Source organism: Mastacembelus armatus, chromosome 8 (assembly GCF_900324485.2).
Source record: "Mastacembelus armatus chromosome 8, fMasArm1.2, whole genome shotgun sequence".
Lineage (NCBI taxonomy): Eukaryota > Metazoa > Chordata > Actinopteri > Synbranchiformes > Mastacembelidae > Mastacembelus > Mastacembelus armatus.
This window is the reverse complement of record NC_046640.1, coordinates 22,677,329-22,733,221: the sequence shown is the minus strand read 5'-3', so window position 1 is coordinate 22,733,221 and position 55,893 is coordinate 22,677,329. Positions and strand designations below refer to the sequence as shown.

Here is a 55,893-nt window from a genome sequence, read left to right as displayed (position 1 = left end):
TCTTTCTTTCTTTTCCTTTCCAGCAAACCAGCATTTAGCATGACACACGCCGAGGAGCCAGGGTAGCCAATTATCAAACAGATGTCAATGTATGCGTTACAATACTAAGGGGAGCCCAATTACCACACAGATGTTTTGTTTTTCCTCCTCTCGCTCCTTTTTTTTACCCAGCATCCTCTCTGTTCCAGGCCCTTTGAGGATGGCCCAGTCCCCCCCTGAAAAAAAAAAAAAAAAAAAAAAAGAAACACACAACACACCCTCGACCAGTCACAGGAGCTGAGGTGCACGTGTACGTGCACACGCAGCGTTTAGCGAGCCAAATGGAGAGCATGTGGATGTCAATCAACAGGGTGGAGGAAAAGGGGCGGGGGGGCCTTTGGGGGGTGGAAAGGAGCCCGGATCAGAACCAGGGACAGCTCCCAGTGGACACATATGTGCCGCTTTGCTGCGTTACTAAATGGAAGTCACACACAAAGCAGCAGCAGAAGAAGAAATCCAGCTCATTAATAAGTGAAGTGTTGGTGTGATACTTACTGCAGCCTGCCCCCCCCCCCCCCCCCCCCCAGCAGCTTTGTGTCCTGGTGTGTTGTCATGTTACACACACACACACACACACACACACACACAGGCTCCTTGTCCAAGCACTAACTACAATTTAGTAATCAACTATTAGCTCACTCCTGCTTCCCCTCTCCATCCATCTCTCCTAATGGATTCCCAAGGCTTCAGCCAATCCTTTTTCCTATTTCCTCCTCCTCCCTCCTTCGCCTCCCTCCTTCTCCTCCTCACTGGGGGGTTAGGGAGCCTAAAAGACGGCCGAGCCCACATGAAACCGAGGAGATGGAACTTTATGTCTCTCTCTGCTGCTTGATCAATAGGAATTTAATGGACAAGGATTGAGTTCAGGGAGTTCATGCTTGCCAACGTGCCTGAGGGGCTGAGCACATGCACACAAACACACGCGCTCATTCACAGTGATGTGGCACGCACACGCGCACATCACATTGACACACACACACAAGGTGCCAGAAGCCACTAACAGAAGCTGAACAGAAGCTGGAGGCAGAGTTTGCTTTGGTACAGATGGAAAATAATTCACTGATTATTAAATCACACAGCTCGAGGGGGGGGGGGGGGTCTATAGGAGGCAGCCTCAGTATTTAATTGAAATAAAGCAATAAAGCCAAGAGGGCGTCCCACGCTCCCACCCAGCTCCTGCCCCGCACACGTCTGGGTACACTGAGGTGTCAGCGACACGAAGCCTGGACCGAGGGCAGGAAGCGAAGGCCCGAGAGCCTGAAGTCCAGACGCACGGCCCCGGGTCTCCGAGCCAGCATCAAGTGGAGCTCGGCCCCGGCTGAAGGAGGTGCGGCAGGCAGCACAAATCGACCATTTCTCCTCTCCTCCTCTTCCTACTCTGAGAAAGTCAGTGACGCGCAGCGCGATGCCAGAGAAAGCAACAAGCGAAGTCACGTCCAACTCTTCTCGCACTCCAGCGTGACACGCAGGAACAGAAAGCGGAAAAACACTACGTGAGGAGAAGAAAGAATGAATGAGCGGCCAGAGGGGGGGGGGGGGGGGGGGGAAGGTCCGGCACGGTGATGACACGACGCCACCTTCTCCCTCCACCCTGCGCTCCTCCGCCGCGGAGACGCTGCTCCGGGCGGGCAGACGTGCGAAGAAAGCCACCTGACAAACTGACAGCCCCGCGTCGGCCGCACATTTCTGCGTGACTACGGCCGAATTCGGTTACACAGCATTTAAGTCAAACGGATTAGGAAAAGAAAGGCAGCGGCGGCGGCAGCAGCATCTCTGTTCCATACTCACCCTTTGTTGGAAGTCTGTCAATTCCTCCTCATGCGCTCAGCTCGACGACACCGGATTGGCAATATCTGGAAATCACACTGAAGGGGAGACGCCCCCTCTCTAACTCTCTTTCTCCGTCTCCCTCCATCCCTCAGAAAGCCTCTCCCTCGGAGGAAAAATGAAGGTAAAAGAGGAGGAGGAAAAGATCCGAGAGGCAGACTCTACAGCCTTTATCCAGATCCTGGACTCTGAGGCTCTGCTTCTGCCCTCATCTCTGCCTCTCTCTCTCTCTCTCTCTCTCTCCCTCACTCTCTCTCTCACTCTCACTCTCTCTCTCTCCCTCGCTCTCTCTCTCTTCTGTCCTCCCATTGTTGCGAATCAAGCGTGGTCAAAGGGGCGCGGCGGAGTCAGGATCCTTAGAGAAGAACCAGATTCAGGCGCTCACATGATGGTGCAGGAGATAATAATGATAATAATAATAATAATAACGATGATGATGATGATGATGATGGTGGAGCGCAGGCAGCTGGCTCCGGGTTCTGGTCCCTGGACTTTGTGCAGTTTGCTCCTTTGTCTCTGTGTCTTAATTCCATTAAGATGGAACAAGCACATTAAACAATAGTGTCTAACTAAGACTTGGAAATTATTCAAATGTAACCTTCACCAAAGTGCTGGGATGATAAACCTGCACACTGGGAGACGCTCATTAGGCTGTGGCAGGCTGCCTGGAGAGCTCTGCTTTGGAGCCGTTTGCCCTGAACATGACCGCGTTGCGCGTTAGGCTAATTAACTTTTCAAAATTACAGATGGTCCCACATTTAAATTCTGGGCCGAATGATCGACAGTTTCTCTTATTAATTCTGGGCCCCGCCTCCCTCGCTACAAAATCATCATCGCGCATAAAATCAGGCCCATCTCGCTTTTCTCTGCTCCCTTTAAAATGGCCTTTTTCATCAGCGGCACATAATAGGCGCTGATGGACAGACGGTAAGTGCATTACTGCCTGATGCACAAGTAAAGGAAGTCTCGCTGCCTGCCCATTCACCAGCACAATCTGTGCGTGTGCACGGCAGCTCCCTGACAGCAACTTCTCGGTGACTGGCTCTATATCCACCCTAATCCAATCCCAGGGGATTTCCAGCTGTTGAATTTCCACAGCCACAGGACTGGCGGCTTCAGCGGGATCTCTGCATCCCAAACCTCCCCAGCCCGGCCTCCACGCCGGGGGATCACACAGCTCAGCTCCCTGGGTAGCAGTGCGAGTCCAGGTAGTACAGTCCAGTGGTGGCTGTGGTGGTGTTGCTCCATCATTGCATAATCGCTCAGTGTAGCAGAGGTGGTGGGCACATTGTGGGACTGCGCCACCATTCATCATGGTTTTATTATTTGTCAAACGGTATCAGGATGCAGGGTTTTACTGGGCTGACACTGGAGGCAGATTTACTTTATGTCTTAGAAACACACACACACACACACACACACGACATCTGACCATCTATCACTCTGCGGCTGATACAGCTGTAGCATTACATAATCCTGCTGCACGCTGCCCGTCAATCACCACGCGTTCGATTCTCATCACATGCACTCTGTGCAGGACGTGTGCACAGCGTGGCCTCACTCCTGGGAGGGGGCGTAGCATGTGGCTCCTCCAGGCTGTGAATATCTATGTTCTGAGGCTCAGTTCGGCCCAAATGCACCTCCCCACCGCCGGGGTCACGGCCCGGGGTGCTTCTGGGATCTGAGGCGATCAGAGCACAGAGCTCAGCAGGAAGTCCTGCGCCCGCCCTGTTTCCTGGCTGTTCTGGCTCTTTGCTTCTCTAATTTCTTCTCCCTGTCTTTGCTCTGTCTCTCCCCCTCTTTTGCAGTCTGCTCAGATCCCTGTGGTATGAGCACATTTCTCATTCCCTTCTCTCCCTCACCCTCGCTCCCTCAAGATTGCTGCTTTATTAAACAGACTCTCCCTATCTTTCATTTGCCACTCTCCCCACCGTGCTCCCCGCGCTCAGACTCTCTGTTTTTTATTTATTCTCTCTTTTGCCCCCCCCCCCCCCAAACACACACACTTGCACTGGCTTTGCATACGTCAATGCATTGCTCAGCAGTCATTTCTCTGTACACGTCTCCACCATATTCTCCTCTTTAGCACAGCAAAGCAGAGGGTGTGAAAATGTGATGGTCTCTCTCCCTACATCACTCCTGCCCCTGTGCTCCCTCCATCTCTTTCAGACCCAGGGCAGCTATATTTAGCGGCAGGTTAACTGCTCCTGTCAAAGGTCTGATTTGTATTCTCTGCATGCAAGTCTGACTCGGGCCTCGCAGCAACACAAACAAAAGGCCCTAGTTTGAATATGCACTGAGCCCACTGGCTTAGGAATCAAAGCCCTCTCTCTGCCCTGCTGCCAGTGGCGCCACCTGCTATGGAAGGGGAGGGTGGGGGAGGAGGAGGTGGCGTTGGTAGGGATGGGGAGGTGGGTCGTGGGGGCTCAAAGTCAAGCTCAATTCACACCAAATGCAAACATTCATGCGGGGAGGAGCACTCCGGCTCAATGGGCCCACTTCAGTCTGTTGCACCACACAGTCTGAATGTGCAGCGTCTGAGTAAGAACAGGGTCGCACCCCCGCACCTTCCTCTCCCAGCAGCAGGGGGAGGGACAGGACAGGGCCGCAGAATAGAAATCTCCCTTTCCTCAGAGTGCGCCCCAGGCCGAAGTGACAGGGGAGATTAGAGTGAAAGGCACATGCGTTACACGCTACTGTACATGTAAGGACACACGGGGAGCCGGCGCACTGAAGCTGGAGGTGTGATGCCCCCCGCCGCCGCTGCCCGGTCTCATCTGGCCCGGCGTCGGGCTGCGGCCGACAGGCTCAGCCACCGAAATCCAGAGATACAGCGGCCGTGACTGGAGGCTGGAGCTGCACAGATCCCACATACCAACGCACGTCCAGCCTCGGCTCACCATTCGCTGAGGCCTGCCCCTCTTAGTTACTGTTGCCATGCCTGTCAGGTCTCTGTTCCTGCGCAGCACATATGCAGTGATAACAGTGATTTACCATCGAAATTATGAATCATTTTCAAAACAATGGCTCCTTGATTTCGGACAGAGGTAGATGAAAACAGGTTTCTCGGTTCCAGCCGGTGACAGTCAGCTTTGCTGGCAGCTGCTGCTGGCAGCTTTTACCAGCTGTAATTTCTAATTCAGCATTAGCTGGTTGAAAACACTGGCTGTGTCTGAAATCACTCATCTACTACAGAGCACTGTGTGTTTACACTCCGCCATTTTATCTGAGCGCCTGAATGTGGAGATGAATCCACTTTACAGCACCTCAGAAACCCTTCTCTTATTCCTGCGTGTCTGGAAGCAGCACCTGGAACCAGGTGCACCTTTCACCGTTTTGGAATTAAACAGAAATTCAGGGCAGAACGCTGGTCAACCCCCCCCACCTCTGTTTATTCAGACCTGCACTCCTTCTCCTTTATATTATTTATTGCCTTATTTTATTTATTTGGATGCAAAAAAAAGAGAGAAAAGTTTCTGCAAATAAATTCTGACTCTAGTCAGGTTGAGAGACCAGTGGAAACCTGAGTGCATCTGTGGGAGTAGTGTGTCTGCAGACTGTACAGGACACGTTCATGTCATGGCCACGACTCTCACGCCCTGCTAACAGTCCCACAATGCAATGCAACACACTTCATAGACACGGCTCCACAGCCGCTGGTGGTTACACAAAGTGTCCGGGGTCCGAAAGAATGAACGAGTCGAGTAGTTTTATCATTCAACTGAACAAAACACCAGAACAGACATCAGCCAGTGTAACAGAGTCCAGGTCAAACTGGAACCTCCAAACTGGTTATCCAGGTGAATGAACAGCTGTGAAACACAAACTCAACATTATCACCACTGCAGGACTGTTGGATTAGACTGATCAGTCCGACAGAGGGGTTCCTAATAAACTGGTCCGACACAGGGGTTCCCAATAATCTGGTCTGACACAGGGGTTCCTAATAAACCGACTGGGTCTGACATAGGGGTTCCTAATAGACCGACTGGGTCCGACACAGGGGTTCCTAATAAACCGGTCCGACACAGGGGTTCCTAATAAACTGACTGGGTCCGACACAGGGGTTCCTAATAAACCGGTGCGACACAGGCGTTCCTAATAAACCGACTGGTTCTGACACAGGGGTTCCTAATAAACCGGTTCAACACAGGGGTTTCTAATAAACTGACTGGGTCTGACACAGGGGTTCCCAATAAACCGGTCTGACACAGGGGTTCCTAATAAACCGACTGGGTCTGACACAGGGGTTCCTAATAAACCGACTGGGTCCGACATAGGGGTTCCTAATAGACCGACTGGGTCTGACACAGGGGTTCCTAGTAAACCGGTCCAACACAGGGGTTCCTAATAAAACGACTGGTTCTGACACAGGGGTTCCTAATAAACTGGGTCCAACACAAAGGTTTCTAATAGACCGACTGGGTCTGACACAGGGGTTCCTAATAGACCGACTGGGTCCGACACAGGGGTTCCTAATAGACTGACTAGGTCCACATCCACCCTGCATCACTGTGATCAGCCGAATTGACTGAATGGATCGGCCAACTGGGCAATCGAAGGAGAAGTGAGTGGACACGTCGGGTCAGCGCTGCAGTGAGGACCATCCCACGGGACGTCAGTTTGCAGCAGAACCTCCTGTAAAATGCTGTAAAACCATTAATTTGAGCTGAATTCAGCCAAACTGCATTCGGATCAAAGTCTGAGGTTTCCGACCATGTGGCTGGTAAATATTTTCAATGCAAACAGTGACAGTTGGTGTCCAGTCTGCTCAGTCGAGCACTGACGTAGCCGAACTGTATCAACAAACATGACCAATGATTGTGTGATTCAGACAGGAACCATCCAATCAAAACCAAACAAGCCTCTCTACATAACTGGTTTTGAATGGTCCATTACGTCCGAGCGGCAGCTCCCGGTCGGGGGCCGGGAACAGGCCGAGCTCTGACATGTAACGAGCAGATTGGCAGAAACATATTTGAATATAATTTCGAATGAGCTGAAACGATCGCTGAATATTTTGTTCACTGAAAGAGCTTTAAAAGGAAAAATCAGCTGCTAAATACACGAAGATGTTTTTATAAAGAGTCGCCACAGGTGGATGAGAGAATACCTGGGAATCCTCCCGGGAGTCCTTCCCTCCTCTGACGTCACTGGGACTGTTTCTGTTCCAGCAGGGAGGAAAAACGATCACTGTCCTGGAACTTCACATTACACTTCAACTACTTCCACACAGAGCAGGACCAAAAAGCTCGTCCGGTCCCGACAGCAGTGGAGAGGTCTGGGAATTAAAAAAAACAAAGAAAGAAACGAAGGTTTTTAATTTAATAAATAAAATATTTCCAATCATGCTGAATAATATAAGGCAGGAAAACATGATGAGCCAATCAAACTACATTTGTTAACGTTTTAATAGTTTAAAATGGTTTATTGTTGTTCCAGTTACATCTACAGCTGCAGCTGCGAAACACTTCATTGATTTATTGATGAATTTATTCATTAACACTTTTATATTCATTATTTATTCTTTCATCATGTTTATTTTTGTTTTGTTTGATCCAGCTTTAGTCTAAATTTCTTATTTATCGTCTTTCATCTGTTTTGTCCACTTTTTATTTTATGTTCAGTCATTTCTTTGGTTTTTAATATTTTACGTTTATTACATTTCAAGCTGCGTGCTTTAGTCTTCAACTGGTTTCAAATGCTGTTTGTCTGAGTCTCATTATCTGCTCATCTGCTGCCTGAACCTGGTGCTAATAAAGTTTGATTGACTGATAATATATGTGCATGTATTGAACTATAAATAGAGAGAATATATAGATCCACGTGTCATAACATACAGACAGCGAATATCCAGATGTACAGTATGTGTGTGTGTGTGTGTTCATGTGCATGAGAGTGTGGGTGGATGTGCAGATACTGTTAGACGCACACATCCGTGGTTATTTTTGGCCATCGGTGAGGAGGGCGGGGTCCGGAGCAGAACACCATGTTGGGAACAGGTGAGGAAACTTTGTCACCATCAGGCGAGTCTTTGTTCCTTCAGAGACCGCAAACAGTGTCGGCCGTTCTCAGAGTCTGGAGCTGGTTTTTGGAAACAGACGGGCCTCCCATTGTTGGTGAGGAAGAACCATGTGAGCCAGGTCAGCGGTGTGGCTCCCCGCTGGGTTTTTAATAGTTTTTGGACAACAATGGAGGTCTACGGCACAGACCCATAAGCTGAACCGGTTCTGGATTCAGTCACATTCATTGGTGCTGTCAGTCTCTGGATGGTTTGGTTGCCGCCTATGAAGGATTATCATGTTTCCACAGCGACTGGATCCTCATCCCTCAGACAGATGACACATGCAGACTGCCAGGGGCGACTCAGACAGATAAATGTACCAATATTTACCATGTTATACAGATGTTTCTGATCCATATCCAAAATCACAACTTGCTGTTGACCAGTCAGTCAGTCAGTCAGTCAGTCAGTAAATCAGTCAGTCAGTCAGTCAATCAGTCAGTCAGTCAATCAATCAGTCAGTCAGTCAGTCAGTCAGTGAGTCAGTCAGTGAGTCAGTCAGTCAGTCAGTCAGTCAGTCAGTCAGTCAGTCAATCAGTCAGTCAGTCAATCAGTCAGTCAGTCAGTCAGTCAGTCAGTCAATCAATCAGTGAGTGAGTCAGTCTGTGAGTCAGTCAGTCAGTCAGTCAGTCAGTCAGTCAGTCAGTCAATCAGTCAGTCAATCAGTCAGTCAGTCAGTGAGTCAGTCAGTGTCAGTCAGTCAGTCAGTGAGTCAATCAGTCAGTCAGTGAGTCAGTGAGTCAGTCAGTCAATCAGTGAGTCAGTCAGTGAGTCAGTCAGTCAATCAGTCAGTCAGTGAGTCAGTCAGTCAATCAGTCAGTCAGTGAGTGAGTCAGTCAGTCAGTCAGTCAGTCAGTCAGTCAGTCAGTGAGTCAGTGAGTCAGTCAGTCAATCAGTGAGTCAGTCAGTGAGTCAGTCAGTCAATCAGTGAGTCAGTCAGTGAGTCAGTCAGTGTCAGTCAGTCAGTCAGTCAGTCAGTGTCAGTCAGTCAGTCAGTCAATCAATCAGTGAGTGAGTCAGTCTGTGAGTCAGTCAGTCAGTCAGTCAGTCAGTGAGTCAGTCAGTCAGTCAGTCAGTCAGTGAGTCAGTCAGTGAGTCAGTCAGTGTCAGTCAGTCAGTCAGTCAGTCAGTGAGTCAGTGAGTCAATCAGTGAGTCAGTGAGTCAATCAGTGAGTCAGTGAGTCAATCAGTCAGTCAGTGAGTCAGTGAGTCAATCAGTGAGTCAATCAGTCAGTCAGTGAGTCAGTGAGTCAGTCAGTCAATCAGTCAGTCAGTCAGTCAGTCAGTCAGTCAATCAGTCAGTCAGTCAGTCAGTCAGTCAATCAGTCAGTCAGTCAGTCAGTCAGTCAGTCAGTCAGTCAGTCAGTCAGTGAGTCAGTCAGTCAATCAGTGAGTCAGTCAGTGAGTCAGTCAGTCAATCAGTGAGTCAGTCAGTGAGTCAGTCAGTGTCAGTCAGTCAGTCAGTCAGTCAGTGTCAGTCAGTCAGTCAGGCTTGGAATGAAAAGGCTCGTTGTCAGGTGGGCTGGGGGCCGCAGTGACATTCATTGCTTGATCACACACAATTAGGATGATGATATACTTGTTTTCGCTCGATCCTGAAGTTGGGTGAAATAGCACAAACCTGACAGCTGCAGTTCGGCTCGACGGTCTCAGGGCAGCGCTTTGTCTCGACCGTACTTCCACCCGTCAGCCCGGCCTCCTCTCGGCAGCTCGCTCAGGGGGAATGTCCTCATTGTCTATTAGCTCGCTCCGTGTCCATGTGTTTGTGTGTGTGTGCAGAGGTCCTGGGCCTGTCATCACTCACACTTACTGCAGCGGCGCCGGCAGCTGGGCTGGGTACGGGCTGAGCTCAGTCCCTCCGGTCCCGCTCAGTGTTTGCATGTGTGGAAGCTATGAGGTGCCAAACCAGCGCTGTGAGGATCTCACCACAGGACTGTGAGACGGGTCGGGTCATGGTTAGGGTGCTGACCACCTCAGCCATGTCTAATGAAGGGTCCTCACAACTGTAGAAAAACACGTGTGTGTGTGTGTGTTGGGGCAGCACCTCTCCCACTGATGATGTCATGTTATTGATCAGCAGGAGGGGGTGGGGGGGCTAATGAGGTCAGATATAGACAGAGGGACAGGCAGACTGACAGAGACAGACTGACTGACAGGAAGACAGAGAGAGACAGACTGACTGACAGGAAGACAGAGAGAGACAGACTGACAGAAATAGAGAGAGAGAGAGAGACAGAGAGACAGACAGAAATACTGACAGAAAGACAGACAGAAAGACAGACAGAGAGAGAGACAGAGAAAAACAGTTAAAGAGAGAGACTGATAGAAATACTGACAGAAAGACAGAGACAGAAAGACAGACAGAGAGAGAGACAGTCAGAAAGAGTTAAAGAGAGAGACTGACAGACAGACAGAAATACTGACAGAAAGACAGACAGAAAGACAGACAGAGAGAGAGACAGACAGAAAAACAGTTAAAGAGAGAGACTGATAGAAATACTGACAGAAAGACAGAGACAGAAAGACAGACAGAGAGAGAGACAGGCAGAAAGAGTTAAAGAGAGAGACTGACAGAAATACTGACAGAAAGACAGAGACAAAGACAGACAGAGAGAGAGACAGACAGAAAAACAGTTAAAGAGAGAGACTGACAGAAATACTGACAGAAAGACAGAGACAAAGACAGTTAGACAGAGAGAGAGACAGACAGAAAGACAGTTAAAGAGAGAGACTGACAGACTGACAGAAATACTGACAGAAAGACAGACAGACACAGAAAGACAGACTGACTGACTGACTGACTGACTGACTGACTGACTGACTGACTGACTGACAGACAGAGAGACAGACAGACTGACTGACAGACAGAGAGACAGACAGACTGACTGACAGAGACAGACAGACTGACAGAAAGACAGACAGACTGACTGACAGAAAGACAGACAGACTGACTGACAGAGACAGGCAGACTGAGAGACAGACAGGTAGATCTATACATAGATTACAAAGACAGATCAGGATCATGGATCAGGATCACGAGTGAAACCTGCTTCAGCGTCCCCTGCAGCTCTGATCGATGCTCTTCCTGGTGCTGGGCTCACATTAACTCTGTGTATACACAGATATTCGTCGCCGTCCTCCTGCCCATAATGGCTGTAATGAACTTCCTCCTGTGTGAACTGGGCTTTTATGAAGTGGCACAATCATAAACTGTACAGTGGCTTGGTTTTATAGATTGGTGTCCTCTGGGTGTCCCGGCGTTGCGGCCTCCCTCACACTGGTCTTGCTCAGGTTGTGTTGTGGGTTTGTATAGTACTGCTGCATTCAGGCTCCACAGAGAAAGCAGGAAAAAAGCCTCTTCCTCCTCCTGCATGTCTCACTACCCGTTTCCTGGAACCAGCCCATGCAATTGGATTTGGTGTCTGTGCCGGCTTGTCTCAGCCCCTCTCCCGGTCTCTGCATCCTAATTGGACGATAATGCAGCCGGTGGGGTCCAGAACTACAGCACTACATGACAGGGCTCCTCCGACAGGCCCAGGTTATTCTGCGTGTTTACATATCTGTGCACGTGGAGTGTTACACTGTTTAGATAAGGGCCAGCAGGGCCGGGGGGGGGGGGGGGGGCAGTTCGAGGCTTCATTGTTTACCTTTATCGATTGCACTTCTCTCTGGCTCACACTCCAACCGTTTGTGCTGCATGCATTCATCTGTGCCCCCCGACCCCCTGCACACTTATCGCTGCACCCGCTGCATCTGCTCCATGTTCGGCTTTGGAGGCTGGAGCTGGCCGGGTAATGGCCGGAGACTCGGTCTAATAACGTTACAGCTGCCACTGGGGGGGTCAGTGCGGGTGAACCGGGGGGAGGGGGGCTGTATGGAGGGTCGGGTGGGGGGTGTGGGGGGCACGAGGGGGAGGGGCAGGTGCATCACTAATGGCTTTTTAAAAAGGTTACAGCATGTCGCTCCCTCTTCATAATGGGGCCCTGGCTGCGCTGCAAATGCAATTTCCGGGAAAGATAATGCAAAGAGTGCGGGGGGGGGGGGGGCTTCTGTTCAAGTGAAAGCAAGAGCGAAGAGACAAGGATGAGGGAGAAGAAAGAGGCTGCAGGCGTGAAAAACCGCAGGGTTTTGCAGGGGGGGTGTGCTGAAATTAAGAGACGGACTGGGGGTGGGGGTGTGGGGGGGGGGCGGTATCTATCTGCCTGCATGTGTGAGCGCATCAATAGTTAATGAAGACATTATCTGTGGACGGTGCAGCGTGTATCTAAACAAACATTATCCTTCAACATCCTGCACGGTCCGTTTCAGCCAAGTCTACTAATTAACCCCCCCCAGCACCGGGTCCGAGGCCTGATTGGATCCTCCCGCCTTTCGCTGGGTGTCTGTAATTGCCAGTCATGTTAAAGGGATGATTTAAGTGTATACATTATGTTCCTGTCGGCGCTGCACACTTTGTAGTAATACTTTCAATTTATTTCACACCCTGTGCACATAACACCAAATCAATAGCTCACACTTATGTGTAATTTCATTGTGTCCGCCCGTAGTTCTGCCCGAACAATTAGAATCTAACTAAATGAATATCGAGCTGACATCTGGTGTCTGTGCATGTGTGACAGGAGAGTGTCTGTGCATGTGAAGAGAAAAGGAGGTAAAGCTGTCCGGCTCACCTCTCCCATGACATGTGCAAACTGGCTGTCAGGGGAATCAGAACCAGGTCCAGCATCCTGGCAGACTGACAGCAGGATGGAATCTGAGATCTGGGAGCGAATGTCCCCGTTTCTCTTTCTGCTGACTTGTCCTGCTGTACAAATCACAGGATGAGGATTTGATTCCCAAAGTAAAAAACTGGAGGCCTTATCTTTAATTATGACTTAATATCTCTAATTACAAGAAAAGCTCTCAGCAGATAATGGACAATTAATGGTTCAGGAACTGGAGCACTGCAGAACTTGCCTGACAAAGCTCAGGTTTTTAAAGTTTCTTCAGAATTAAAAGAGTTCAGTGACAGTCGTCAGAGCACCCAGTGGTACACAGCCACGATGGAGCGTTAACAGTTCGTTCGGCGAACTTCATGTTCCGAAACGTAAATAAATTACAGCCTAAAAATAGGAGCCGAGCTGCAGCCCACATGTAACTCACAGTATCCATAGCAACTTTATTCCTCTTTTAAAGTTTACATCTGTTCACACAAGTCAACACGTTTTCATCTGCCACCTGCCCGCACTGCAGCAGAAAAACTAATTTAAACTGAGGCCTGCAATTCTATTCCTGACAGAAAACGAATTAACTTAAACTTCATGTGAGCTATTAGCCGCTCTGTGCTGTGGGCATGTTGGCCTTGTTGCTAAGGCTGAGAGAAAACAAGCTCTCCTCTGCAGCAGCACATTTACTTTTTAAAACACCTGAAGCTGGATCAGACAGGGGCCCTTCTTCTCAAACGAGCTCTGGCTTTTTACAAATGGCAGCTAACACCATTGTTCATGACTGATTAAGCTTCATGGGTTTAGTGCTTCAATAATCTTATAGTCTCATTAAACACACACTTACTGCGCTGACAGGCTGAAGATAAGGCCAGGGAGTCCCAGCTCCGATGAGGTTCTATGTGTTTCACTATAACACAGTTTGTTGTGTTTGTCAGAAAAATGGAAATCCACCTGCAGGAGAGTAAACATCTCAAACTCAATAAAGCTGCTGCCATGAGCCTGGACTCTTCCATAGCGTCCAGATCAGTAGCTGGACACCCTGACCGATCCAGTCCTTGTGTTCTGGCCTCAGTTTGTCACTTTGGAAAGACTAACCCTAACCCTCCAAAGTCTTTAAGTCCCGAGGCCACGCCAAGTTACAGTGGTGAAGATAAGACTGGTTAATCATCGTTTGGAGGAGGGGGTTAGCAGACAGTCGATTCAATTATAAAGAATTCAATAAGCCTTATTAGGAATGATTATCCTCCATCATCGTAAGGTCCAGATTCTCCCACTGCAACTGCATCCTTAAAAACAAAACTTTATGCTTATTTGAATTAGGATTTATAAATAATTAATTTTGTAGTGGGATTTATATCTGTGTTTATTTGATCTTCCCCTTAGAAACAATCCATCATCTCCATTTACTGGTGCTTTGTCTTCGTGATCCGCCTCCACTCGCAAATGGCAAAAAGGATGAAAATATATTTGTGTTTGCAAAAGGCAAAACATAATCACACTGCAAGAAATGTCACTTACTTTTCTTTTCTCTGAGGCTTCTTCATCTTGCAGGCAGCTTCATCCACACTGACACTGTGTTGACATTAAAAGGAAATCAGCTCAAATTTTAGACCCAGTCTGGTCCCTGCAGGTGCCCAGATCCAGGCCTTGGTGTCTCTCAGGTATACGACCCCCCCAGGACTCTCTGCTACCTACAGCCCTTCTGTTGTTATTCCAGCTCCTCTACCCTGTGTTGTCAAAGTCCGCTCCATCAGTGAGCCCCCCCTGCCACCTGGCCAAGGTCAGAAGAAGCCAGTAGTGGTTTCCAACAGCAGCCATGGAGGGGTCTCTGCAGCTCAAAGTGGGAACCAGTGGCTGCCAGAGCCAAGAGGCGGCGTTCTTTAGCACAGTTTGTCCCAACCAGGCATCTGTACTTCATATCCTGGCTTCAGGAAACAGGACGGGATGGGAACAAGTCCCTTGAGAACCGCACTGGGCTGTGAGGTAAATCTGCCCTAGTGGCCAAACTGTGCTACTACAACCTCCGTGTTCATCACATGATGCAGTGGCTCAAAAAGCCTTTTTCCCCCAGGAGCAGCTGTAAAATACAGTGATGTTGTTCTGAAAATCATGAAATGACTCTGTCTAAAACAGCCATAAACATTTTTATTTTATCCAGGTCAATGTCTGTGGGAGCATTAAGTGTTGTGGTCTCAGTTAATACATGCAGGGGCAAAGACCAGGGTGGGGGGGCTTAAGGTGGGAGGTTGTCCTGAGTCATTGTAGAGACACGAGACATTGTCACGTTCAGCTCTGAAACCAAAAGATCATGTTGGCTGAAAATACAATCAGTCGAGATTGAAATGCAGGGAACAGCACCACGGAATTAAGATGCCCAGCAAACTAACAGACAGAGCTGTGCTGCTCACACTAATGAGACCTGGACGAGGAAAGACGGCGACAGAAAGACGCTGCAGGTGGGACTTCAACCAAGGAAACGGCGTCATCTTCACACCTCCTCTGACTGGGATGTTTGGTGGTCGTTTAAATTCAGTCGATCAAGGTTTTTTTTTAGGAATTGCAGGTGCATCAGACTAAAGTCTGGAGAACTGAGCTGGCTGCAATTAGCGTCAGCTGTACTGTAAAGGTTTCTTTGATCAGCTTTTCAGTCTAATTCAGGGATGGTGTTCTCTGAGAATTCCTAAAAATGAGTCAAAAGGCCACTTGCTGAGGAATCCAAGCACGCACACACTGATGTGTAGGTAATTCTTTCCATTATCTGTGACATTAAGAAAATGGGTCTCATTATGTCTCATTAGCGTGCACAGGTGCAGATCTCCTCATTAGCTCCTGTTTGATTGTTCCTTCCATTTCACGACACAGCTTGAGAACCTCCTCGTGTAAAAGGCCTGGAAAGATGAATGTTGGCTGAGAATTGTCCGTCGCCCCTTCGCATCATATACGTCCCTGTGACGCACATTGCCATCTTGTGGATGTCACCTGCAAATGCATATTCTCCTGAGAGTGACAGGAGTCATTTCCTGGAGTTCAGCAACACCGAGCTCAGTCCTGGTGAACGTCAGTCCGACATTCACAGACGCAGCATCGGTGTCAGTTTGTGCCAAACCCTGGATGAGGAGATGAGTCCCGGTCTGAAGAAGCTGCGGATCCAAACGCTGCAACGGTCACACACAGTGAAACTGGCCCAGGCTGCAGAGACTCGTGAAGAACGTCAGAACATCTGGGCACAGACTAGTCCAGACTGGAGTGGTCCATGTCCAGGAGGATCCAACCGGTGATCGGGCATAAAGGTGGACGTCATGCAGAATGTCAAAATAAAAGAACGAAGCTCGTTAATCAAGGCTGTTCTGACCTTTGCTGGTTCCTAAATTTTAATCAAACATTTCTGCTTTCACGTGACTCGGCTTCATTCTCCCTGGTCCAAACTGTTTTAAACTGAGTTTGTGATTATTGAACGTTTCAGGTCGAGCTCAACAGAAACAGAGCACGAACATGTTTCAACAGGGTGAGAACGTTTCCTTTCTCTTCTCATGTTCTTGCATCAATATTATCGGGAGTCAGAACACATGACACCACAGGATGGCAGCACCAGCCTGTCAGGGACAGTGGGTCAGGACCAGCGGTATTTGGACCCTGGACCCTGTTTACAGATTTTCTTTTATGCTTTGAAGCAAATTTCAGGTCTTCAAAAATCTTAGACTTTACAGTGACAGGCCGGTTTACTGGTCTTTAACAGCACCAGGTTCTCATACTGAATATGTGTGTGTGTTTCTAAACTCTGTCCAGTCAGATCAGTGTGTCCCAGGTGGACTCCAGTCTGAGCCCAGCTCAGCCCAGTTTGGAGTCTGAGGGAAGATCTGAGGACTTTTCAGTCTGGGTTGTTGAGTCTGGACTGATCATGAATCTAATTTTATCCATTTCAAACTAAAACACCAACGTGTGCAGAAAGTGAAGGGGTCTGGATACTTGGACTGGACTCATAACACAGATGATAATAACATACATGTTACTGCAGAACAAGTGATTTTTTGTTTACTCCTTCTTAGAGTACTTTTACTGAGCTCAGGTGTCCTATTAGACGCTCTCTTTGACTGGGAGCTGTGGTTTCCTCCCACAGTCCACAGGTTAACAGGCGACCTGTCCCGGTGCACGCCGCCTCTCACCTGGTGTCGGCTGGGATCAGCTCCGGCCCCTTGGACAGGCGGCTTTGAACAAAGAAACTCAGATCAGCGACTGATTCCTCAGAAAGGAAAGAGACTGAAACAAACCAGAAACTGTGAACCTGTGTGTGTGTGTGTGTGTGTGTGTGTGTGCAGACGCTGAACACACTTCACACCTAATCGCCGTGCGAGCAGCGAACAAACAGCGCACACTGACACACGCAGCTTTTCCTACTGCAATATGCATTTATTGTTCTCAACACAAATCTTTACAAAACAGAGGGTTTGCTGCGACACGATCAAAGGAGCCGCAGAGACCGGGGCTTTTTATTCACGTCAGTCAAACACGCCGTGTTTGTTCTTTCACTTCAGACACGAGTTAGTAAAGACCTGACAGGAGGATAGAGCTCTGGCCTGTGTTTGTTCTCCCTCAGGCTGCTCACATGAGAAACTGGGAGTGTCAGTTCTTACATTTCCCATTAAGACGCTTTTAGGGCCTTTCTGCTCCACTGAGACATTTAAGACCAGAGAGCGATGAGGAAGCAGAGATGTCACACGGCAAAGGTCACGGGTCTGACTCAGATTCACGACTTCGCGGCTGCGTGGTCGACGTGCTCTGCTCTCTGAGCCGCAGGATGTCACGGTGTTTCGTCTCCTTCACTGAAATCAAACTTCACGCAAGTACAAGACGCTCAGAAAAGCTCCACCTTCTCCTACGAGCTCAGCTTCCACCAGGTAACACGTGAAGGTAACAAGGTGAGTGCACATCAAATCTGCAGACACACTCATGAAGCTAACACCAGCACAGCATCCTGACATATCAGCAAACATTTACCCCTTTCCCTCTGTAACTGATGAGTCTCAGTGTGAGACTCCAACCAAACCACACAGGTTTTCCTGTTTAGATGTGAATCAGTCACTTCATCATCACCGACTCATCGAACCGTAACGTGCAACGTGAAAGTGGCCAGTGATGATGATCAGTTGCCCTCAGCTGTGGAGAATTTCAGCACCTTCCAGCTCACTCTTCCAGTTTTAGGGTCCACAGTGCTCAGCGCCGAAGAAGAGCCGGGGAACACAGCTGATGATGGAGAGCACACGGGCAGCACCGGATTCACTAATCGGGTTTCTTAGGGTGACACCCGAACATCGGTTTCTGTTCCTTTGCTAACTTGACAGCATGTCTGCAGATTTGTCGTCCACTCTGTCTTTAGATGACATTTAAAAACAAAGGGCTGGGGGTTTACAACCTCACAAACAAACAGCATCTTGGGAAGTGCGAGCGAGTCGACGCTCAGTTTAACCTCAGTCCACTTCCACACACACGGTTCTCTGACTGTTAGTGATGTGTAAAAATCACCTGCTCAATACAAAAGAGATTATGTACAATATCATACAAACAGGGTTCAGTGTTGGGGGGGGGGGGGGGGGGGGGGGGCACATCTACGTTAGAGCATGGACAGGAAACCATGTGCAATATCACAGAAACATGAGAAGAGTCAGAACTCTGGCGTATTACAGTGATCTGTCTAAAGACAAACAGAAGTGAGTCCAGATGTGGTCTCCAGGTCAGAAACAGCAGGTCTCCCTGCTGACCTGGTCTCTGTATGATGCAACGTGGCTCCACATGGGGAGGAACTGGCGGAACCAGTGAGAAACCAGACTGTGAGACTGGATGAAGATGGAACCAGAGCATCAGCAGCTGCAGCAGAGGTTAGGAGCTGCAGGAAGAGAAGGAGCAGTGGTCGTCACACACAGGTCACTATTTCCACAACCTTCCTGTGACAAACGGACGCTAAGAGCTTCAGACCAGGATTATCTGTGGAAACTGCTGGTCCACCTGGGACGATGGAAACTGAACTGAAGATCAAACTGCACAAAGTGGGTGATCCTGAAATACGGACCGGTTCTGTTCCCTCCTTTTAAAACGGGCTTCATTCTTCACGGCACAAACAGGGCCGAGTCCAACTAACGGGACTTATGACTTTTCAACCAGGGTCGACCCGTTGGACACTGTGCATGTGATTGTGCGAGTGTGTGCTTTCATTCACGGTATCACCACATGTGCTCAGAGGGAAAAACGGTGCAAATCAAAACTGTCACACCACATTTAGTGCTCATGGTCACCACATGTCAACACACAACATCTGAGAAATGAAGCACAGTATCATTATTGTCGTGAAAGGAAAACTACGACGAGTCCAGTCACTGGGAAGTTCCATTAGAGCAAAAACCTTCATCTGGCTCCTTGTCTCAAAGGAAGACAGGAGCAAATATGTGCTGCACTTTATTGGTGACACCTGCAGCCTGGTCCAGTCTCTCACAGCAGGAACCAGACCCATAAAGATGCCGGCGCTGTATCACGTCAGCTCTGCTGAGCAGGAAACGGATCTTTGATCTGAGGAAACATCACGAGCTGATGAGGAAACTGCTGCTCACACTACAGTTTATTAGGAACAACTGTGTCGGACCCAGTTTATTAGGAACCCCTGTGTCGGACCCAGTTTATTAGGAACCCCTGTGTCGGACCCAGTTTATTAGGAACACCTGTGTCGGACTCAGTTTATTAGGAACCCCTGTGTTGGACTCAGTTTATTAGGAACCCCTGTGTCGGACCCAGTCGGTTTATCAGGAACCCCTGTGTCGGACCCAGTTTATTAGGAACCCCTGTCGGACCCAGTTTATTAGGAACCCCTGTGTCGGACTCAGTTTATTAGGAACCCCTGTGTTGGACTCAGTTTATTAGGAACCCCTGTGTCGGACCCAGTCGGTTTATCAGGAACCCCTGTGTCGGACCCAGTTTATTAGGAACCCCTGTCGGACCCAGTTTATTAGGAACCCCTGTGTCGGACCCAGTTTATTAGGAACCCCTGTGTCGGACCCAGTCAGCTTGTTGGTTCCTAAAACTGATCACTGGGTGTAGAGAGAGAGAGTGTGTGTGTGTGTGTGTGTGAGAGAGTGTGTGTGTGCGTGTGTGAGCGTGTGTGTGTGTGTGTGTGTGTGAGAGTGTGTGTGCGTGCGTGTGTGAGCGTGTGTGTGTGTGTGTGTGAGAGTGTGTGTGTGTGTGTGCGTGTGTGTGTGCGTGTGCGTATGGCTTGCTAAAAGGAGTCTGTGCAGCTCATGTTTCCTTCAGTGTGATTCTTTGGCCTCCTGCCTGACGTGATGTTCAGATTTCAGCACGTACGTCCTTCGGCGGGTGAAAACTTCTTTGTGTGGCTGTAGTTAAAAAAAAAAAAAAAAAACCAGCGTTGCCAGTTTGGTGTGTTTTTCCTTCACAGTCCAAAAGTCTTGAATTAGAACATCTAGAATCAACCAAAAAGACAGAGACGGACTCTGAACTGAGTGTCCAGCAAAGAGAAAAAGTTTGCCTATCGGTTCCCCGGGGGTTGAGAGGAGAGCAGGATGACTGTCTGTGTCGGGGGTCTAGACCTGCGTGGAGTAGGAGCGGTGCAGCGTGGCGTACCGCCCGGCCGGATGGGCGGCGCAGCGCGGCGAGTGCTGCTCCGACTCGTCTAGACTTCGCTGGAAATGGAGCGAGACGGTATGAGGACATCGGGGGTGGCGGGGAACCGATAGGGCTGATGGTCATGTGATCTCGGTGAACGAAGATCCCCGCGGAGTCTGCAGGGGAAAGAGAGGAGTGAGAAAGAGAGAGGACGGGGCAGAGAGAAGGCGAGGGAAAAGAGAGCAGCGAAGAAAAGGATAATCAAAAGCAATGTACGGGATGAGGGGCGAGAGAGGAGGAGGAGACATGGGACAGAGCACGAACAGAAATAAGGCAACGAATGACGGAGAGTGAGGACAGACGATGCCAAGGTTGGTCAGAATGGCTGGACGTAGGTGTTGTAAGGTGGGGAGGAGGAGGAGAGTGCAGGATGCTGGAGGAGAGCAGATTGGGAGCAGAGGGGCAAGGTGGGAGACAGAGGAAAAAGGCAGGTGAGGGTTAGTGACGTGACAGACCACAGAGACATTTTCCTAAAGCTGTGGACGTGGACTCATGCTACTCTGCACTGAGGACCTCCAGTCAGCTAAACGCACAGCTTCCCTGCATCGTATCAGACCTGAGCCAAGCTGCTGCCTCTCCTCAGACAGATAAGTGACTCTGAGGAGAGGTGTGATGCTGTGGGGTTTAGCGGTGACTTAGCGCCTCTTTCCAAGGCTCTACTCACTGTTGGGACTGGGGTACAGGTGGAGCTCGGAACATGCATGTCTGGGGATCCGTTCGGTTTTGGGAAAAAGGAGTAGAAAAGACTCAGGTAAGAGACAACGAGGTGCGAATATCAGCCCCTCTTTTGCGAGCGCAGCCGTGCCTCACACCCACCCCCGGCCCTTACCTGAGGGCCACTTAACTTTTCGAGTGGACTCTCCACACAGGGCAGCGTCACCATGGGCATGCCCAGCATGGACTCAGGGCGCTGGGGTTGCGGTGGAGCAGGCCCGGGCTGCAGCTGCTGGAAGTTGTTAATCACACAAGTCACCTGGAGACGAGAAGCAGAAAGAGATGAGGCTTGAATTAACAGATATTATCGATCACAGCTTGGAGTCAAGAGGTTTTGTCAAACAGCTAATAAGGAAGGTAACTTAAGAGTTTACCTGCCATCGTTAGCATGTCTGGCTAACTACAATAACTAATCTACTCATCCCGACCCTGACGCTGGTGGAAAACAGACAGACGGTTCATTGTTGTTTTGGTCTCAGTGTGGGGACATATGGTTAATAGAGAAAATGTGTGGATTGATCCTTTATTATTATTAGTTAATGTGTTGGCATCGGCCATAATAAACCACTGGTCCTAAGTTCCATATCCTCAGTGAACTACGCTGGAGTCTCTTTTCCTGTCCCAGAATCCCCCCCTTGTTGTCGCCCCTCACCAGAAACACGGCGATGGCTCCCCCGGTGAAGAATCCCGCCAGGACGTCGGCCCAGTGGTTGCGGTACTCCGCCACCCTGACCACGCCCACGAGCATGGCCAGACAGAGCAGCGTGAGGCTGATGGTGGGCTTAGTGAGCCGCGTGCCTTTGGTCCTGAACACCAGTGTCACGTACATCTGCAGAGGGGGGCACAGGAAGCCGCACACAGGACAAGAGTCAAAAAACCTCAGATGCTATTTCCACACACTTCAGTTTCATTAAACCACCACAGAAGAAGAGCAGCTGATGACAAGACTCCAGTCAAAGCTCAGTGGAAACAGCAGAAACTGGCCTTTGTTAGTTGAAACTCACCTTGAAACTCCACTTGTGTCTTCACAACCTGACTGGGTTTTTCAAACCAGTGTTACTGATCCTGTCAGTGCTGGTATGGACAAAACCAGCATCTGACCACGGTCTGTAATCCGATTACTGTGTAATCTGATTACTGAGAAGTCTCAGAACTGTAGAGCCAGGTACAAACACCTCCAGGTTAGGGAGGGGCCAGAGGATTCGGCTGAACTAAACCTTCAGGCCCAGACAGATACAGCTGTTTCTACACTCAAGCTCCAGTTACTCAGTAAAGAGAACATGATTTGCTTTCTGAGCTTTACTGGGCTGGATTTTATTACCTCTCTCCCTCTTTCAGGCTTTAAGCTTTAAACTGCTTCCTGCTGTAGCCTCATATTTACTGTAAAGACGTGAGAGCAGCATCACTCTTCTTAACTAACTCCTGGGAACAAAAGGGAATAATCGTGTCTCCATTTCTCAGCAAGACAAAGGTCAGTGCTTCAAACCCAGAGAACAACTGTGTAAACCTACCACCGTGTAGACTGCAGAGTAGACGCTGAGCGCCGCGTCCTTGGACGGGAAGGATTTACGCGCAGACAGGACAACGAGTGGGTTGCCCGTGCAGGCGCGGCGCTCGGTGATGTAGTGCATGCTGGACTGGCAGCCTAACGCCGTGTAGTTTGGCCGGCAGGCGGACAGGAAGTGAGGGGTCTGGTTTCCTGTCACCACCTGGCCGGCGTTGGCGAAGATGGTGGTAGTGAACAGACCGAAGGTATAGACACCTGGCAGGAAGGAGGACAACAGTCAAAAAGGTGAAAAAGGAGTGAATCAACCATTGAACGTCAGAGAGACCGAAGGGAGGAAAGTCGTTTGACAAGGAGCAACATGAAAACACAGCAGCACTACAGCACTAGGTTTTCCCTCCTTTAAATATCCTCAGCACATTATTAGCAGCTGAGGTGGGAACTTCAGCTCATTCAGCTGCAGATGCAAATGTGCAGGCTCCTTAATATTCAAACCGTCTCCCTGCCATGATCCTGAATATCTGACCTCAGAGATAATTATTACAAATCACAGTTTATTATCCCGTTAACATCCACAGCTCCTGGTGACGAACCCTGAAGTGTAGCAGGTCACGTTCTTACAATCACCCTCCTCTCATGTTTTGGTCTTTTTCATGTCTCACAGATTCAGGCCAGCAAAGCAGGGCTCACCTAGGAAGCGTATTATGCGTCTCAGCAGGGGGTTGAAGTAGCAGCAGTCTGCGGTGACAATGGTTTTCTCCTGGGTTCCCTCTGCCCTGGTGAAGAAGGCACACAGCTCCCCAACGAGAATCTGTGCAGACACATAAAATGCTCATTAATGTTTTTCTCAGCACAGAGAAACTTACATGTATGAGCTGTGGAATATTAATATCTGCCTTTTTTGAATTTTCCAGAGAAAAACAACAATTTTGCACATTTCTGATTTTCTTTCTTGGCCCATTGTGCATATCTGAAAACTGTAAAATGTTTCCTGGATCCAGAATAAATTCATGGATTTATTTCAGACAGTGTAGTTTCCCTTCTGAAACGGTTTAGCTACAATGCTAACATAAATAACAGCTTCTGCTTGTAGAGAACTTTATTACTGTAGTTTGTAAAGTCAGAAACATGAGCAGAATCTTTTTTTTTTATTGTTCCTTTAAGCAGCGGTCAGCTGAGGTCAAAGTTCAGCAGATTTTAAAGTCTCGAGGAGACAGAAGCTGTTTTCCTGTGATAACGGCGCAGTGATCCCTCACTGGCTTCCCACAAACACTAAGCGTACCTGCTGATAAAAGCACTGGAGGTATTTCAAGGAAGCAGACTGCTCACATCAGGGTTTGTCTCTTAAAGCATTCGAGCACGACGAAGGTGCAGCTCAACCATGAAGCTCGTTCAGGTCTGACCCTGTGCTGTCAGCATCACTAATGATCTCGGCGCTCAGAGTCCAAATGGATCTAATTAGACACCTTAATCATCTGTCTCATCGAGCCCGAGCTCCCCGAGATGTAAACTCACAGTCTGGACGTTTCTAAGGTCAGAAATAAAATCCATTTCTCACGGCCTGATCGTTTTCTCTTTGGTCAGGTGTTCAGTCTGGTGATCCTTTAATAAACCGGACTTTAGCTCTGTGTCCACCTGGATTCCAAAGGCTGGGCCTCAGCTGCCAGTCAACGGAAAAGAGAAGTGGCTTTTCAGCCCAGCACCCCCGCTGAGACAAACAGGCCCAGCTACACTACAGGGGGAGGAGCAGCACTCAGCTTTATGCAAATATCCTCATAGTGCGAGCAACAGCCAATCAGATCGTCTCGATTCCAGCTGAAGGACATTTTATTGGTGTTTCTGTTCAGTCACGTCAGACTGAAACTTTTGGACAAATCTTTTCTTCAAAACCAAAAATATTCTAATCAGAACCGGGATCACCTGCAAACATCACATGCAGACACATAAACTGATGTGTGATCAGTGTGTGAGCACAGGCTGACAAGCTGATCCAGCTGTGACCCAGCTGTCAGAGCAAAGGGCGTCTCATTGCTCTAAAACTAACTTCCTTGTTTCCTCTCTCCTCACGTCCTCAGTGGGACTGAGATATGACACGAACGGACGGTGCTGCTGGACAGAACCACAGAGGCAAAGAACAACAGGTGCAGGACAAAGATGGAAATGATCAGGTTTCAGCTTCGTGCTTCTGAGCCGCTGCGGGCAGGTTCCAGCCCGATGGGTCAGGAGCACGCAGGGCCCGTCAGTACGTGTCCGGGCAGGTGCTTCGTTCCATTAGTGAAACTCACCCTGCTGGCTGGTCCATGGCTGCCGTCTGAAGCATCAAACCACAGCTCCAACCTGCAGCCAACCTGTCACAGAGGACAATTAAAACACAGGCTGTCTCCAGTGGGACTGCTGGTCTGAGACCATTTGAGCACAAAGGGGGAAACAATGGCAGCGTGCCACCACTCGTGGTCTTGAGCAGTTTGCCACGAGCAAAGCTGGAAGGAGTGGGCGGCAGGTTTTTATAGCAGCATGGAGAGGAACTACTACACCACAGCTTCTCGTCCACCTTCACTTACATCCACTCTCAGTTTCATCATATTTTGTGTAGATTCAAACGAACCCTAAACCACTTTAACCTGACCCGATGTGAAACTGACAAACTGATTCATTTACACTGATTTGAACCGACTGAAGGTTTTACAGTCTCATATCCAGTGAAGTCATCGGAGCTGTGTCACTTTGCATTAATTCAAGAGACTCCAGCTCGCTCGGCTGGAGTTTCTCCAGTCTGCCCTGAGGCTCTGAGTTGCTGAGACTCATAGCTACAGTGACCCCCCTTTGCTCCTGAAGCTGTCGGAGAGAAACGTCTGAGAACTTATGAAAGATGAGGAGAGAGCAGAGGAGGAAGGACGAGCAGGATACAGGGATGAGGACTGCAGGGATTAATTGTTCAACATGCACGTGAATGATGCAGCGTGTTACTTTAACCTTTCTAAACCACCTGCAGCTCCTCTGCCCTGGCTGCTCCTTCAACCATTCTCAGTTACAGAGGCTGTGGCTGCAGTTTAGGGACGAGCTGATTATAATTCCTTGAAATTAAACTGCTCATCCTCTCTCCGCTCTGACAGTGAGCCCACATTGTGCCGCTCCAGGACACACGATGATTGAAACGGTGAGTTTCAGCACTGGTAAAAAAGTGAGTGTAGACAGAGAACTGCCACAGGAACACACACGATTCAGGTGCAGAGAGGAAGTAAGCAATGACATATTATTATTTAAGGTATGAGACGTGCACAAACACGAGCACAGAGCCCACTGTTCTGCTGTGTGTGTGTCAGGAATCAGACGGTAAATGTGAGGCAGACTGGTTTCTGAAGATGTGCCTATTAGTTTTACTCCGAGCGATGGGATGAATGAGCAGGACTGTGGAGATGACAGAGGAGGGAGGTGCAATGATGATTGAGGAAAAGCAGGAAATAAAAGATATTAGAGTAAGGATGTGCCAACCAAGTCTTTCTGTTCTTAAACACTGAATATCTGCTGATACTCAGTCGGATTTGATTTAAAGCTGCATGAACTCAACTGTTCCCCACAGTCTGGTCCCTGCAGGTACCCAGATCCAGGCCCTGGTGTCTCTCAGCTATACTACCCCCCCCCCAGGACTCTCTGCTACCTACAGCCCTTCTGTTGTTATTCCAGCTTCTCTACCCTGTGTTGGTAAAGTCCGCTCCATCAGTGAGCCCCCCCCTGCCACCTGACCAAGGTCAGAAGAAGCCAGTAGTGGTTTCCAACAGCAGCCATGGAGGAGTCTCTGCAGCTCAAAGTGGGAACCAGTGACTGCCAGAGGGAGTTTGTGAAAAGCTCAATGCAAATAGAGAAAACATGAAAACTACTTCATGTAATTTCACAACAGGCAAGAAGAGAAAATCTTGAGGATCAGCCCGGGGCACCTTTAATTAAAAAGTGATTCTTTCCATATAGAAATAACAAAATGAATTAGTGTGTAAAGGTGAAACACTGAGTTAGTCAGAGACAGGAGACAAATTGCTATCATCACGTGCTGATGATGTCAACGAAGCCTTGAGCGTTCCCGACTGTCAGAGATCAACAGCAGGAACAGTGGGAATGTAAGGTTTGACTGACGCTGAGCGTTACATAGACTGGGCCAGAGCTGCAGGAACTGGGTCATTTAATCAGCCCAACGTTTGCAGAAAAGCTTAATAGAAATATTTACAGAGTTTAACACTGAGCTCGTCTGCTCCATCGTAGTCTGATATGAAAAGATTTGCACGTCAAATCTCCTAAACGTGTTCATCAGAATGAAACTGATGATGTAAACACACTTTCGGAGCAGGAAATGTTCCGGTGAAGGGCGGTCGGATCACTCCTCCATAGTTTCAGCACTAACAGGAGTAATTCAGGTTCTGTGAATATCATGTTAGAACCACGAGCAGAACCAGTGTGATGTGGACACCTCGCCACAGGAGAGAGAAGCTTCAGACCTTTACCTGGACAGGCTGAAACACACCTGTGCTGACTTGTTCTCTGTGTTTACCTGAACTCTGCCTGCTCACATCTGTTCTACAACGTGGAGCTAACGTGGCCTTTGATTCAAACCTGCTGACGGGACCTGAAGCAGAACCTTTGAGCCCGTTTCCTTCACTGCTGTTAATCTGATCATGTCAACAAGATGCAAAAATGAACAGACATGTTTAGTTTCTCCTGCATTAAAGTGTCTCATCTCTCATCAAACATAATGAATAAAAAATGTTCAATGAATAAATGATGTATCGGGAGTTCTGTCGTTCTCTGGGCTCTAATGGAAAAATGCACCGTGTGCTAACCAGGAAGCTGCAGACCCATTTCTGTGCAGCCGTGACGCCAAACGGTTCTGACCGTGAAGGTTTATTCATGTGTGAAGTACAGAGAGATGCTGAGCTGTCACTGTCATCCATTATCCGACCTCCACCTCCGCCAAGCAGTTGCCCTGTGATCCGCTCTAATGGATGAACCCAAAGACACTGTCCCCGTTAGAGGACGTCACGCTCAGCGTCACCTTTACTCACACACACCTCTCACCAGGGTCTGGACCAGGTACAGGGGGCGTGAACAGCACACGAGTCGAGAGCCTGGACAACCAGCAACAACAGCAAGTGCTGAAGCTACTGGCAACGGAGAAACGGACTGGGCATCAATGCACTGACAAGGAAAAGCCCCACAATCCTTCCTGCAACAATGAACACACACGAACACACACACACACACACACACACACACCTCGATCCACTGAGCAAAGTGTGATTGCACGTCGTAACCACTGTTAGTCTGCTGAGAATCTGCCGTCCCAGCACTTGATTGTAGTATCGTAGTGATTTCTGGCACCTCACAGAAACAACCCTCTCCCTCAGTGTGTTGCAGCACTAATCCCTGTCTCTCTCTCTCTCTCTCTGAGCTGCCACTGTCACCTTTCACTGGAAGGAAGGGGAGGTCACACATCCTGTCCTTCCATTTTCATCCACTTTAATTTCATGCTTTTCATGTTTCCAAAGCTGCTGCTACCTTCCTTCTAAATCTGCATCTCACCGTGTTCATCACTCTTTATCGCCGCAGCGTGCACGCCATCATCTGTGCCGTAATCCGTACCACTAACCATCATGTGAAGGATGCACCTGCACGTGTCTCCAGTGAATGATGGGGCTGAAACCGGTTTTCACCCTGGGCTGTGTGTCTGGCATGTTTGGATCTCAGACACGTCTCCAAACCTCATATTAAACATCTTCATCCAGTCGAGCTCCATCTGTCACACAGAAATTAGTATGAACCAGTACTCCACTATAGTACAAATACCCCTAGCTTGTAGTGCAGTCCAGTTATATGTGCAGACCCAGCACCCACGTTCAGGGACGTGTGAGGTGCTGAGTGAAGCGGGGCGGTCCACCAGCACGAGGACCCGTGAGGCGCCTCCAGTCTCCCGCCTGAAAATGGATCAAAGCTCAGAAGCAGAAATGAAAACCACGGCTCGGTCTGATCTCATTTCAGAGGCACGGGTGACTTCTGCCACAACCACTACGCTAGATGGATGACAGTCGCCATCGACACTCGCTGCACAGCCGCTCAAGCTGATGCAACAGCCGCCTCGGGCCCACCGTGAGAGGTGGTTGCTTGATGATGCAAAAATGAAATAGCGACGCAACCCTGTGCAGGCTCGAGGAGGGGGATCTTCATCATCGTGTACACTGCAGTATATTTTCTGTCTGTTACATATAAATGAAAAACGAGTATGAAAACCTTCACTGTGAAAAAATGACCAACAGAAAGTCACCAGCTGCTTTTTTTTTTGTAAAACTGATGCTGCCTAGTTCTCAGATTGCAGGTTTGTATATGCCGCTATGCACTAATGCACATTATTTTTTCATTAGCAGAAACTGCTGCAGGCCAGAGTTTATTTCTTTTTTCTGCACATCGAATCTCAACATGACTGAAAACTGCAAGTGCAACTGTTATTTGCACTGTTGGTAATTATTTAATTGGTATTTTAAAATCGAACATACTTTCGTTCATGTGATTTTATAATCCCGTTCTAATAAACACAATGTTCTCTACATGTGGGTGTGTGATGCTTTTGCTTGGTAGCGGTGCTCCAGGCACAGCAGGAGCTGTTCAGACTGCAAACTCATCCGGGTGTTTGGAAATCAGCAGCACAGATCACGGAGCAGATAGAGCCTCTTTAATGTGCACAGAACAAAACAACGTGTATTCTCCTTCTATGAATAGCAGCAGTTCCTCAGGGCTTCACTGTCTCAGCTGCGATTTCATCTTTTCTCTTCTTTCTCCTCCAATAACACAACTGTTACTCTGCATCACCGCTCCTCTTCTCGTTTTCCCCGCTTCCTCCTCCTTCCTGCCCTTTCTAATGCCGACTGAGGGGGGGGGGGGGGTGGGGGCACATATGCTCCAATGGCAGCCAGTGTCACAGCCCCGATGCCCCCGACCCCCACCATGGAGCCCACACTGCCATCTGTCCCATTAACCTGGTCCACAGCACACAGGCTGAGATGCAGTCAGCACCGCACAGAACATGTGATCTGTAACTGGGCTCCAACAGCAAAACCAAGTCCAGATTAATGTTTTCTGATAAACCACCACAGAAGAAGAGGAGCTGATTGACAGAGTGCAGACAAAATGAACAGGAGAGGAAGGTCCCAGCCTCGTCTTCGCTCCACACACCTGTGTTTGGGTCTGCTGCTGTTTTTTATCATCCATCATCATCCATCCCCTCAGTCTGTTTCCACTCTGTCACATTTGACTTTTACCAACACGCCAACTTTTCCAGCTCACGGAGGAAAAACTTCATGACCTTTAAAGATTTTTGTGAAATTTCCAGCAGCACAGTCACATCTGAAAAAAACCAAAACACCTTCATCCTTTATCGACATGTGACGTGCACGGCGTCAGCTGGAGAAGCAAAGTGGAAAACAAGTTTAATTTTCCTGTTTATTTAGCTGCAAATCCATCTCAGCATGATTCAGTCACACAAGAGACGCTGTCAGTCGGTTCGCAGGGGACGTGTTGACTTGGACGTGAGACCAGTCAGAGAGGACAGAGCTTGACAGGCTGCTGCAGGAGGTGTTGACGAGGGTGGAGCCACAGCTGGAGAAACCAGAACAGAGTCGGACCCAAGGAAAGACTGAGACCGAGGGTGGACGGAAACAGGTGAGTTCCAGCAAAAACCAGAAAAGGTCACGTAAAGCTGTACAGATGTGAGGTATCTGCACTAGACATGGGTATTTCCAGGTTCTGTTCATTTTGAGGTGGACCTGCTGTCAAACCAATAGAAAAGTAGAGACGAAGGTAGTTTTCTTTATCGATTATTGTTTGTGGCAAACGGCACCAAGCAGCACAAAGTTCAGGCTCGTAGGCAACAGAAGCTGAACTGAATCTGACTAACGGAGGAGGAAGGTGTCAGCTCCCTCATCTTCTGTCCAGCGTCCCAGTAGACAAGTGACTGATGACTTTCATTAGATGTTGGGAGCTGTGGGGAGCTCAGACAGAACTGAGGACTCCGGTACTGACCCAAATATCCTGGTGTCTGACTCATCCAGGCAGAGTCTCCTCATCAGTCCTGTCAGCTCCAATCTGCAGTTACTGGCTGCACAACAGCAAGAATATGAGTTGAAAAGACATAAAATCATGTTGTTCAGGCAGAGGCACAAATCTCTTTATTATTAACTCAGAGGTCTGGGCTGTGCAGCATCAACAGACACGAGGCTCCGATTTGCTGCTGCGCCCAACAGAACCAAAAGCACTTTTACCCGGCTGGTTCCACACAGCGAGGCCTCTGTCAGCGCAGGTTAGAGCAGAGCGGCTGCTGGAAGTTATGTGCTCTGACCCAGATCCACTTCCAGAGTAATTTCCCCCCAGCTGGGCAGCTCTACAGGGGCCTGGTGTTAAACTCTCACAGTGGTGCAGGTTTTTAGCTAAACATGGACTCATAACACAACTGTTTTTAAAAACCAAGACTCTCGTCTACATTCATGTTTTATTTTTATTTATTGTTCATATTTTATTTAGAGCCTCCACTTGACCTGGAAAACTGCAATAAAATCTTCTACAAAAAAAATCCTTCATTTCATATTTTTGAGAAAGGGCCATCAACCAAACACACACACACACGTTCCTACGGTCCCCGACACAGAACCACATGCACAAACAGAACAGTCACACACTAAGCGGCGTGCTTTGTGCTGGTTCTGTCCTCGTGGTCTGTTGGGGATGTGAGCTACTCACTCAGTGCCAGGTGTTTTGCATTTCACACTCACTGCTTCCACCTCACCGGGGGCTCAGCAGCTAACTACACACACACACACACACACACACACACACACACACACACACAGAAAACAGCCCATCTTTGTGCTCATTGTCTCCTCAGCTCTCGTCTTGAGTTTTCCTTTTCAGACAGCAGCTGCTGCCTGCCGTTATCGCTCCGTCTCCACTCCAACTTTTGCTTTCTGTTGCTTGCTCCACTGTTTGTCTGCGTCGTTTTTGTGCATCTGTCTCTTTCTTTCACTAATGACCTGTCTGCCCACTCCCATCGCATCTCTGTGCGGCCCGAGCCGCCTCTCGTCTGCTCCTTCTCTCCACATGCACACGTACACCTGCCTGTCAAAGGCGGAGGGGTTTACCGCCACGCAGCTTGCCAATCTGTTGTGGTGCAGTGCACACACCGGAGATGATTAGTCACCAGCACACACAAACTCACAAATCACGAGAAGCAGAAACTGGTCTCATGCACTTCCACAACATTTGAAGAAGACACAGAAAACCATTCAAACCCCCTCAACTTTGACAACTTAGTTTCTGCCAGAACACACACTTTTCTCACGCACCTCAAACACACCTCGCCCACTCCGTCCACGGCCGAGTCTTACCGTGAGCGTGGGGATGGCTGTGACCAGCGAGTAGATGAGCACCGGGGGGATCTTGCTGGCGTTGTCCGGTCCGGGGTACGGCTTGGAGAAGCTCTTGTCGTAGCAGAAGAAGCCCTGGATGTGCACGGGGAAGGTGTCCGTGTACTCGAAGTAGTAAGCCAGCAGCACCGTCCCAGCCATGATCACCAGCTGGAAATAGAACATTATCCCTCCGTTAGGAAGCCAGAGGACGACAGGTGAAGCAGAGCAGGGAGAGGAGGAGGAGGAGGAGAGGAAGAGGGGGAGTCAAGTCCCTGCTCCTCTCAGCCACGGGGAGATGCATAGGAAATATAGACCGAGAGGACGAGAACCAGGCAGGAGACAGAAAATGAAATCTGCAGGCTTTTCTCTACAAATGACAACGAACACAAAAAACAGGAGAAAAGTGGGCTCCTCTGCAACACGAGCTGCAAAAACAAAGCATCGCATGGGGAGCGAGCGAGAGAGCGACAGAGAGAGAGAGACAAGAGAGCGACAGAGAGAGAGAGAGAGACAGAGAGAGAGAGCAAACGAGAGAGAGAGAGAGAGCGACAAGAGGGAGAGAGAGGAGGTGGGAGGGTGCTGGCACTCCTGAAATCTACTACAGTCGAGCTGTGGGTGTATTTCTGTTTCTGTGTGTGTGTAGAACACATGGATGTGTGGTAGCTGGACTGAATGTGTTTCTGCAGACACGTAACACACACACACACACACACACTATATTTGCATTGACATTCAGAATTACAAGTAAAAACATTATACAAAATGATTTAATTGATAAATTCATGTAGATACATTTTAAAAGGCTTTGAAACTTTTATTCCTTCATTTTCTTCTGGGTTCCTGTGTTTCCTGATTTAAAGCTGCATAAACTCAGGTGTTCCCTACAGTCTGGACCCTGCAGGTGCCCAGATCCGGGACCCGGTGTCTCTCAACTATACTACCCCCCCAGGACTCTCTGCTACCTACAGCCCTTCGGTTGTTATTCCAGCTTCTCTACCCTGTGTTGGCAAAGTCCGCTCCATCAGTGAGCCCCCCCTGCCACCTGGCCAAGGTCAGAAGAAGCCAGTAGTGGTTTCCAACAGCAGCCATGGAGGAGTCTCTGCAGCTCAAAGTGGGAACCAGTGGCTGCCAGAGCCAAGAGGCGGCGTTCTTAAGCACAGAGAGAGTGGGACAAAGAAAGACCAACAACCAGGGTTAACATGACTTTGGCTTTTTCACATGGAGAGTGTTCAAAGCAGCCAAAGGACTCACACTGGATCCACATGGGACCTTCTTCCTTCTGGATTTGTTAGCATCTAAAGCTAACCTGTTGGTTTTGGTAGCATTAGCCACCTAGCATGGTCAGCATTATCCAATCAGATCTGCTGCTCTGTGGGTCTCACAGGTGGAGGACTCTTGATAAATAAAATAAAAGTGCTCATAAGATAAATACTCAATTTCTCACAAGAAGCATCACCATCTTTGGCTTTGTTTATTTTTTTTCCACATCCAGCGAGCAATGAGCCACATCAGCCGAGAGACTGTCAGAGGGAGCAGAGCTGGGCGATAATTTAAAGGAAGAAAGAGATAAAACGGAGTTTCAGACTTCACACAGCTGTTTGACCCATTTTAACATAAAAACTTATGTGCAGCTTTAATTGTCAGAGCTTTTATTATGTTGTTGCAAGTTTCACCACCAGATTTCTCCCTTTCTTTACCTTTTATTTGAACAGCATTTGACCGAACAGCTCTGAGTAAGTAAATTTAGGAAGACGGCCGTGACCTCGGACACGGAGACACAGGCCACAAAACTGAACCTCACTGCAACAGAAGTGAGAAGAGAGCAGTGGTCGTCACACACAGGTCACTATTTCCACAACCTTCCTGTGACAAACGGACGCTAAAGAGCTTCGGACCAGGATTATCTGTGGAAACTGCTGGTCCACACAGGGACGTCAGCAGTGTCCAAAACAAAAAAATCACCTGCAGGATTTAGGCTGTGAGCACCTATAGAAATCTAAATATATGTAATGCACCATCTACACTGGGACTGGTGTGTTTTTATGGGTTTTAGTCTTCGGTGCCTCCCTGGAGGACGTGTGTTTTGCTGTCTGTGGTTGTCATGGTGAAGAAAGTTTATAATCAGTATTTTTAGCATTTCTGCACCAAATGTGTGTTTGTAAAAAAACGATTACACTTTCTGGGCAGAATTTATTAAAGCAATTATTACTATTACCTGCACTGTGTTTGTGTGCATTTTGTGTGTCGGTGTGCTGGGTGTCTGCTGGTCGCACACCTGATGGGAGCTCTGTGGTGGGTTTGCTCAGGGGGTTTCATTGTGTGAGTCATGAACCGGCTCCGTCCTCCCCTGCATTCAGCCGGCACATCTGACTCATGCTCGTGATTGAACTGAAGAGCACCAATAATTCACAGCCGCATTAAAAATCAGCAGAGCCCCCGTGATGTGTCTCCTCCGTGAACCATGAAAAGGACAAAAACTTCCTGCTGCAGATTTTGCCTCGAGTTCCAGCAGATCTGCAGGTCAGAGTTCACAGGCTGACCTTTAACCTCCAAATCTGACCACAGCCGATGCAAGCTTTGCTTCTTTGGTGAGTCACTTCTCGTCTCCCTATTTTACATCACAGCGAAAAAGCAGCATGAAGTCAAACAAATAGTGTGTGTGTGTGTTTCTGCAGCTAAAGCAGCAAACACTGTGACACACAAAAATGAGCTACTGCAAATATTAGTAAAAGTATATAAAAGCAAATATAAAAAGATCATTTCCAAACTACATTTCAGTCTTCAACAACTTAATAAAGGAAATATGTTAAAGGTTAAAGGAAGCATGGGTATTTTAGCAGCAGTGGAAAACAATAAGCGCTCCATCTTCCAGAGAAGTTAACCGGAAAAATACTATTTGACTGTTTTATACTCCTGCCCTAAAGAAATCTTATTCCAATCACACCGACTGCAGGAGATCCTGGGGGAACGCAGAAGCAAACCATGAATTCATATATATTCATAGATTCTGGATGTTTCCCTCTGGTTCCATTTGGGATGAAATTAAAAGCATCCTGCAAACTCTGCAAACTGAGTTTCTAGTAAAAGTGGCTGAGGATGGCACCGACTCAGATGGAGGAGGAAGGATAAACGGGTTTGCTAAAAACACCACTGGCCTGAACAAATCTAAGAAATGGCTGAAAGAAGATTCACCCGGTGAGCACAGACACACAGTGACAGCTGAGACTGCACAGACTGGAGACACACACACACACACAGAGAGACAGAGACAGACAGACACAGACACACACACACACACACACACACACACCTTAGGACAGAGTAGACGCTCGACCCTGAACCAGTCTGCTAACAACTGAACATCTGGCAGCAGAAGAAAATGCAAATCATATGCAAAACAAACCTGCAGCCTGTTTACACACAGTCTGTGCTGAAAAACAAAGGTTCAGAGTCTGGGTGAGACCCTGGAGACACAGTCTGCAGAGGAGCTGGACCTTGTCAGTCCTGCTGGGTTTGTCTTCGCCTCATTCTCCCGCTCCAGTTCAGTCTGATCCTGCCCTTTCAGTCACCCAGCACAATTTCACACTACATCACACTGCATCACCTTCCTCTAGGCCAAAAAGTGTCATTGAACGCACCACACAGCCGACGACCAACCAGCTCATACGTTCAGCGCCTGGTGAGAGGAAATACCTCTCCACACCAGCAGGGGGCAGCAGTCTTTATTGGTCATTCAGGAAGGGGCTGTGGAAGATCTATACTGCAGTGTGACCATCTTCACACCACAGTCCACACTCTCCACATGGCTGCATTCCCCTTCCACCTTCACCTGGGGGGACATGCTGCTGTGTCCTAGTTTGGACATGGACGGGCAGATCGGTAGTGAGAAGGAGCGGCGGCCTGTCGAGATGAAAGGTCACATTAAGGCGGCTGATGCTGCAGGAGTGGATGAGCCTGCCTCATATCGCTGCTTTGAAAATATTCCTGTCACATTATCAAGACATTACGGCACTTACACCCAGCATTACATGCTGCCATGAAACTGACTCAGTGATTTCAGGTATGAGGAAGAAGCTTCAGTCCAGAACAAGTCACAGCGGAAATGATCGACATGTGGGAGGCGGCGTGAGAAGATGAGTCTGCGTCACTCGCCTACTATGAATGAAAAGACAATGCACATTAATTGTGTGCAATTAGCTTTAGCTGGGTAGCTTCTATTGTATATAAATATTTAAAAATATAAATATTTTCTGTTTTACTACAGTTCTACCTCTTTGACTTGCACTCGTTACTGCATATTAAACATCCAGAGTAGATCATGACAAACACTAGCAGCTACGAGTTTAAAGACTCTGGACGAAGCTGCAGGACACAAAAGACCAGATGCTCTCTCCACAGAAACCTCCTTTAGGTTGGTTAACAGGGAAAAAGCAGCTTTGTGATGATCTTCAGCCAGAACAAATCAAACTGTCAACATTCATCTCTGTACCGCTCAGCATGAAATCCATGAACAACAAGCTGCATTTAGACAAATCTCTGTTGGATTCATTGATGGTACACACATTAAAAAAAAAATAAATCAGGCTTCTGGGAAACGAAACCATGTTCATTAACACTCAGGTGGTTCTGGATGTGCAAAGATCTTTGTTTTCAGGGCCAAATGGATCCACACATATAACATGGGTCTGTTATGAGGATTTTAAAAAACTGTGAGGGGACAGGGCTGACAAGGAGAGTTTCACGCAGGAGCAACAACCCGGACTGTGTTTAGTCCAAGTCCAGTTCCCTGTCCGATAAATGCTGGAGCAGGAAAATAAATGTGCTCCCTTCTGTTTTCTTTTCAACTCGTGATGGTAGAAATACAGGGAGGCTGGAGATACCTGTCAGAGAACAGCCAACGCTACTGCTGAGCCAGGAACACCCAGCTCCCTCCACTTCTCCTCCCGACCGCCAACAGACTGAATGTTTCATACCTCTGACTCTCACACTGGGCCCCGTCGTAGCGACTCGGCAGGCGGCGACACCAAGACGACTGAAAACACAGAGAGGTGGAAACATTTTGGGAAGAGGAAGAGCCGACGGCATGTGAAGGCCCCACCACAATGAGCTGAAATATTATCCTTACTATACTACTATCTATAATACTATCCTGCACACCATCGCTGCACAACAAGACACAGTCAGCTACTACTACTATGAGTATTATTACTAGTATTACTACTACGTGACTAGTTGTGCCTATTTGTGGTGCTCAACATTGTTACTGGTTCCACAGTGGGACAAACGTGAGAGGCTAAGTGCTAATGTGAGCAGGCTAACACGACGTCAACATGCTGATAGTCATCAGGTGTAACGTTACCACACTGCAGCATCTTCAGTGATAATCTCTCTGATCAGTGTTTTACAGTTTTTAAAATTTTAAAGATTTATTGTGACTAAAATGCCACAAAGCTCCACTGACGCTCACAAAGTCTGTTTTTGTGTTTCCTGTGCCAACCTCTTTCTCCGGAGGTCGACTCGTGTCCCTGGATGCTGTTAACGCCGTCTTGTCTCAAAGAGCAGTTTTGTGTTTTACGGATGGAGGATTTAGAGCAGAAGGACGGCGAGGCACAGGGGTCCACCCTCAGACACATGCTGTCCATTAAAAGGAGTGCCATCAGCACACACTACACTGCACCTGGCCAGCATGACAGGAGTCCAGGAGGACGAAGAGGGAGCCCAGGGGAGGGATGGAGGCAGGAGGGATTCAATACCAACAAAGACTGAGGCTGACCAGGGATGGGAAGAGGAAACAGAAGGTAAATGCGCAGAAGGTTAAAGAACAGGTGCAGAGCTGTGGGTGGTGGCCGAGAAATTCAGCACCTTCTCCTCTGTTCCACTTCCATCATGTCCTTGTTTCTGCCCAGACCTCTGCTTCTCCACATCCCCAGACTGCACAGTGTAAAAAATATCATCCAGCTTGTAGAAAGTTTAAAGATGAACAGAGCAGAACACCTTCCTGCCTCTGTCAGTACAGGGTCTATTTGGTACTGGGCTCAGGGACAAAGGGCTCAGTACAGGATCCCTAGTTGGAGCGTCGTTATAGGGATGTAGGAGACCGGGGCCTGGAGACAAGATGTAGGCCAAGTGTAATAGTGTCCCAGTCCTGGAATGACGGTGACTGGATCAGAAGATAACAGGCTAATGCGTGGTAGAATGAGGCAGAGGATCATGGGTCAGAACCAGCTGAAGGAAGCAGTGGGCGGAGCCAAAGAAACAATGAGGCACAGGTACGATCATAAACGTGGTAACGGTTCAGGAACGCTCACGGAATAAAAACCTAAACTGAACTCTGGTTGAGACTGTGCAGCTTTACAGTGAAAAACACTAAAACCCACCTTCAGAGCTGGAACAGCTGCTGAACATGTGGCGTATCTACTTCCTGTCCTTTAAAACCAAAAACCTGCTACAGGACCTGCTGAAGCTTTAGCTTCTTCCCACTGTACCTTCTGTCCTAATGTGGGTCATTCTGTGTCAACTGGACACTAACGCGAGGCCAGTGCTAATTACAGCTTCACAGCAGGAGAGGGACGGGCTCAGTGGTCTGCACTGATCCCAGACCTGTCGTTCTAAATGAAAGAGGCTTTCTGCTGAGGCTGAAGGGACTGAGACAAACACAAAAGCCTTTAAAGCAGACACAGGCGTAGGGATCCATCTTTGATCAAACAGGATAAATGATGCTCAGGGACATGAAACAACAACAGGAATCTCTCGTGTTCCTCCTCTGATATGAGTGATGGACCCTCAGGACCCTCAGGACCCAGTTCACCCTGGGTTTTGACCTGATTGCTATTGAAGCTCAATGTGATCAGGTCTCCTCAGCTCTGCACAGTCTTTGTATATAAAGACGTACTCAGACCAGTTTCTGCTGTGAGAGTAGAAATACTCCAGTGTAAAAATCCAGCATTTCAATGCAGATTAAAAACCTCTCCAGCGTTCAGGTTTCTGGACGCGTATTAATCCTTAAAGAGATCTTTGTGCATTGGTAGAGTCGTGTGGACGGAAAGCACACATTGTTCTTCTTTTAAACATGCATCATCACTCACTCTCTCTCGACTGATGTCTTGTTCAAAGGATGATGAACAGCTCCATTAAAACAATAATGTTTGGAGCTGGCTGGTGCAGCCAATCTATACACGTACCGTGACAGAGCAGAGCGTGATGAATCGGCTTTGGAAGCTGAATAAATGGACTTCACATAAAAATGACCCTGAAAGCTTTGGCAGGTGTTTGCAAAGACTGAAAACAGAAGAGAGTGTTTAAGGACCCTAAAAGTTTCAAGGAGGTGGAAGAAGCGGAGGGACGGCAGCTAAGGAAAGAAAAGGGAGGCTGGTTGATGATGGGGTGAGGGAAGGAGGAGGAGGGAGGTGGCGATGGTGTTTCTGGGCAGAGCTGAGGAGAAAGGACAGCCCAGTAGGAAGAGCGGAGACACTGTAATCATCCTGCAGGCCCAGCCATCGCGGCCTGTTCGTGATCCCGTAGCACGACACGCACACACTGGGCTCCGGCTCTCTGCGTGTCTTCTGCATCGTCGGATACACGGCCCTGCAGCGCCCGCAGCTCCACGAGGAAACCCTGTGCATGCACACTACGCTGCAGCAAAACGGTCACAGCGTGCAATCTGTGCCGCGCTCAGGCCTCATGAATAAGTAACGTCAGAGGAGCTGCCAGGGAACAGAGTCCCAGTGAAACACGAAGGGGGGTCCACTTTCAAATGAACTGAGAACCACAACCAATGAGTCTGATCCTGGAATTTTCTTATTGGCGACAAAAATTGACTGAGTTTCACGGAAACAGCAGGTTATTGTGAAGAGGAACCACTGTCAAACAAACCAAACGAAACTGGACCGTCTGACAACGTCACAGACAGATGTGACTGGAGTGGGACAGGAAGTGTAGCAGGCAGGTCAGTAAAACCACCAGTGGTGAGGCTCAGTTCAGAGTTCCTGTTTGTAGTCTCTCTATTCAAGAACACAAATACAACAGTTCCTGCGCTGCAATGCGCTGCAATGTTTTCTGATATTAGTTTTAATATCTGGGGGACGACGTCCTGTGACTGTTACCCCCGTTAAACACACTGGGATATTTATAGAGACAGAGGAGGCAGCCAGAGGCACAATGACATCTCCTGTGTTATCTCTGCATGTCGCTCAGGTGTTAATGGGCTGGAGTGTGTGTGTGTGTGTGTGTGTGTGTGTGTGTGTGTGTGAGTAACTACTATTTTCCCAGTGTCACAGTCAATGAAGTGAGAAAAAGCAGTAGTGAGAAACACTTGGATGGATCAAAGCCGGAACTGATGGATCAGGTGTGAAAGGTGAAACGCTCCAGTAGAATCAGGCGTCTGTGCGGAGGGAGGGCAGCCGTGTGCCAGTAGCGCCCCCTGGTGGAGAAACCACAACGTTTCTCCACGTTTGGGCTGGAATTGAACCAAATGGAGGTGAGCAGCAACGTTTTCAGGGTCTGCAAATCATCTGTTACTTCTGCAAAACACTAAAGGAGCAAAACACTGAACAATGTGGACCATCAGGTAATTTCACAATCTCAGACTTCTGATAACTTCCAGACTTATTTATGGGTACTGGTCTTCAGAAACATGTTGAAATGTTAAATTCTCTCATGGGAGGGTTGATATAAAAAATAAACCCAGGATGAGGAGAAAAGAAAAACCTCTCTCCTCACACTCCAGGGTCAGTTTCCTGCTAATGTCACCACAGGTTGATGCTGAGAATAAAACTGCCAGGGGGGAACGCTGCAGCATTTCAACACAGGCCAGACGGTGACGCGTCTTCACGCAGAGCTGGAAAAGGTATTTACAGTGGGGGAATGAGGGTTATGTTTGCCCCCCCACTGGGCTGATAAGGCTGCATTCTCCCTTACAGCTCTTCACTGAGGCATCCAGTACATTAGCTTTAAAGGGAACTGGCTGCTAATTTGCTCATGTCCCCCCCAGATGCAGAGCTGCATTTTTGGAGTGAAGGGACAAGAGCGATGGGGTTTCTCATGACCCCTGTCCCGAGTCGGTCTCTGCTGAAGATGAGCTGCTCGTTGCTGCTGCAGGGCCCAGAATGGGACGCCCACAGGACACGGCGGTGCAGCGGCGTGAGGCTGAAGCCGAACACTCCTCCTAAACTCACAGACCACAGTTTTGTCTTGTTGCTCATTGTCTGTCGTCAACAGCCTCAGTTATACTGAGAGAACGTTAGAACAGCCTATCAGAACCAGCCCCAACAATCTGTGAATAAAACCTTCCCAGGTGATAAAGGCTGAAAGAAGCCACCCCCCCCCCCGTACCGTGCAGAACTGCACTGGGTCCACACACAGTAAAGTCAGAAGATTAACGAGAAGCCGATATCTGAGCAGCTGTGAACGGCCAAGAGAATCTGTCCAGAGATCAGTGAGCAGACACGAGCAGCGGCTCGAGTGGCACTGAGAAATGAGGGATGGCGCCGCAAAATGGAGGGAAGAGAGGAGAGACGCCCAACAAGATGGCTGAGTGGGTAGCACTGACGGAAAAGGTGGTGACTTGAGATTAGGGCAGTGAGGATGAAAGGAGTCGGCAGAAAGAGAGCGGAGATGGAGTCGGGTTGATTGGTTTCCATGGTAACTGCTGATGAGGCGCGTAAAAGAGCAGGTCCCTGGGCTGGTGTGGATCACGGTCACACTGTCGGGCTGCATCTCTCCCATCACAGCCCAGTTAAACCAGCTGCCGCAGGCTTCAGCTGCACAAGACCCAGAAACAAGACGCTACGACGCAGCGCCATTCAGGACCAGTTCGCCTTGACTCCATTTTAATGACAGACAATCACTTGCCTCAGCTCCAGACTCGGTACCTTTGGTCCATAATCCCACACTACACTAAATCCCAACAGTGTACAGGGCAGCAGCCTCATCACTGACTGACTGACTGACTGACTGACTGACTGAGCGGCGCCTCCCTGGCTGAGCCCTGAGGTTCTGTGCAGGAAACTGCAGCACTATCTCACACACACATACACACACACACACAAACACACAGTTTCCCTGTAGGAAACACATGAACTAGAACTTTCATAACTTATTATACAACATTCTCAGCACTTCCTGATGATATCACTGATTTAATGAATACACTCCTGGATACCCATCAAAACATATTGATCATTTATTAATGGTTTCAGGATGGGAGGGGTTACGACCTGTAACTTTAAACTCTGTGCTTCTGCAGCCTGCAGGAAACTTAACAGCCATTAACTGAGCACGCTGACAAAAATCAGCATGTGAAACATCATCAATGTCTCTGATCCTCCAACACCAACACACTAATTCTTTTCACACACGCCGACATGGTGAAAAGCAGAAAGGGAGACATGACTCTCTCTCCATCACCTCTGACTGAAGGATGAACAGATGTAGGCTCATTCCCCCAAAGATCACACTTCCCCCCCACACGTCCCCCATGGTTTTTCCTTCTATGCACATTATTTACCTTCTGGCCACTGGCCCACTTCTCCAACAGGAACTAATGAGCAGTTCACTGACACTGCTGTGTACGGTTCACAGGCGCTGCACCAAGAGCTGTGGTTACTCAGACTGTTAATCATCATTATTCATTGAAATGAATCATTTATTGGTTTTCATTTAGTTTTATCTGAGCCACGTGCAACAGAGCCTGACTGGGCTGACACAAAGATAAATGCTGTGCTCATTCCCCATCGCTGGGCTAACAGATTGGCCACAGGCAGCTCACAGTAACTCCTGATCATCACTGTCCTTTCACATCAAGACGCTCTGAGTGTCGGAGACATGGAGGTAACGTCATGAACAGGATCTGGATCCTCTGACACTGAGGCTGTGAACACATGAGCGACTTCTCAACCTGCAGCGGTTTGTGATGGAACAACGTGTCGGCTTATAATAAAACAACATTAACGCTCAGCATCAGCAAAAATTATGAGGAAAAATATTGTTTAACATATTGTTTAATATATTGTTTAATATTGTTATTGACCTGTGTTTCAAAACAATGAAAAGACTAGAACTAAAATGTGTGGAACCACAACCTACAAAATCTGATTCAGCTGCTTGACCTGTTGCTGCCGTTAATAAGAAGCATCTTCCCTTCAGGAACGTTCTGTCTCTGAAGAAACAGGTTTATGGACTAAAGTCACCCACTGAGGATCAGACAGGAAGACCCAAACAAACAGCTGAGACACACGAGGAAAACGTTTCTGACCAGCTCGACCAGTGAGGGGAAGAGCTGTGGAGGTCGAGTCTGTAACTATGACAACTGGACGCTGCTAAGATGGAGACGGCTGTAACCACGGAAACTGTACACAGCAGACGGAGACGGCTGTAACCACGGTAACTGTACACAGCAGTCGGAGACGGCTGTATCCACGGTAACTGTACTAGACAGAGATGGAAAAGGCTGGAGCCTAAAATATTGAGGATATAAATATTTAAAATGCAGAACGAACATGAGACTGAAATCTCCCAGGACTGAAAATTTTCAAATGACTAAAGTGTAAATAAGAATAAAACATTTTTTCATGAAAAGACTAAAACTAAACACTGATGGCTGAATCCTGCAGAACGTTCAAAAAGACAAAAATACAAAAACAGACACTGAAATGGTGAAATGCCCCATTTGAGCCATGAAGCTTCCTGCCTGTACTTCACACGTCTTCTCAGACCCAGATCTGCTGTTTGCACCTCTTCATCCTCAGAAACACATCACTGACACATGAAAGCCTCCTTTCTGAATTATCCAGGGAAATGAAGAACTGTTCTGCCGTGTTCCTCATCAGGGCTCATGACTGAGCTCAGGTCAGGCCACGACATATAGTATAACTCATCAGAGTCAGAGAAGCATCGTTCTGCTAAAACTTTGACAGTCTCCCACAGAGAGAAAAGTCTGTTCTCTGCTCAGCAACAGCATCGGTAATGAGACCAGCTCGGCCAGACCCGGTTCACACTGTGACTCACTGGCCTCATTTCCAACGTGCATCAACATGAGGCTCGTTGTCAGAGCTGGAAGCAAAACCATGTATCGAGACTTTCATCTTATTTGTCTTTATTTATTTAGGGATGGAACATCTGATTATTTACTCTTTTCATATTGTGTGACTCCACATACAAAGTTAGAATATTATCATTTAATGTCTTTTAGTATTCCAAAGCTGTTGTCATGACATCACAGCAGCTATTTTACACTAATTGCAAACATTTATCTCAAATATTAAAATATGAAGTGCTTTGGTGTGAAAATGCACATTAGTCTCAGAGCTGCTGCCGACCCACGTGCATCAGGGGGTTTCCCTGTATCTGCAGCTGATACGATCAACAATCACCAAGATTGATTGAAAATACAGTAAATAAATATGAAGAATGTAAAACTGTCACTGTCATTATTGAAATACTGAACTGCCCATTCCACCTCTACAAGAAGAAAACCTGGTTCCCTCTGTTCCAAGCAACAACAGCTGGCGCCAGGAGTCTCCATCCCAACACACACACACACACACACACACACACACACACACACACGGAAGGGCCTAATGGAGAGCGTATCATACCCAGAGGGACAAACAGGTTTTGTTTTTTTTTTGGGGGGGGGGGGGGGGGGAGACTGATGCTAATGTCGACCTGTTCACGTTTGTGTGTCTTACCTCCACGAACAGGAAGCAGGGGACGATGGAGCTGCTGCTCTTTACACCCGGCTTCTCCTCCACCGCCATCCCGCCTGCTGCTCTGAACGTCCCTCTGTCCAGCTCTGGTTCCTTATCCTAAGGACAGGAGGGGAAGTCAGGTTAGTCCACCCGCCAACCTGAGGTCACGTCCAGAGTTTGAGATTAACTGGAATACGATACATGAGGTCTGGATGCGGAGCTTCCTCGATCCTCCCGGTCTTATCTTTGTCTGGGCACGATCACACCCTGTTTCTGTCTCATCCTTTTGCTGTTTGCAGCCATAAATATTTAACACATGCAGGAAACAACTCATTTCTCAGCCGAGCCACAATTTACTGACAGTCACTGACAGTTTACTGACAGTCACTGACTTTACTGTTTGCTTCAAAGTGCCTGAAAACAAATTTAACAGTAACAGTCGAGGATCAACCTGCAGCACTGGGAGAAAAACACATTTCAACAACATCACACTTCTATAAGACGACATTCAGAAGCCTATGGACCACCTCTGCTGGCCCCCCCAGGTGACCCAGGTAAACCCACAGACAAAGGACAAGGACTTCAACACTGCAGTGGACAGAACCAGGAGAGCTCCTTCTGGAACACAATGTTTGACAACTGGCAAGTGGGGGGGGGGGGGTCACAGGAAGGTAAATACAGTGAAGCTTCTTCAACAGAAGAAATGAAGATGATAAAAAAGCTTAAGTGAGGACAAACAGAAGAAACAGACTGAAGGTCGGAGAACCAACTGGTCTGACGAGGGAAATGGGAACAGCAGTGTGGGAGACGGAGGAAAGACTGAGGACACCTAGTGGGTGGAAGGAGTAGAGTCAGCAATGTTAACAGGAAATGATACAAACAGTTGGTTCAAGTTCAAACACCTGCATGAAACATGTGGAAACAAGACTGAGAGACTGGATAAAGATGGAACCAGAGCATCAGCAGCTGCAGCAGAGGTTAGGAGCTGCAGGAAGAGAAGGAGCAGTGGTCGTCACACACAGGTCACCATTTCCACAACCTTCCTGTGACAAACGGATGCTAAGAGCTTTGGACCAGGATTATCTGTGGAAACTGCTGGTCCACCCACTGGTCTCAGCAGCACCGTCTGTGCAGATGAAAGCAGAATAACTGGGTCTGGGTCAATCCTGCAGGTTTGGACTGGGCCTGAGCAGGACCACAGGGAAACATGGAGATGCAGGAAGCACCTCCTCCTGTATCAGGAGGAGGTGATGGAGCAACAGTCACACAAAGTGAAACTGGCCTGTAGAGAAAGAGCACCTGCAGAAACCTGTGAAGAACATCAGAAAATCTGGGCACAGACTAGTCCAGACTGGTGTGGTCCATGTCCAGGAAGATCCAACCAGTGATCAGACAAAGGTGGACATCAGGCAGAATGTCAAAATAAAAAAATGAAGCTCATTAATAAAGGCTGCTCTGACCTTTGCTGGTTCTTAAATATGAACCTTAGAGTTTTCACATGCATTGTCTCATTTGCTCCAACCAAACAAATGAAACTGCATCGGTGGGACAGGGTTTGTAATAACGGAACATTTCAGTCATATTGTCTGTTGCTGAGCTTTACAGACCAGAGGCAGGAAAGCACATTGAGTCAGGCTGACCTGCTCTGGTGAGGGTGCTCTAATTCCTTCTCTGCTGGTGGAAATGTGGAATAAGCCTGAGGGATGAATAAGGCAAGAGGCAGAGCTCTTAGCAGCCCTCAGAAAATAAAGATGGAACAAAGAGGCTCGGACTGTGCACGTGTGCACGGCTGCAACTGCGTGGGGGTCCAGAAAAGCAGCAGCCCCAGTACCAGGAGCCGGCAGAGGCAGAGGGAGGCTGGTGGGACGTGTCGGTGGCAGAGCTCCTGAAAAGCAGACCATGTTTGGGAGAAAGCGTTTGATGATGAGTTCTGGTGAAGTGGGACACTGAGCCAAGAGAATGAGAACTGATGGGCTCCCCAGGGCTGTGGGAACACTTCAGAGCTGTCGTCTGCCGTGAGCGAGCTTTTCTTAGAAGTGTGAGAAAAGTGGAGACTTGGGCGACGAGTCGGCAGCTTCATTAGTATTAGGAACCCATACGTCAGACCTAGTCGGGTTGTTAGGAACCCCTACGTCAGACCTAGTCGGTTTGTTAGGAACCCCTACGTCAGACCTAGTCGGTTTGTTAGGAACCCCTACGTCAGACCTAGTCGGTTTGTTAGGAACCCCTACGTCAGACCTAGTCGGTTTGTTAGGAACCCCTACGTCAGACCTAGTCAGTTTATCATGAAACTTTTCACTAATGTTGTTAAGCGTGTAGAAGTAATGTCACTATAGCAACCATCAGGTTTGTGAGGCAGGACCTAACTAAACGTAACGGTACAGCAGAAGACCAAAGCCCACTTTCCCCAAAGACAATATGACGCCTAATACAAGGACTCAGGGGACAAAGCAACTTCATTGGATTCAGTCAGGGAACATATTTGGTCAGTTTTTCTTTGAGTCACGTGCACATAGTTCCTGCGGTCCTGGTCAGGTCCAGTTCAGGTTTTGGATCCAGACTCTGATTCTGGATTAATGTGAACTCAGGCGATGCTGCTGATGCCTTCAGACCCAGCCAGGTCAAAGCTGATTGGTGCTGCTCACAGGTTCTCTTATAATCACAGGGGGACTCACTTCTGTTGCCCTGAGGTTGGGGCCTGTATTTTCACTGTGGTCTGGTCCAAGCAGTTTGTGGGACTCATGTGTAAGGTCATGTGGCCTGAGTGTGAGTGAAAGGACCTGATCTGACAGTGCAGCTGAAAGACATGATGGAGAGACAGAACCGAACCACACAGCGACTGTTCCACAGCAAAATAAAAGCGACAGAGCTGAAATCAAAATGGTGGCGAGCAACGAGAGCTGCAGAGGGGGAAGTTGTGGGAGCAGCGGCACCCTGAACGTAGACAGCAGGACCTCCGAATCCCAGGCTGCTCCCAGGGCTCCAGTCACAGGGCAGAGTCCCAGGCAGACATATGTCGTCTCTGCTGCCTCTGCAGTCCACCACCCTGCCCCAGGACAAGCGGCACACACGCTTGTGCACGTGAACCCACACACAACGGCGAAAGACTCTCACATCACGAAGCTTTCAGAGCAGGCAAGGATTCATGCAGCTGTCAGTCCAGAGGCGGAACAACCTGAATATCTGATGAAAACAGACTTTAGAGTCTTCACTGTGTGTGCTGTGGATCAGCTTCATCCCAGAACTTGACCATCACACTGACCATACACCTGTCCTGACACCTGACCTAGCGACACACAGCAAACCCCCCCCCCCCAGGAGCAGGAGCAGAGTGGAGCCATGGCAGGATTCACCAGGCTGGCCAATCAGGGCTTGTGTTTGGGAAATACCACTGCAGAACACAGAAAGCCACAGAGACACTCCCCCCACCTCAGCACCCCCACACTTCACCCACCAGGGGGGAGCACCGGACAACAGCCCCCCGACGAGTCCAGCAGCGACTTCCACAGCACGACTGTGCTGCTCCGGCTGCTCTCAGCAGCAGGATAGGAAACCCGCCATCCCTCCCTCCATCCCTCCTTACCTCCGGTACCTTGTCGCTGAGCCGACGGTTGCCGTGGCACCAGATTCCTACACGATGGCCATGTCAGATCAGATGATGGGAAAGTGGCGTGAAAACTGCCTTCCACCCAGCTGCCTCTCTTCCCAGTCCTGCCTCCTGGTCCACAGTGAAGCGTGAGGCAGCAGACGAAGGGACGGCAGCAGCAGCAGCGTCTCCAAGTCCTCCACAAAAACACTCCCCCTCCTCTTAATTAGCTTGATCCAACATCCAGTGACGGCTGATGGATGAGGAAGCTGAAATTACCTCCTGTGCTGCATCGGTCCGACGCAGCGAAGACAGAGCGGAACATGTGTGTGAGGGAGTGAGTGTTTCACATGTGTGAGCGACACAGTGATGGAGGGAGGGAGGGCACGCTTTATGTGTGTCAGCTCATTGGTATTCAAAGCTCGCTTCCCCCTCCATCCCTCCCTGCGCTCTCTTCCCTCCTTCTTTGCTCCTGGGTGGACGCAGAGGACATGACCCAGACATCAGAGGAAAGAGGGATGTGCAGGGAGGACGAAAGAAGAAGGAGGATGCACGGTCTGGATGAGGTTAATGATACACGGCTGCTGATCCGTGGTCCTGGAGCACATCTCCGGTCAGAGCAGTGGGCGTGTGCATGAAGCACCCGGAGCTTCTGCAGAGTCCTGAACTAAACCTCAGAATACTTTGGTAAATGAGAGGTTTCATGATGGGTGTAGAATTTGATCACAGAAGTTCCTAAACTCATGTTTCACTTTGTCATTGTAAGTTGTTAAATTCAGTTTGATGAGCAAAAGGCCGTTTTTGCTCAAACCCACAGCAGGTACAGGGGCAAAAGGTCTGAATACTGGTTAATGAAGCTGCTGTATCTGTTTTCTGACTGCACCTGCAACCCTCAGAGCTGCACAGATTATTCACCTCATTGGATGAGCACATGAAAAGCAGGACGACAGGTGAGTCCTGCAGTGTTCAGTCTTGGTCCACTCTTCATTCATTACCTCACATGGCGTCACAGTGCACACAGAGTCTGACCTACATCTGACGATCCCGACAATCACCACTGACTTATTTTCTTGAAACGTGACGTGGTAATAAAGAAATAACTCACAAATAAAAATCACCCAGTTCAGATTTCATCCAAATAATAAATCAACCAAATTCATCACGTCGCAGCTTCCCCTTCCCCTCCCCCAGTGCTGAGTGTGCTGTCCTGCCTCGTACGAGTCTCAGAGGAGCTGTCCCAGCAGTAGATGAGAGATGGGCCCAGCATCGTGGAAATGAGCACTCTGCCTGTTATGAGGTCGTTATGGTTTACAGCACATTGCATGCTGGTCCCATGGGTCTACTCTCCTCCTGGTCATATAGCCTCCATCTCTCTGTCCAACCCCCCCGATCCCCGTCTGGCTGCTCACACCGTCCTCTGCAAGTCTGAAAGATGTGGCCGGGCTCTGCGTGCTGTGTGAACCCTTTGCATATGGGAGCGTGCACAGAAAAACACACACTGGGAGTTAGGCATTAACACATTTACTCAGCCATGCACACTTCACCATAGATCCACTGATGCTTGTGGACTGCATGTTTGCTGCATGGGTCCACGGGAAGCGTCATGCAGCTGCACACGCCTCGTGTAAATAATTCAGCTGATCGGTTCAACATCACATGACCGTTCAAGTCAAGATGTGCAGCTGTGACTGGAATCGAAGGACAAATATCCAAAAATAAAAAATCATCCAGATAGTGTTTGCTCACCCATGTCAGCTGTCAATGTGCTTCTTAACTAAACTTAAACTAAATCTTATTTTTCACTGTTAACTGTATGTAGAAGTGGTTAAAGCATTTATTATTTCAGCTTCTGATTATTACTGTTTGATCTTTACTTTTGACTCATGCACTTTCTAAACCTCTAATCTGAAAATGCTTGTGGTCTTTGGACATCCTGGTTTCTGGTCTAGAAGCTCAGTTGCTCTGCACTAAACAAACCCCATGAATAACAGCAGAGAGGCCACGCAGTCCTAAGAGCTAATTTCAAGCCCATCATATAAACACACATTACCCCTGTTACCAGCACAAATCATTCCTGCACAGCTCCCAGCTCACACACACCCCCCTGTATCGTCACGCCAGGAGCAGGTCCACAGGGGCCGCTCATTAACCGGCTCCACAACAAAGGGCCGCATTCCTGCACGGTCCTTTCTGCTTTGTCTGATCCTGAGCTCAGAAACACGACAGCGGCTCTGTCCGGTCTGTTCTCAAGCATCATCCAGTGCTCTATGACACAACACACGTACTGATGTGTTCACAGCACTTTCCCTTCTGTAAAAAATAATCTCACAAACACTGCAGACGTATGTGCCTGATGCAGGGAGGACTGGGTCAATGCCATTACAGACAGACCATCGACGAAACAGCATGTGGGTAAGGTTCTGCAAACATGCGGGGGCGTCCAACGGGTGTTCCCCCCTTTTACTGTGATCGGAAAATAAATTCCATCTCATGTGATTTGATTTGCTGAGCTGCAGTTATCACCCCCTCCCCTTAACACAGGATCCAGTGGAGTGGTCCCTTGTTCACGCAGGCCTGCTATAACTCCCCCCAGGCACCGGGGAAATGATGCATGTTATTGTGAACACACCAGATGGGGTCCTGCAGCACAGTACGTGGAGGTAGGGCAGTGTTTTCCTAATGAGATGTAAATGCGGGCGATTCGAGGCTGGGGAGGGTGATGGGGAGGCTCATGTTAGGGGGTGACAGTGGAAGTGACAGGTTGCAAACCTGCATGAAAATAAATCACGTTTGTCAAACGGGGGTGAAGACGCAGCCCGTCTCAGACAAAGTACAAAGTACTCTTAGAACCCCAGCAGCCAGAATGACTAACAATGTGCTCAGTGTGAGGGGGGGGGGTCACTCCTCTGCAGATTTTTACCCGATGCTGCCGCTCTGCTCTTCTTCACAGAGCAGCTCATTGTTCTGAGGCACCGGCACGCTGAACAAACAATACAGCTCCTTTACCTCCACGGCCAGACTGTCACTGCTCTCCATCCACACCTCTGGACAAGCTAATTCCAGTCTGGAGGACAAAGACTGCAGGAACGCCCTGTCAAGAAGCTAAATGTGCTAATAAAGCTACAGCCTGCATTTACATGCAGTTCAGAGGACTCGATGGACATTCGCGGGGGGCGGCTGACAGTGCATCCCCACTGACCACAGCTCAGTCCACACTGTTAAACTGAGCGACCCATTAAGGAGACAAATTGCTGTGGGACGCTGAGCCCGTTTAGTCTGCTAGCTTTTATTACAGATGGTGGTTGCAGGCCAGCCACACCACCACCACCACCACCTTCATCACCGTCCTCATCGCTGCTGCTCTAACTCTAGATATGAGCTCTCCTGTTGTTTTGTCCTGCTCCTGGACTGTGGCACGACTCAGAGCCACAACTTTGACGCTGGGGCTTGTGTGCAGATTCAACAGATACTGTATAAATGTGCTAATCAGCATCTCTTCACCTCAGACAGTGCAGGCTATTTGTTTCTTCCTCTGTTCTTTATGCTAAGCTGAGCTAAGCTAACCATGTTATGATTATAACTTCTCATCAAATCATCATATCATCACTGTATTCACGCTGCTGTCTGCAACATGCTGAGGGCCTGACAGTGGAACTGGGCTTCGTGATCAGATGCCCAGGTGCTGAAGCAGAGCACCTAATTAGACAGGACAGGCAGGGGTGCAGGGTAAGGAGGGCATGGGTGGGAGAAGGAGAGAGATGAAGGGACTCGCTCTCATGCTCCATCTGGACAGAATCTTTAAAGAGTCTCACACAAACGCAGCTCACAGTACTGCTGATGTAGGGGGAGGGGGTGCAGGCCACCATGAAATCTTCTGAATGTTCATCTGACTGAAGATGATCTGACGCAGCTCTTCAATGTGTAATGACGATTAGTCACAGCTGGTCAAGCACAGAGCACGATCCGGTTTGTTGTGTGAAGTGTGTTCCAGACCTGATCCATAACCGGTGGCGCTGGCATGGGGACAAAATGACACAGCTAACACGGAGAAGTTTGTTATTTTCACCACTTTAGTTTTGTGCTTCACATTTCACGACAATCCATCCAACAGCTCCTGGCTCTTTGTGTTAATGGCGGCAGTGTACTGGACGTGTTGCAACAGCCTCATTCAATTCTCTCTCAGAGCCATTTGGGTCCAGTTTGTGCTGTTCATACATCGGCAAACATTCAGAAACCACTGGTTCATTTCTAGACAACAAAGCTTCATTTTTAGTCTCATTAGAGACAAAAAGAAAACAGTCCACAGTCCGATTCCCTCCTGATCCACAGCTGCTTGTCACAGTCGCACATCGGCCTCGGTCTTTTCCTGCTCTCTACCTCTGGATAATTTATGAGGCTCTCAGACCCACAGGCCCATTACCCTCCCGACAGGTGACCCAGTTCCGAGGGGGGAAGCCTCACTCAGAGCACCTTCACTACCACAAATCAGTGTTAAAGGAACAGTCCACTGCTCCGCGGACGATCATTGAATCCAGCTCAGCCTTTTATGTGTCAAACAGTAAAATCTTCTTAATGTCCTGTGAGTGGAGAAAAAGGACGCCTGTCCAGGTGAAGTTATCTAGAGGTTGAGTCACTGCAACTGTGACTTCTAGTTTCTTAGGTCAAAACGCTTCACTACACATGATGAAGTTACTTAGTTCTCCAGCTGTTTATATTTATGAACGTGGCAGCAACATTCAGGACACGAGGATCTGGCTAAACCAGCGAACAGGGAAGCATCGCCGCCTGGCGGGACTCGTGCTCCTGGACTGTGTTTACATAGGGAGGAAACGGCGCACGGATGCTACGGTTGTGTCCAAACACTGATCTCTGCTGGGGGAGACAAAAATCACCACATCACACAACCTGCACAGGGAGTTTGCTGCTGCTGCGTATGCAGAATCTGATTGGTTCATACAAAGGTCAGCTGGTGCATATGAGTGAACCTGCAGAGTGTTGCGACAGGAAGGTCACCACAGTCACATTTGACTCCCAGGTCATTTGCTTATGCAGAAACTTTGAAAAACTTTACTGATTCCTATCAGACAAACAACACTTGTTTATGCCACGGCCTGTTACCAACCCACACAGTGTTGCCCAGTGAGGAGAAAAATATCTCATTATCTCCAAGTGTCTTTGTGGAAAAATATAATGGCCATGGAGATCATTTGCATTTGGAAAGTGATTGGATTATAATAGCGTGCTCTTCTGTTGTACGTTTAATTAACCTTACTGAACCTCTGCTACAGCCTGCGTCTCTCCAGATCACTGATTGAACAGAGTCAGGATTGGAAAAATGGGTCACAGGCCTGTTGGCGGCTATTTGTATGGTTTAATGAGCTCGAGTCCAAGGGGTGAGATGATATTTTTTAATGATTCCCAGGTTTGTGCAGGTTAACAGCCTGTGTGGATAAGTGTTTGGCTCCATGATGGAGGTAACGCTCCAGTAACACGCTCAGTGGTCGTTTGTTTTCCAGTTTTAAACAAGAGGCAAGTCAGGTGAGGTGGAAGCCCGAGAGCAGAAATCTGAAGTGAACACAGGCAGAGTTCTATTTAAAGCCAGAGGCTCAGCAGAGGCCAAAAATATCTGTGCTGCTGCAAAAATAGTCTGCCCCCAAAAATCTCATCAGCCGATGCTGAGAGACAGAGGAGCAGTATTCATAACAATCAGAAAAAGGACATGTACGATGAACAGTAGACACCTGCTGCTAAATATGTTCCCATACCACCAGCAAATGTCCAGCAGTGCACAGTTAACTGCCCTTGTTGGTAAAGACTGAAACCAGATCACAGGCCGTTTGGCATCACATCACGTGACGCTGTGGCGTCCCTGCAGGGGACTGGGTGGTTCACACTGAGCATGACTGCAGCTCCACAGCTGAGAGGCCAGACTGAACACACAGACACACACACACTGTGGGAACAGTCCAGGTGTCGGACAGAGTCGTCACAGCTTCAGTCAAGTGCTGCTGCTGAATGAGCGAATCTCTCTGCTAACACTCCTACAGGAGCCCTGTGTGGGATCTCTCCCTGCTTTGAAGGAAACCACAGAGCTGCTGCAGCCTACACATCATGATCTCACACACAGTCTCCAGAGGAGACATATGATTGCACCAAATGTGCACACACTGAGGAGCCAGGAGGACGCGCCGTGTTGGCGCTTCACCATTTCAGAGTAAAAACATCGTATCCGTGTCCTCTCACTCCCTCTGCAGCCTGAGATCTGTTTTACTGTCTGCAGCTTACCTCTTTATTCAGCACAGGACGTACAGTGCTGGGGGCACACACAGAAACCGGATATGTGGATGTGTCTGCGTGCATGTGCATTAAATCCACAGACGTAGCATCGCTGCAGGTAGAGAGAACAACACGAGGCCCTGCTGAGGCTCGGCTACTCTGATCTGTTCCTGTCCTTCATATGGTCCCTCTCTTCTCCCCCGAGCGAAGGGAGCGAGAGACCGGGTTCACACTGCAAGAAAAGGATTTACTGAAGGTCAGCGGTGCAGCTGCTAATTGCAGTTTGAAGGGATTAAAGCAGCGTATACAACAGATATCTGGCATGTCCTACACATCACTGAGGACCAGTAACTTCCCACTGCGCCATCTCACACTGTAGAGACTTCAAGCTTGAGCTTTGAGCCTTTCATCGTCAGCAGCAGCCTTCCCAGACCTCAGGAGGAGCTGTCTCTCTCTGGCATTTCTGTGCAGACCATCTGAATTCCTTCCTGTATGTTTGAGAGTTGCTGGTTCTCTGAAGAACCAAAACCTCAGCATGGTGTTTTGCATCTTGCAGCGTGTCAGGGAACCATGAACACACTGAACACGTCGATGTATTTGCATTGTGTCGTAAAGCCGTTCGTTTGTTTTTTGTTTCTACATTAACACCAGGGTCCTGGTACCGGGTCCAGCCTGTGTCTCAGGTGTTGCTGGGGGTGTGGGAATATATTTATGTATTATTTCCCAGTGTAGCAGATCTGTTTTAATCAGAGTGACGGCAGATGTTTTCAACCCTGATGGAACAAAGTCCTGGACGAGCTGATGTCTCAGGCCCAAACTGCTGCAGCTTTTTGCTAGAAATAAATGTTCATGTACCTGCTGGACCAAAAGCACATTGCACCAACCTGTTGTGTGGCGATCAATAAACGATTCTGATTCATCACATTCACTGCTGTGTTTATTCTTGAATCCATATGGGAACTATGGATGAGACATGAGACTACAACTCTACATTACATCTGTGCTTTACAGCAGCGCTATATAAATGATGAGCTCCATCAGCCATCATTTTCTGCAACATCACATATTGATCATCGATCAGGAGATCAAACGCAAAGAAACTAAAAGGCTGTTGTGTGATTAATAATGCGGCAGCTGACGTCTGTACCCACATCTGACCAAAGGTACAAGGACCAGTCACTTTGCCTGCAGCTGAAAATAAGGAAAAAATGAGACTGATTAAATAAAATCAGTAAAAAACAACAAACCAAGTGAGAATAAAATGAAATAAACCAGATAAAACAGACCTGCAGGAATGAGAGATTTGAAAGCAGAACCAATACACTTGAAATATTCAAATCAAAGCTATGGAGATTTGTAGTTTGTGTAGAAATCAACAGTGTCAGCTGC

At 48.5% G+C, this 55,893-nt stretch overlaps 1 protein-coding gene across 1 annotated transcript; it reads right to left on the bottom strand.

The window, feature by feature from the left end:
* Nucleotides 1-20,207: 20,207 nt before the first annotated feature.
* Nucleotides 20,208-44,724, bottom strand: plppr2a (phospholipid phosphatase related 2a). Its single transcript, XM_026324479.1, has 7 exons — nucleotides 44,643-44,724; nucleotides 31,936-32,124; nucleotides 23,210-23,330; nucleotides 22,527-22,777; nucleotides 21,668-21,844; nucleotides 21,147-21,274; nucleotides 20,208-20,417 (listed from the first exon to the last, which is right to left on the bottom strand). Exons 1-7 carry the CDS (start codon nucleotides 44,709-44,711, stop codon nucleotides 20,309-20,311), a joined length of 1,044 nt encoding a protein of 347 aa, XP_026180264.1. The 5' UTR covers nucleotides 44,712-44,724; the 3' UTR covers nucleotides 20,208-20,308.
* Between the last annotated feature and the right edge of the window lie 11,169 nt (nucleotides 44,725-55,893).

Coding starts and splice junctions, on each gene's coding strand:
- plppr2a (XM_026324479.1), bottom strand. CDS start 44,711: ATGGCGGTGGAGGAGAAGCCGGGTGTAAAGAGCAGCAGCTCCATCGTC. Junction 32,125..44,642: donor CCTGCTTCCTGTTCGTGGAG/GTAAGACACACA, acceptor TTCTATTTCCAG/CTGGTGATCATGGCTGGGAC. Junction 22,778..23,209: donor ACGCATAATACGCTTCCTAG/GTGAGCCCTGCT, acceptor CCTTCCTGCCAG/GTGTCTATACCTTCGGTCTG.